Source organism: Tachysurus fulvidraco, chromosome 7 (genome assembly GCF_022655615.1).
Source record: "Tachysurus fulvidraco isolate hzauxx_2018 chromosome 7, HZAU_PFXX_2.0, whole genome shotgun sequence".
In the NCBI taxonomy this organism is placed as follows: domain Eukaryota; kingdom Metazoa; phylum Chordata; class Actinopteri; order Siluriformes; family Bagridae; genus Tachysurus; species Tachysurus fulvidraco.
The window spans coordinates 28,791,037-28,863,125 of record NC_062524.1 but is presented as its reverse complement, the minus strand read 5'-3'; the positions used below and the strand labels follow the sequence as shown (position 1 = coordinate 28,863,125).

Below are 72,089 nucleotides of genomic sequence, written 5' to 3'. Positions count from 1 at the left end.
ATTTACAAAGGTGCACAAATAAAAAACTTATTATTTGATACTTACATATTATTTCAGATTGAGATTTTATTGTCATCAGCTAGCTGTCCATCATGAAGCTGAATCTTTTTCTTCTTCTGCTTCTCACTGGTGAGATTATTTTTATAAACCACTAATGGCATAATTTATGAAATTATTATCAGGGTTTGAAATGACCTTTTTCACTCAACAGCCAATTTGGCTACTAAATGTTTAAGTTACCGGCCATAACTTCTACTAACCTTAGAAAAAACTCTCATCCTTCCATCTCCTCTACTACTTTCATCCTTGTTCTTTTCATCCAAATCAGTACAAAGAACATCAAACAAAACAACAAGACAAACTTGTGGACTAAAAGATGTACAATACGGTCTGCTAAAATTGTCAGATGTGTCAAAATAAGTCTTTTCTGTTAACCAAATGTTTTAACCCCATGTAAGTGTCATCACATTATTTTGTATTTAATAATACAAAGTGTGTATTTAATATTTCATGATGACTCATGAGTTCAGTATTAGCAGAGATTTGACTTACATGAACTTCCCCAAGAAATGAATGAGTGAATATAATTTATGAAAATAAGCCGACAAATTGACTAGTGATTTGATAACATGCTACAGCTGATTTTTACCTGGTGTTAATTTCAAACCCTGATAATAATAAATATTACACAAATTAATATTACATGTTTAAATATTATACATTTAAATATTATTATAATTTTACAAAAGTGTGTGGAGTTTCCAAAATAACATTTTAGAGAATTGAACAAGTCAATATAAACATTTATCAAAGAGTTAAGAATATATCTGTCGTTAATTTATAAGTTAATAAATACATAAATATTGTAATTATATTTAATTGTATTTTTTTTTTTTTATTTTATTATATGTAATTGTTTTATCAATAGTCAAATATTCAGCAGTTAAAGTTTACTTTGTTTTTAAAAAATAAAATATCACCAACAGGACTGGTCCCAGTTGCCTTCCTTAGAACCGTCCTTCACAAATATGACCTGATAATGACAGGGGTGACATGGCCTGTTGCACAGAATTACTGCAGGGTGACTTACAATGATCTGGCAACAGTCGTAAGTGATTTTGATTGGCTAAGATTGAAGAAAGAAACAGCAGACAAACGTCTGACATCATATGCCTGGGTCGGATTATACAATGATGTCAATAGCTGGCGCTGGTCCTTAAACGACCTCCCACTGAAGAATGTCACTTATACAAACTGGTAACCAGGAGATCCTAATGATCTAGGTGGAAATGAAGCATGTGTTATGATAGGTGGCACTAATGCATGGTGTGATGCACCATGTATACATCCAAAACCCTTCATTTGCTATAATGGTGAGTGATTATCATAATACTGATCTGTTTTGTGTCAGTTTGAAGGTTGATTTTCACACCTTTGGTTTTATTTTGGTATCATGTTTCCTGTACAGACAGATGAAAGAATTTCTTTTCCCCACAGCTAATTTCAGTGGTGCTGCCCGGTTTATTGGCATCACTACACCTCTGTCCTGGCCTCAAGCTCAGGCTTACTGTAGAGAACATCACACAGAATTGGCCAGCGCTCTTAACAGCTCAGACCAAAACATGTTAGTGCAGGTGAGGAACATCCAGGGTGATTCCTGGATTGGGCTCTACAGAGACTCATGGAAGTGGTCAGATGGAACCATCGCTTCAAACCTACCATGGGCTTCTGGATTACCTGATAATTATTATGGAAGTGAGAACTGTGCAGTGGTTTATTACGGACTGTTATATGATATGTCCTGCACCAACGTGTATTCCTTTTTCTGTCATTCCAGTGAGTCTTGTGTTTTTCTTGGCTTTTGCTATTAATATACAGTTGATGGCAAATAAAATACTCAATTAATTATTTAATTTAATACACTTATTTTTAATAATTCAAAAACAAATAAACAAACAAACAAGTAAATGAATTAATTAATATAAAATATTTTATTTATTTAATTCAGGAGTAACTGACAGTACAAAGAGAAGAATGTGGAGGATGTTCAAATTAAACTTTTATGAAAAGAAATTAAACTACTGTGTGTGTGTGTGTGTGTGTGTGTGTGTGTGTGTGTGTGTGTGTGTGTGTGTGTGTGTGTGTGTGTGTGTGTGTGTGTGTGTTTATTCCACAGTTTCCACTATGAGGAATCAGACAGTGAGACTGCAGGTGAAGTCTGATGGCAGTGTGTTTGATCCTGCTTTTCAGTCGTTCATTTTAGAGCAGGTGAGTCTCAGGACGTCTCTGAAATTTAAATACATTTTGTTTTTTAACATCCATGTTATCACTGCTCATCTGTTCAAATTTCTGTCATTTTCACTTTTTATTAATTCCTCCTTTCTGGGTGACACAAATTTCTTTTCTTTTTTTGGTTTTAATGATTAAATCCTGATCCTTATCTTCAGATGAAGCAGAAACTGAAAGAACATGGCATGTTGGAGAACACCACAGTGACCTGGAGGGTGCAGCCAGATGGAAACATCTTCAAGAAGAAAAAAGATGACCTGTAACATCTAAATGTTCACCTTCAAGTCCAGCAGATTGTAAACTGACTGAAATGTATTTAACCTTCAATATTTAAGCTTTAATCAGTAGGGGGCGGTAGAGGACAAGATTAACTAGAAGTAGAAGAACAAACATCTAATTTTATTGCTCTGTTTGTAACACAACCACTTTGACTACATCTTAAATTTAACATTAGTTTCAATGTTTTGTCAAATAATTATTATTTAATATGTTCAGCTTTTGCTGCAAGCTGCCACTGGTCACAGTGATAAGGAGAAAGTCAAAGAGGGTCTGTTCATATACTGGGTTTAATACATCAGTGTGTCATAGTAAAGAATAAATCCTATATAGAAGAGAGAGAATGTAACAGAACCTGTAAATACACTGTGTGTACTTAGAACAGTCAGATATAATGACCTTGACACTATTACTGTCCTTTTATTCTTCTCTCTATTTAGATATATTTACTTATTTTGTTGTCTCTTATTCTAATATCTGTACTTATGGGCTATAGGGTTATACATTAATATCATCAATAAACAATTTAAAATTAATACTTTTGTTTTTGCATCAATCATAGATTAACATTTATTATGGTCTGATTTTATTAATTAAATGAGATTTATATTCATTCTTACAAACCCATCATTTTTATCATCATCATTATACATCATAACTGCACTGCAAAACTGTCCTCATGTCATCAGCGTTAAATACAATCATTAACACAAACAGAAGTGCTGAAGTGGAGGAGCTACAGACCCAAACATTATAGATCATGAAGATGTTCATGATTTGATGTCTTGTTCATCTGTTTGGGAAGCTGTGTGTAAGTGTGTGTGTGTGTGTGTGTGTGTGTGTGTGTGTGTGTGTGTGTGTGTGTGTGTGTGTGTGTGTGTGTGTGTGTGTGTGTGTGTGGTTTTATGTAAAACCAGACAGAGACGGTGACTGAACAGGACCAGGACATGCTTTAAAGGAGCATGAATGACGGTCTCACTGCTCACTGGTGCGTCTCACAACCTCGACATCATATGACAGCCACCCGTCGGGAAATATGGATGCCTTAGGCAGAGTTAGTAATTCTCCAACTCTTGCATTTGATCCCTCACAGCCAGGTGAATGGGTGACGACTCAGCGTCCCGAAACCAATCTACTGTGAATGCTTGCTCACAGGAGCACCAGGCCTCTCTGCTTCACACGTCTATGTTCGCTGTCCTCATTGAAAACAACCGCTGAGAAACCTGAAAGAGCTCTAGTTATAGGAGACTCCATTTTAAGGCATGTGAAATTAGCTAGGACTTTAGGGGCTCCAGCAGCCCTGGTTAGGTGTATTCCAGGAGCCAGGGTGCTGGACATAGCAGGTAATCTTAGGGTTTTGGGTAACATAGGTATAGAGGTGTGTAAATTAGCAAAGGTTATCTCTAATGCTTTAGTATGCTCTGGCCCCATCCCAATCTGACCCCATCCCAATGTATTTTACAGCAGGTTATGGTTCCTGAACTGCTGGATTTCCAAGTGGTTTTCTGAAAACGATTTGGGCTTCATAGATAGTCGGAGCATTTTGACAGCAAGGCTGGCCTGTTAGGACGGGACCATGTCCATCCCACTCGGGAAGGTGCTGCTCTCATTCCTTGCAGGATAGCACATATTTTAAGAACAGGTCTAGTTAATCGGTGAAATCCAGTGCCAAGGCCAGGGAGCAGACAAGCAGACTAATCTGACCGTCTGCTAGCTGCATTGAGTCGTCACCTAGAGTTCACAATATAGCGTCTGTGTCTGTTTCCCGAGCTAAACAAACTATAAACACTCAGAAAAAGGTTATCTTTTTTAATAACATTATTAGCATAATAATAGATCGTAGTGAATGCACAGCAAGCATCTTTGATCTGAAACTAGGACTGTTAAATATAAGATGTCTTGCATCTAAAGCTGGACTATATTTTATACTGTATGTTTAATCCGAGGTTTAGAATGAGAGCAAAAGTGTGACCTCCATTAACAACTAGGTTTTTAGTAGTTAATGGAGGTCACACTTTTGCTCTCATTCTAAACCTCGGATTAAACATACAGTATAAAATATAGTCCATTATACCAAACAACTTGATAGATAATGCCGTAGATAATATTTTTGTTTTTGAGCAGTATTTAGACTGTTCTAATTCCATCTAAGAGACTGACTTATTTTCACTGATTTCCTCTTCAAAATTATCAACCTGCATACTGTATCCCTTACCCATGTGTTTCTTTAAACAGATACTACCGATAGATATCCAACCCATTCTAAAGATTTTTAGCTAGCAGTTATCAAACCTTTGATTTAAAAAGCTGACCTCGACCCAACCAAGCTGTCCAACTATAGGCCAATATCAAACCTCCCTTTATCTCCAAGATCCTAGAAAAGTTTGTAGCTCAGCAGTTATGCTCATACCTACATAGGAACACTATTCCTGAAATGTATCAGTCAGGATTTAGGCCTCATCATAGCACAGAGACAGCACTGGTTAAAGCCGTAAGTGACCTGTTCCTGGAATCTGATCAGGGTTGTGTCTCTTTGCTAGGTTTACTTGATCTTAGTGCAGCTTTTGATACCATTGACCATTCTGTACTCTTTGATAGGCTAGAACATGTTGTTGGTGTTAAAGCGACAGCTCTTGGATTGGGTCTTATTTGACAAATCGATATCAGTTTGTTGATCTAAATGGTGACCACGCTAAACAATCTAAGGTAATGTCCGGTGTTCCGCAGGGTCCAGTTTTAGGCCCATTGCTTTGCTCATTGTATATGTTACCCCGTGGTGCAATAATTACTTATATATTTGGTATTGGCTTCCACTGTTACTCTGATGACACCAGGTATATGTTTCAGCTAAGTCAGATGTGAGTCACCAGCTTAATAAGATGTAAGATTGTGTGAAGGACATTAGACAGTGGATGCTTACTATCTTCTTCCTGCTTAACTCTGACAAGACAGAAGTGCTATTACTCCACAGGCAGCCAGAAGTAAGCTTTCTGATTACAGAGTAACTCTGGATGATGATTTTATTACATCAAGTGCAGCAGAAGAAGACCTCAGTGTGATTATTGATACCACTCTCTCATTTGAAGCTCAGATAAATGATACCACAAGCATAGCCTTCTTTCATCTCAGAAATATTGCTAAGATAAGAAATATGATGTTATTACATGATGCAGTTATGCATTTGTTACCTCTAGTTTGGATTATTGTAATGATTTACTGTCTGGATGTTCCAGTAGGCGCATAAACAAGCTCCAGTTAGTCCAGAACGCAGCAGCTAGAGTCCTAACTAGAACCATAAGCTATGAACATATCACTCCTATCATATCCTCGTTGCATTGCTTTCCAGTTAAGTTTGGCATTGAGTATAAAATAATATTATAAACCTATAAAGCACTTAAGGGTCTCATGCCACAATACCTGAGTCCTTTTGGTATTTTATGATCTGTCATGCAAGGTTCAATAAAAAGGTGCAGGTTATTTGGTAGTACTGTACCTCACATACAAAAGGCTACAGCAGGGTGCAGAGCTTTTGAACAGACCTCCAATTAGTGTACTGGACTCAAACACAGTCTAAGTGTTTAAGCGAGTGTCTCATGGGATTGTTGTGTATGAAGCTGCCCAGAGACTGACATGCCTTCTTTTTTTAACCAATGTTGTGTAAGTCAGCTGTATGGTCTGGTCTTTATCAACAATCAGGTCTGCTCTGAACTTTCTGTTATTGAGTTTACGATGACCCATTAGTTCCTCAAGGAGCTCTTGGCTGCACTATTATAAACTGTTGTAGAACTGACATTATATACATTTACACTATTCACTGTAGAGTGTCACCCAAATGAGGATGGGTTTCTTTCTGAATCTGGTTCCTCTCAAGGTTTCTTCCTCTTATCATCTCAGGGAGTTTTTTTCTTGCCTCCGTTGCCTCCGGCTTTCTTATTAAGGATAGGGATAAATATATAGTATTTTAAATTAAGTTAATCTTTTTAAAATGAATTTTTTGCATATATTCACTTATTTATTTTCATATTTATTTTCTTAAGGCTTAGTGGGTAGCACGTTCGCCTCACACCTCCAGGGTCGGGGTTCGATTCCCGCCTCCGCCTTGTGTGTGTGGAGTTTGCATGTTCTCCCCGTGCCTTGGGGGTTTCCTCCGGGTACTCCGGTTTCCTCCCCCAGTCCAAAGACATGCATGGTAGGTTGATTGGCATCTCTGGAAAATTGTCCGTAGTGTGTGAATGCGTGAGTGAATGAGAGTGTGTGTGTGCCCTGCGATGGGTTGGCACTCCGTCCAGGGTGTATCCTGCCTTGATGCCCGATGACACCTGAGATAGGCACAGGCTCCCCGTGACCCGAGAAGTTCGGATAAAGCGGTAGAAATGAGTAATTATTTTCTTCTTCTTCTTCTTCTTCTTCTTCTTCTTATTATTATTATTATTATTATTAATTATTTTTCTTTCTCTTCTGTTTCCATACTTCTGTAAAGTGGCTTTGAGACAATGGGAAATTGTTAAAAGCGCTATACAAATAAATTGATTCTATCTATCTATCTATCTATCTATCTATCTATCTATCTATCTATCTATCTATCTATCTATCTATCTATCTATCTATCTATCTATCTATCTATCTATCTATCTATCTAAGATCTTGGCCTTCGCACCTGGGACCAGTGGCACTTTGACCTTTGATCAAAGGCAATGACCTTTGGTTAGTTACAGTATTAATATGACTCTATCTCTCCCAAGGTAATCCACCAGATCATTCACTAAGTGGAAGGGATAGCTGTTGAATTCTGAGACCTTGTTAAGCCTTCGCAGGTCATTGCAAAGCCTCAGGGCACCATCTGGCTTTGGCACAAAAACAATGGGGCTGGAACATGGGTTCGCGGACTCCTCAATAATGCCATCACTTTTTTGATGATCCCAAAATTCCAGGACCCTGTACGGCCACTGTATCTCATTGGGGACAAGGTGGGTGAGTCCAGGATTGGAAAAAAAGATGTCAGCAAACTGGTTTCAGTCCAGCCTGTGTGAGTTCCTGATAACTAACCCCGGTATCATAATCCCTTCTCACCATGGCAAGGGCTTTGAAATCTAGGACTGGAGACAAAAATGCAGAATGTTATTTTGTTGTGTTTCAAATTTAAGTGACTTTTCAATAGTAAGGTTAGTAGTTTCAATAGGGCTGATAGTGACTCTTGCTTGATGCCAACATTTAGAGTAGGTTACATTAGCTGAGCAACAGGGGTAATGACTCCAAATCCCAGCTTGGGCACTCTGACTACTGAAAATGTGGAGATATACTGTATACAGTATTTTACTTATATTTGGATTTAATCCTGTGTTTAATTTGAACAATTTTCCACAACTGTGTAACAAGAGCCTCTTTTTGTGACATTTAGATTTTTTACACTGAATGCTGGTCTTAGATAACACTTATTTTCCTATGGAAATCAGTGCTCCTTATTTTTATAGTTGTAGACTTGTTTTTCACATTAATCCGACACTGGGGAGCAGTCCTACTCTTTATTTGCCAAGAAAATACATTCAAATAGTCATAGTGCACTTCTCCTAATAAGGAAAGGTATAAGAATGCTGATCTGACCTTCTTCTGTAACACATCAGGTCTTCCTTTATGATTACAATACTATGGAGCTCCTTTGTAGACCCATCATTTTTAAATCATTACGATGCCTCTACATTCCCACCTGGTTTCCCAGTGGTTTTGATTTTATCTCACTGCCCTAAAATGCTGCCTCCTAGTTATCAAAAGAGACAGTGATGATTTTATAAAGCATCTATGATCATAATGTACATGCTGAATGTTAGATCTGATTATTGGCACATGGCTATTGAACACTAAAGGAACCTAATGAACTCCTTCATTTACTTTCTGTGATGAAATCTGAGGAGAATCTTGGCAGGATTTGGTAATGTTGAAATAAGGACTCTGAATGTTAAAGTAAGATGGAAATCAGATTGTATCACATGTCAGAATCTTTCCAGTGTTAAAATAACAGATGAAGTATCCCCCTAAGGTTTTAGAGAGTTGTGTACAAGCAGTGAAGATCTAAAACAGAGCTACTGAAGAAACAGCAGCCTTCAGATTTTTATATTACAGGTATGATTTATTGTTCTTATTGTTAGAATTCACAGAAACAACATTTATGTAGCACTTTGAGTTTAAGTTTGGTAATAAACCAATTATAAGTAAGTAAGAGGTAGCATATTTATTAATATTTATTGATTAATTAATGAAGAACTATTGTAGAAGTTTAAGTAAATAAATGTAATATTTAGATATAGGAAATATTACCGCAATTTTTACTGAATTTCTATTGGTACCAAATTCTCATTGTATGATGTCTGTACAGTGTCTTAATGGATGTGATGATAAACATTATTTAGAACATATTACATGAACAAACGTTTATTAACAAGCAGTATTGTAAATGTTATAGAGGTTTTAATAAGAATACATGTGATGTAAAAGTAAAATGTTTCTTTAATTTAGACTGAAACACATGAACTAAGACCAGGGGCCTGTTTCAGAAAGGAGGTTCAACCAACTCTCAGTTTAACCTTGAACTCTGAGTTGACAAACCCTGAGATGGGCTACTCTGAGATTTCGTTTACAGAACAGCTGAAATTAGTTAGTTGATCAACTCTACATTAACTGACTCTGAGGTAAGCGCGTGCACCACAACTATAAAAAGCCATTATCAATGGAGCGCAGATATAACTTCACCATGGCAACAGCGTCAGACAAAAGAAAAGTCTGCATATTTCTCACCAGCAGAACTGGAAGTGCTTATGCATGCATTTGCGAATTTGAACATGTACTTAAAAAAACAACACTGCTGTATAAAACAATAGTGGATTTAACATAAACTTTTAATGTGGTGTATTTTAAAAATATATATTTAAAAAAAAAATCTGAAAAGCATCTGCTTGGATGTAAGATCACGGCCGCGTTGGCTGAAATTTCTGATGTAAGGATGGATGAGATTATGAAAGTATCTTATTGACTGTAAAGAAAAACGGTGCCGCTAAAATAAAAATGCATAGGGATACAGTATGACAAAAAATCCACTCTGGGCCTCAAGATCCTCTCCCGATGTAAATGTAACTCCCTACGAATTAATACAGACTCTTCAACAGGATCCCCCTTTCATTCCCTTAGATGCTCTCTGTGTAACTGAAATGTGTGCAATAAATAAGGTGTTTAAACATCGCTTCCTCTTTAAAAAGGGGAGGAGACCGACAGAAACTCTGGGTTTACCAAAGAAAACCTGCTCCCGACCAGGTTAGGTTCACAGAGTAAGTTACTATGTTAACTGACACTGAGTATAAGTTACCTCTCTTTCAGAAATGGGCTTAAATTAACCTGCTTTCTCGGGTTTAACATACCTCCCTTTCTAAAATGGAAAACACAGAGTTTCCCTCATTTCAGGGTTAACATACTCAGAATTTTCACTTAACCTCCTTTCTAAAAGAAACACCAGGTCTATGGAACCTGAGCACAGACTAAACAAAAATGGAATAAACATTAACATGGCATGGATCAGACAATGGACAATAAACATTAGACCAAGTCCAAGTGCTTTACAGATTAAATACTAGTGCTTCAGTGTCCAGAGACATGGTTCAGGTGTTTGTGATGATGTGACTTGGTGTGTGGTGTGAATGTGTGCAGTGGTTGATGTGTGCTGTAATCCCTCACTGCTTTTGGCCCTAACCTGACACATGATGATGATGTAAACTTGATTAGATAATCATTTACAAAGGTGCACAATCAAAACACTTATTATTTGATACATATTATTTCAGATTGAGATTTTATTTCCATCAGCTAGCTGTCCATCATGAAGCTGAACCTTTTTTTTCTTCTGCTTCTCACTGGTGAGATTATTTTTATAAACCACTAATGGCATAATTTATGCAATGATTATCAGGGTTTGAAATGACCGTTTTCACTCAACAGCCAATTTGGCTACTAAATGTTTAAGTTACCGGCCATAACTTCTACTAACCTTACAAAAAACCCTCATCCTTCCATCTCCTCTACTTCTTTCATCCTTGTCCTTTTCATCCAAATCAGTACAAGTACAAAGAACATCAAACAAAACAACAAGACAAACTTGTGGACTAAAAGATGTACAATATGGTCTGCTAAAATTGTCAGATGTGTCAAAATAAGTCTTTTCTGTTAACCAAATGTTTTAACCCCATGTAAGTATCATCACATTATTTTGTATTTAATAATACAAAGTGTGTATTTAATATTTCATGATGAATCACGAGTTCAGTATTTGCACAGATTTGTCTTACATGAACTTCCCCAAGAAATGAATGAGTGAATATAATTTATGAAAATAAGCCGACAAATTGACTAGTGATTTGATAACATGCTACAGCTGATTTTTACCTGGTGTTAATTTCAAACCCTGATAATAATTAATATTACACAAATTAATATTACATGTTTAAATATTATATATTTAAATATTATTATAATTTTACAAATGTGTGTGGAGTTTCTAAAATAACATTTTAGAGAATTTAATGAAAATTGAACAAGTCAATATAAACATTTATCAAAGAGTTAAGAATATATCTGTCATGAGCAACGAACCACCGCGGGAGCGTCGCCCTAGAGACGCGTCTCCGGAGTACTAGTGCGTTTCCGCACTACACTTCCCATCAGCCACCTCGCCTCCTGATTACACCACCACCTGTTTCTCATTTCCCATTCACATAAATACCACGCTTCTACTCCATACCTGTGCGAGGTCTCGAATTGTATTTCTGCAGTCATTCTGATCGTTTCCTGTGTTCTGTTTTCCTTTTATTACTTCTGCTCTCTCTTCCTGACTTTCTGATTGTTTACCGCCTGCCCCGACCTTTTGCCTGTCCCCGATTCTGATTCTGCCCACTGTCTGATATCGCGTTTTGCCGGTTCTGACCCCTGCCTGTTTGACTCCGACCTGTGTTTATATTTAAAAAAATCTGCTGCAAATGGATCCCCAGCCGTATGCCTCCTCGGCATTACAATATCTGTCATTATTTTATAAGTTAATAAATAAATATTGTAATTATATTTAATTGTATTTGTTATTTTTTTATTTTATTATATTTAATTGTTTTATCAATAATCAAATATTCAGCAGTTATAGTTTACTTTGTTTTTAAAAAATAAAATGTCACCAACAGGACTGGTCCCAATGGCCTTCCTTAGAATCGTCCTTCACAAATATGACCTGATAATGACAGAGGTGACATGGCCTGTTGCACAGAAGTACTGCAGGGTGACTTACAATGATCTGGCAACAGTCGCAAGTGATTTTGATTGGCTAAGATTGAAGAAAGAAACAGAAGACAAACATCTGACATCATATGCCTGGGTCGGATTATACAATGATGTCAATAGCTGGCGCTGGTCCTTAAATGACCTCCCACTGAAGAATGTCACTTATACAAACTGGTGTCCTGGAGATCCTAATAATCTCGGTGGAAATGAAGCATGTGCTGCCATTGGTCATGGTAATATATGGTTTGATGCACCATGCACAGAACTAAGAGCCTTCATCTGCTATAATGGTGAGTGAATATCATGATACTGATCTGCTTTGTGTCAGTTTGAAGGCTGGTTTTTCACATCTTTGGTTGTATTTTGGTGTCATTTTTCCTGTACAGACAGATGACTAAGACATGACCTTCATTTCTTTTTCCCACAGCTAATTTCAGTGGTGCTGCCCGGTTTATTGGCATCACTATACATCTGTCCTGGCATCAAGCTCAGGCTTACTGTAGAGAACATCACACAGATTTGGCCAGCGCTCTTAACAGTTCGGACCAAAACATGTTAGTGCAGGTGTGTAACATCCAGGGTGATTCCTGGATTGGGCTCTACAGAGACTCATGGAAGTGGTCAGATGGAACCATCGCTTCAAACCTACCATGGGCTTCTGGATTACCTGATAATTATTATGGCAGTGAGAACTGTGCAGTGGTTTATTACGGACTGTTATATGATATGTCCTGCACCAACGTGTATTCTTTTTTCTGTCATTCCAGTGAGTCTTGTGTTTTTCTTGGCTTTTGCTATTAATATACAGTTGATGGCAAATAAAATACTCAATTAATTATTTAATTTAATACACTTATTTTTATTAATTGAAAAACAAATAAACAAACAAGCACAAACAAATAAATGAATTAATTAATATAAAATGTTTTATTTATTTAATTCAGGAGTAACTGACAGTACAAAGAGAAGAATGTGGAGGATGTTCAAATTAAACTTTTAGGAAAGGAAATTAAACTACTGTGTGTGTGTGTGTGTGTGTGTGTGTGTGTGTGTGTGTGTGTGTGTATTCCACAGTTTCCACTATGAGGAATCAGACAGTGAGACTGCAGGTGAAGTCTGATGGCAGTGTGTTTGATCCTGCTGTTCAGTCGTTCATTTTAGAGCAGGTGAGTCTCAGGACGTCTCTGAAATTTAAATACATTATGTGTTTTAACATCCATGTTATCACTGCTCATCTGTTCAAATTTCTGTCATTTGCACTTTTTATTAATTCCTCTTTCCTGGGTGACACAAATTTCTTTTCCTTTTTTGGTTTTAATGGTTAAATCCTGATCCTTATATTCAGATGAAGCAGAAACTGAAAGAACATGGCATGTTGGAGAACACCACAGTGACCTGGAGGGTGCAGCCAGATGGAAACATCTTCAAGAAGAAAAAAGATGACCTGTAACATCTAAATGTTCACCTTCAAGTCCAGTAGATTGTAAACTGACTGAAACGTATTTAACTTTCAATATTTAAGCTTTAATCAGTGGGGGGTGGTAGAGGACAAGACTAACTAGAAGTAGAAGAACAAACATCTAATTTTATTGCTCTGTTTGTAACACAACCACTTTGACTTAATCTTAAATTTAACATTAGTTTTAATGTTTTGTCAAATAATTATTATTTAATATGTTCAGCTTTTGCTGCAAGCTGCCACTGGACACAGTGATAAGGAGAAAGTCAAAGAGGGTCTGTTCATATACTGGGTTTAATACATCAGTGTGTCGTAGTAAAGAATAAATCCTATATAGAAGAGAGAGAATGTAACAGAACCTGTAAATACACTGTGTACTTAGAAAAGTCAGATACAATGACCTTGACACTATTACTGTCCTTTTATTCTTCTCTTTATTTAGATATATTTACTTATTTTGTTGTTTTTATTGTAATATCTGTACTTATGGGCTATAGGGTTATACATTAATATTATCAATAAACAATTAAAAAATAAAACTTTTGTTTTTGCATCAATCATATATTAACTTTTATTATGGTCTGATTTTATTAATTCCATGAGGTTTATATTCATTCTTAAAAACCCATCATCTTCATCATCATCATCATTATCATTATTATAAATCATCACTGCACTGCAAAACTGTACTCATATCATGAGCAAACAGAGCAAAGGGTCTGCAATAATTACACTGACCACAAGTTGACAGTAAAAGAATCATTAACACAAACAGACATGCTGAAGTGTAGGAGCTACAGATCCAAACATTATAGATCATGAAGATCCTCCTACTTGTTCATCTGTTTGGGAAGCAGGTGATGAGGTGTGTGCTTGTGTGTGTGTGTGTGTGTGTGTGTGTGTGTGTGTGTGTGTGTGTGTGTGTGTGTGTGGTTTTATGTAAAACTGCTTTTCCTATGAAAACAGAGCTCTTTGTTGTTATATTTGGAGACTGCAGCATGAAATCTGGTTTTAAACATTAATCAAACACTGAAGGTACTTATTTTACCAGAACTTATTTTTTTACTTGTATTTAGAGAAGAACTCTGTTTTTTCACTGCCACTATTTTTGAGCTGATATCACAGGAAACAGTACCATATGAACCAGACAGAGACGGTGACTGAACAGCAAAACTCTTTACTGAGAAAGACTGAGAGCATTGATACCAAACAAAGGTGTAGTATTTGGTGTTGTTTATAAGCACCAAAAGCCGAGAACAGATGTGAAGTTTGACGTGTTTACAGGAGGGTTGATGAGTTTAGAATGAAAAAGAATTACCAAATTACAGAAAAAAAAACTGTTAACTGTCACAGAGTGCCTGTGTTCAGGACATGTTCATTAGAACAGAACAGATAGAATTTCTAGGTCAAAGCAATGAATATGATGATCATAAGAAGAGGTCATAAACAAACGACATCACAAGGCCAGAGCAGAGTGTGACATCAAATATTAAAAATATATAAACGCCCTCATAGGTCCCAGCAGGACCAGGACACGCTTTAAAGGATCATCAAAGATGGTTTGCTCACTGGTGCGTTTCACAACCTCGACCTCATATGACATCCGCCTTGGTGGTCAGACCCAGTAATCAGCAGAACTTACCTCATCATGTTGATTAGAACAGCTACATAAGTGTTATTAACTAGGGCATCTACAGATTTACACATACCTAAATAAAAATAACCTGTGTCAGGGTGGGCAGGAAGGGAGGACTCAAATGCAGGACACCAATGTAAATAATAAATGTCTTTAATGAGCTTGACAAAATAATCAGGCAAGGCAGTCAAACACTCCGCGTAAAGACCAGTCTCTAATACGATACAGAGCCAGGCAACGAATACAGGGCAGACAAAAGACAGAGCAGTGAGCAGTCTTGAACTAGGTTGAGTCTGGAGACATGGAAGCTAGGTTGAATACGGCAACCTTAAGCGGCAGGTCTCTGGTGGATAGCCAAACCCTCTGATCAACGTTATACGGGGTGCCGGACACCGCTTGCGATTGGCCCACCGGGCATATCTCCTAGAAGACCAGAGTAGGACCGCTCATGCCTTTCTCCAGACTCGTCGGCAATGCTTGACCAAGGCAAGGGCAGAGGGAACTGATGCCTCTATTTCCTGGTTGGAGAACAGTGGAGGTTGGTATCCATACACGGCCTGGAAGGGGGAGAGACCCGTGGCAGCCGACGGCAGGGCGTTGTGGGTGTATTCCACCTACACCAGGTTAAAGGACCAGGACGTAGGTTCTTTGGAACAAAGGATATGAAATACGTTTTCTAGTTCCTGGTTTAGCCGCTTCGTTTGTCCATTAGACTGAGGGTGGAACCCAGAAGACAGGCTGATGGTGACCCCCAGGAGCTAGCAAAACTCTCTCCCAAAGATAGAGGTGAACCGAGGACCACGATCTGACACAATGTTGCGTGGAGGCCAAGCAGGCGAAAGACATGCTGGAGCATGAGCAGCGCTGATTCCTTGGCTGAAAAAAGTTTGGACAAGGCAATAAAATGGGCCATCTTGTAGAATTGATCCACCACAGAGAGCATGGTGGTGAGCCCAGCTGATGGGGGTAAGTCTATGGAGACATGAAACCAGGGCCACCTGGGGACAGGACGAGGACGGAGCAAGTTCGGATCAATATTGCTCCTTCCATGGCACTTCACTTCAGAAATTCCTCCTTGGCTTTTCCCTATGCCAGTAGTTGACATTCAGTTATATAAAGAAAAACATAAAAAAAGAAATATGTTAACAAATATAGCAGTGCAACAATACATTGAACAATCATATTATAGCATATTGCAAATATACACAGATGGTTCTAAAGATCCTGAATCTGGAAGAACAGCATCAGCAGTTTATCAGCAGTCCCAATTCAAAGTCAAAATATTCAAACGAATTTCAGATGATGCATCTGTTTTACTGCAGAGATAATAGCAATATTTCTAGCACTCAAGTGGATAAAAGAAGTACAGCCAAAAAGAACAGTAATTTGTACAGACTCCCTTTCAGTTTTAAATAGCTTATTAAGTGGAATATCAACAGCGAGAAAAGATATGATAATTGGAGTGATGCAGAGTCTGTTTAGAATCTGACAATCTGGAATTATGGTAAATTTCCTATGGGTACCATCACATACTGTATAGCTTTTGTTCTGTCTGGAGGCCAACTGAAATGCAATGCCCAATGCTTTGAACAGTGTTTGTGTGTGTGTGCGCGTGTGTGTAGCCTCATTTCTGTAAATCATATTCATATTCTTTGCTAGGCAAAGGCATATCAAAAGTGTGACCTATTGCCCCACTAAATGTGGCCGAGTCAAATTGACTCAGGAGGACTTGAGGAGGAAAGTATTTATTTTATGAACACATAGTTCAACGAAAATAGACGAAATTAATAGACGGAACCCAAGTTATGACACATTAAACTTTCCAGATGAGTCAAATAGACCCAAGGTCTGTATATAAATATCATATGTACTATGGCAATGACAAAACCTTAGCACACAATTTTTTATAAATAAAACAGACTATTTTGTGTAGAGGCATTTCTGAAGGGTTCTATGTCACACACAGAGGTTTGGCCTGCCTTGGATCTGAGCTATGCTGAGTGAATAAATGCAAATGAGCCAGGCCTCACAGGTGATGGGGTGTTTGCACAACAAAAGCAGGAGAACAATGGAGCTATAGGGGTGCTAGTAGGTGTGAGGTCCAGGGAATTTACTCTAATTTAACTCAGGGTTAGTAAATCTAGTGGCCCCTTGGAATTTGTGTATTGGCTCACAGTGGCTGCAAGATGTGTCTCTGTGCCCTGTGAAAGCTGGAATGCTGAATGATGTGTCTGATACATTAAAACTATAGCTGAAAACACCTGAGATGAAATGCAAGTAGAAATAATTAAAGAGTATAAAAATAAAGAGTAATTAAATAAGTATTGAAAATGCAGTCATCAAGTAAATGGTAGCTGACTTAATTCTAAAGCTGACTTAAACAATAGAAATGTAATAAAAAAACTTAATTCTAACATTAAAAATGTAAAAAAGAGATTAATTTGTCATTTGCAGTTCTTTATACCAAAAATTCCAGTGTTTACTCTGTGACAGTAAACAAGGTCTTTGCTCTAAAATTGTATTGAAAACAACTTTTTATTTTACATAAAAATACTCTCTCTCTCTCTCTCTCTCTCTCTCTCTCTCTCTCTCTCTCTCTGCTGCTAAATGTAAACAAATGTAAATTTGTTTACATTTAATTTAGAGACGTTTCATTGGATATTGCCAGCAGCTGTTACACTGATCACTGCGCCACCTGGTGGATCAATGCTTCATTGCAACATAGCTCTGTTTTAGATCTTCACTGCTTGTACACAACTCTCTAAAACCTTAACTGAATACTTTATCTGTTATTTTAACCCTGGAAAGACTCTGACATGTGATGCAATCTGATTTCCATCTTACTTTAACATTCACACAGAATCCTTATTTCAACAAAACCAAATTCTGCCAGGATTCTCCTCAGATTTCATCACAGAAAGTAAATGAAGGAGTTCATCGGGTTACTTTAGTGTTGAATAGCCATGTGCCAATAATCAGATCCAATATTCAGCATGTACAATATGATCATGGCTGCTTTATAAAATCATCACTGTCTCTTCTTGGTAACTAGGAGGCAGCATTTTAGGGCAGTGAGATAAAATAGAATCGATGGGGAAACCAGGTGGGAATGTAGAGGCATCATAATTTAAAAATGATGGGTCTACAAAGGAGCTCCATAGTATTGTAATCATAAAGGAAGTCCTTATGTTGTAAAGGACAGAAAAGGGTCAGATCAGGATTCTTACACCTTTCCTTATTAGGAGAAGTGCACTATGAAGATTTGAATGTATTTTCTTAGCAAATAAAGAGTAGGACTGCTCCCCAGTGTGGGATTAATGTGAAAAACAAGTCTACAACTATAAAATAAGGAGCACTGCTTTCCATAGGAAAAGAAGTGTTATCTAAGACCAGCATTCAGTGTCAAAAATCTAAATGTCACAAAAAGAGTCTCTTGTTACACAGTTGTGGAAAATTGTTCAAATTAAATTGTTCAGATTAAATTCAAATATACAGTAAGTTATAAACTGTATATAGTCAGAGTGGCAAAGCTGGGATTTGGAGTCATTACCTCTGTAGCTCAGCTACTGTAGCCTACTGTAAATGTTGAAATAAAGCAAGATTCACTATAAGCCCTATTGAAACTACTAAGCTTACTATTGAAAACATAGTAAGATAGAAAGAAAGTAAGATCAAGGAGACCAACATCAGGAACTCACACAGGCTGTGGACTGAAACCATCTTTTTCTCCAATCCTTGATTCACCCACCTTGTCTTCAATGAGATCAAATCCCCCCAGGGATGGTGGTTATACAGCGGCCGTACAGCATCCTGGAATCTTGGCATCAACAAAATTGTGATGGCATAACTGAGGAGTCTGCCAACCAATGTTCCAGCCCCATTGTTGTTGTGCCAAAGCCAGATGGTGCCCTGAGGCTTTGCAATGACTTGTGAAGGCTTAACAAGGTCTAAGCATTCAACAGCTATACCTTCCCCATAGTGAATGATCTGGTGGAGCACCTTGGGAGAGCTAGATTCATATTAATACCGGATCTAACAAAAGGTCATTGACTTTGTCCAAAGGTCAAAGTGCCACTGATCCCAGATGTGAAGGCTGTAGTGGAAATTTTTACTTTAGAGGTGTATGTGCCCTGATTGGAGATCAATGTTGCACCTTCATTCCCTCGAACGATGACGACCATGGGTCTATCTCAGATGCACTGCATGATATGCACAAAGTAGCAAACCAAATGAAATGAGACGAACAAGGAGATAATAGTTGGGGACTTTGGTATACAATGTTCGGACAGTGGACTCCCTATCTATCAATGATAATCCCAGTATTAATCTTATTATGTTTGTTTGGCCCTTGCGTATACAAATGCATTCATCACATCATAATGTCCAATCTAAAGACCAAACAACTTGTGAAACTAGACGATATTGACGATGACCCTGAATGGAGTCCTCCGTTCAGCGATGACTATTTCACTGAATTTGCCCAGACTGATCCAGAAACAAACAAAGGTGAATACGGACAGTAGAGACTGTGACTTGTAGTGAAGTTACGACTTGATTAATGCTTAATGCCTTGCCTTTAACTGCATTTTTTTTATATACGGGTCCTGTCCCCATAAAAACAGCATATTATGCACTAAAGATCATGTATTTTATGAAGCATTCATGTGAACCCTACAGGGGTAATGATACGCTGATGTGAGATTTTACATGATTAGCTTAAGATTTAAGTGATTATATTCTAGCTGATTAACAATGTTGTAGATTAAGTAGTTGATTAACAATACTGGTATCGATCGATCATTTAGAGTTTCTATTTTGTTACAGATTAATGATTAGTAAAATTTTGTGTATTGTCCCAGGGACAAAAGGGGGGAATTGTAGTGGAAATTTTTACTTTAGAAAAGAACACATGAATCTGTCCTTCTAGGCTTCTGTATTTCCCATGGCTGGTAGTTATTGTGACTAGAGATTTCATTTGTTTCTTCCTAAAACTGCCTTTAATCAGACCTTTCCCATGAGACCTTTTTTGTTCCCGTGGGATTAGCTTGGTCAGAAGATGAACAGGCGATGCTTTTAAGCCAATGGTGGATGCTGTTTTGGTTTTACATGTCCTGTTTCATTTTATTCCTGTCTATAAAATGCTGGTGTTATCAATAATGGAGGCCCTTCATCTCTGATTTTACACGTAGAGTGTTGGGTCCTTCTGCAAAGCTGAGCACAATAAACCGTGAAAACCTTTATACTCTTGCCAGTGCCTGTTGGTGTGATATTTTTATGCTTTAATTCTCTCGAACCTCAAAACTTCCACAACAGGCTGGTGTTGTCGGCAGGATTCCGCATTTGAGAGTCGACTTCGGGGATTCCCGGGGAGGCTTGCAGCGCTTGAGCCTTGAAGGCTGTTAACTTCACCTCGACCGCAAAATTGGCTATGAGCGTAAGAGGACTCGGGAGTTCACCGTGAGCCGCCTCAACGCTGGAATCAAAAGTAATTGGATGTGTGGAAGGTGAGAGAATCTATTTTTATTTGTGTTAAAAGAACACTGCTTAATCTGCTAAAGTTGTAAGGGTTTTATTTTGAAAACCATAGTTGAATTCATTAGTGTTGAATAGTGAATATTGTTGGTTGTCTCTGTGTAGAAAGTGCTGTAAAGACAGGATTTAAACCTGGATCTGTCGACAGGTCAGTGACCTGGATAGGCACCTAGTGCAAGGCCTAAGAATATAAAAGTAAAGCACGGCACTAATCTGGGATCAGGTGCTAAAGGTGTCTTGTTTGCGAGGTTTTGAGAAAACCCGCCGCTAAGAGCTGACGAGCTCGGTGTAGACTCTCCGGAGAGCAAAGCAGGTTTGGGGAAAAGAGAAAAGGCCAAAACAAAAGATAACACACACATAGCACAGGCTTTCTGGTGCAGAGACTGTCAACAATAAACTAAGATAGTCATGGGCAACAGTATTTCTAAGAGCATGCTCAATAAAAACCCAGTGTGTGTCACTGGACCTAATGTGAATTATATGAGAAATAATTATGGTCCAGATTCTGTGTCACAATTGCTGCGGTGGGTGACGGAGTGTGTCTTCCCAGACGGCGGCAGTTTTAGCTTGAAGTAGTTAGATTTGCTGAAAGGTAACCTGACCCAAATGGAAAGAGATAATGTTGGGAAGAAGAAGAAGAGCAGGGTAGAAATAAACTGGACAGCTTTTCACTTGTGGAAGTTAGAGGCTGAAAAAAGGTTTCAAAAAGCATAATGTACTCCAAAGAGAGCATCTATACAATATGTACAGAATACACAAAGTACAATAAGTAACTCACAAAGTCTCCAGTGTCTTAAGTCTTTTTCAGATGATCCTGACCTGCATGGACCGCCTCCTCGACCACGTCTGGCAGTGGCTGCGTCATGTCGAAAGGTGTGCGTGGATCCGGAGCCAGCTCATGTGGAGCCGAAGGAGAGTCCACTGCTTCCACCGAAGGCAGTTAAGGCTGACCCACCCTCTCCACCGATCGCGGATCGTACACGCCAGAAAGACAAGCAAAAGAAAGAAAACAAAAAAAGAGACTACAGATCTTGAACCTGTCAGAGAAGAGGCTTCGATTCCAGAGGTTAAAGAGCAACTTCAGAGTGTGATTATAATGCCCATGGTGGAAGTAGCAGGGCCGGATGGAGACCCTATGTTAGTACACCGTCCGTGGACACTAAAGGACATTGAGCATGCTCATGAGGCCCCATCATAGCACAGAAACTATTATAACTTCTTTATAACTATTATAACTTCTTATTAAAGTTACAAATGATTTGTTCTTAGCTTCGGACCAAGACTGTATGTCACTATTAGTTCTACTTGACCTTAGTGCTGCATTTGACACTATAGACCACAACATTCTTCTAGATCGCTTACAAAATTACACAGGTATTCATGGTCAGGCTTTAAGTTGGTTTAGATCCGACCTGTCTGATCGATACCATTTTGTAGAATTAAATGGCGAATCCTCCAGTTTATTACCAGTTAATTATGGGGTCCCTCAAGGATCAGTTCTAGGACCTCTGCTTTTCTCTATATACATGCTTCCATTAGGGAACATTATTCGAAGACATGGGATTAGTTTCCATTGTTATGCGGATGACACACAGTTATATATCTCATCAAAACCAGATGAAATAGCCACAGTGTCCAAATTAACTCAATGCCTTAGAGAGATAAAAGACTGGATGAGCTGCAACTTTCTATTGTTAAACTCTGATAAGACAGAAATACTACTCATAGGTCCAAAAACCAGTGCACAGAAACTCTCACAACTTAACTCCCATTTAGAGGGATGTACTGTTACTAGTAGCTCGACAGTGAAAGACCTCGGTGTTATATTAGACAGCAACTTGTCTTTTAAAAATCATATCGCTCATACTACAAAAACAGTGTTCTTCCACCTTTGAAATATTGCCAAGCTGAGAAACATCCTGTCTGTCTCTGATGCTGAGAAGCTAGTTCATGCCTTCATGACCTCTAGGCTGGACTATTGTAATGCATTATTAGGTGGTTGTCCTGCATCATTAATAAATAGGTTACAGTTAGTCCAAAATGCAGCTGCCAGAGTTCTCACTAGGACAAGAAAGTATGACCATATAACCCCAATTTTATCATCTCTACACTGGCTACCTTTTAAGTTTAGAATTGATTACAAACTGCTGCTACTTACGTATAAGGCTCTTAATGGTTTAGCTCCCATGTATCTAACTACTCTTCTAACACGTTATAACCGTCTCAGCTACTTTGCACTGTTCCTGCTATATTAATTACAAGGGGGGAACCATTTCTTTTGTTGTTGCATCATTTGTATTCAACATATTTAACATACCCACATCCCATAATTTGTCAAGCCACACAAATATATACATACATCCATACAACCTTTTTAAGCTTCCATGAAATATTTATACCCAACAGACATTAAGTCCATTACAAGTGAGATCAAAGGATAGTCCAGTAAACAGAAACAGTCTTATCTGTAGATGACCAGAAGGCGTTGGAGGTTAAGGTCCGTGATCAGAGTCCCAAATAGAGTTTCTTCAGCCGAGCAAGCATTACATCTGTCCATACCAATCACACATAGTCATAGTCATAACAAATGAACAAAATAATCCTCTTGGAGCAGGAAGACAATCAAGCTTCTCAAAGCACCGGTAAGATGGCCCTCCTCACCGAGCATGAGGAAACTTCAAACAGGATCTCTCTTTTTTTTTACTCTTCAACTTCCTGTTTTATCCCCTACAGGACATATCCCTATGTGTCCCCCTAGTGGCCAGGATGAATTATTAACAAAAACTGCATTAAACCCTGTGACAGGCAGTGACTGTTACATATCCGTCTCCTCATTTTGGGACTTTTATACTTTGCCAAAATAAGGTTTTAAATTCTGTACATGAAAAGAATCTACATGTTCAGGTTGATCAATAAAAGACACAGAGTAATTAACAGGACCCAAACGTTTAACTACTTTGGCAGGACCTTTCCATTTTGCGGCCAGTTTTGCCATAAAACCTTCATCAGCACGTGACAGGGGATGCGCACGAACCCATACTAAATCTCCAATTTGTAAGTGCACTTGTCTCCTACGTAGATTATAGTACTTGCGTTGTTTATTCTGGGCGTGGTCCACATTCCTTCTCACAGCCTGAATCAGTTCCTCTGACTTTTCCAGAACATGGTAGGCTGGACTGCTGTCCCAATGGCGATGATGGTCCTGCACATAAGAGGCAATCATGGGTTTAAGTGTTCGATTTATCTGCTCGGTTAGATTGGTTTGCGGATGAGCCGCTGTGGTGAGTTTCTGTATGACATTCCATCGTTTGCAAATTAGACCAATGAGTCGAGAGGTGAATTGTGGTCCTCTGTCGGATACCAAATACATCGGAGTGCCCCATCTAGTAAAAATTTCTTCAACAAGAATGCGTGAAATTTGAGGAGCTTTGGCTACTCGCAGCGGGAACAACTCAACCCATTTTGAGCAGTAATCCACAATCACCAAAAGATGTTCATTCTGTTTAGGACTTTTAGGGAATGGTCCCATTAGGTCGATTCCCAGCATGTGCCCAGGTTCCACTACCGGGGTCGATTGCATATAGCCAGCCAACTTCGAAACTGTTGGTTTATACTTTTGGCATACCTGGCATTCCTTACAATGCTTCCATACATCCGAGCGTATTGTTGGCCAATAGCATATATCCACCAGTCTCAACAATGTCTTAAGTCTGCCGAGGTGTCCACTTAATGGGTTGTCATGAGCATATTTCAGAAAGTCATCTCTCAAAGAGGTTGGCACCACAAGTTGCAATTTTTCTCCTTTCTTTCCTTGATTTATGTTTCTGAAGAGAAAACCATTCTTCATAACATAGTGAATACGATTTCGGGCTGTTTCAGAACTTGATTGCACTTTAGCAATGATTTCCTGGATTTCTGCATCCTTTTGTTGAGCCTTGGCAATGTCTGACCATTCTATGGGAAAGGTTGAGAAAGCAGTTGACGCATCCTTGGATTTTGCCATCGCGAGCAGGTTGAGTGCAGAAGATTCAGGGAAACTACGAGAAAGTGTGTCTGGAACAATATTACATTGACCTTTTCTATATGAAACTGTAAATTCAAACTCTTGGAGACGAATACCCCACCGTATCAGTCGAGAAGAGGGTTTTGGATGGTTAAAGACCCAGGCAAGAGCGGCATGATCAGTGATCACTTCAAATGGTCTCCCTTCCAGGTAAGGTCTCCATCTTTCTACCGCCCATACTACAGCACAGCATTCCTTTTCCGAAACTGAGTATGACTTTTCAGCACCTTTTAAAAGACGTGAAGCATAGGCCACTACATGTTCCACTCCTGCTATTTCTTGGGTTAAGACAGCTCCTAGTCCAAGGTCACTTGCATCAGTTTGGACTTTAAACGCTGCATTAAGATCAAGAGCAATAAGAATTGGTGCACTAATCAACTCACGCTTAATCAAATCAAAAGAATTCTGACATTCTTCTGTCCACATCCAAGTAGCTCCTTTTCTTTTCAAGGCATGTAAGGAAGCAGCTTTCTCAGAAAACCTTGTAATAAATCTCTGATACCAGCCTGCCATACCTAAAAATCGTTGTATGTCTTTGAGCGACTTGGGCACGGGGAAGTTGGTAACAGCATTTACTTTGTCTTGATCTGTCCGTATTCCTTCGGCCGAAATCACATGTCCGAGAAACTTCAATGATTTCTGAATCAAGTTACACTTTTGAAGATTTAAAGTTAAGCCAGCATTATGTAGACACTGCAACACTGCTCTGAGGTGTTTAAGATGTTCTTCTTCAGACTTTGAATACACCACAATATCATCAATGTACACAAAACAACATTTTCCTTTTTGATCTTTTAGCACAAACTCCATAAGACGTTGAAATGAGGCTGCTGAGTTCTTAAGGCCAAAAGGTAACCGTAAAAATTCATATAGCCCTGACTGTGTCACAAAAGCAGTTTTATGAACGCTTTCAGGATCCATCTCAACTTGCCAATATCCACTTTTAAGATCAAGGGTACTGAAAACTGCGGCTCCATGCACTGACTCAAGGATATCATGGACCTGAGGCATAGGGTACCCGTCCAGATACGTCTTTGCATTCAGACCTCTGAAATCAATACAAAACCTTTGTCCACCCCCCTTCTTAGGCACTATTACTACCGGAGCAGCCCAAGAAGAAAATTAAGGTTGGATGATCTTCTTATCCAACATGACCCTGATTTCATGGTCAATAAAGGCTTGTTTTTGCTGTGATACACGGTAAGCTTTCTTGCGAACAGGAACCTCATTGGTGGTGATAATACGATGTCTAACCACATTAGTGTGGCCGATTTCATTTGTACATACTCTTGGCCACTCTTGAAGTAGCAGTCGAAGTTGTGACCTAAAGATGGAAGATGTATCTGAGTTTGCAACCAGCTGTTGAATACATTGATGGGTTTCTGACGTTTCCTCTGAAATGGGCAGAGCAATAAAAAGTGACAGCAGTGCATCTGAAACAGAAGGGGTTAAGAACGAAAAAGTTTCTTCTTGCTGATTAGTGGTAGCAGGCAAGGTATACAAAGCATTGCCAATATGCAAACTAATTCCAGTCACTACTAGAAAATCCAATCCTAGCACAATGGGTATGGTGAGATCATCATCTTTCATTACGAACAGTTCAAGTGCATATCTTCTTCCATGTAGATCACATTCACTACTCCATACACCCATAGCAGGTAATACCACACCATTGGCTTGCTTGAAAGTTTGACCACAGCTTGATTGTAACGGTTCACTTCGTCCCAACTGTTTCCAGCATGACTCTTGTATCAGAGTAAGAGAACTTCCAGTATCAACCATAGCTTGAAAGTATCTCCCTCTGATCAACACAGGTAAGGTCAGAATCTTTAATTTGGACTCCTTGTTCAAAGATTGTAACATACGAGTTGAGGACTGATTTGACTTTGGATGATAATCTCGTTCAGACGGAGACTTCCTTTTCTGTGTTTCTGCATTTACCTGACTCCAATATCGTTTGGATTCTTCAAAATCTCTCTCTATTTGTGTTCCAGTTCTCACCAACTCACTCACTTCCTTCACCGTTCCTCTCAATAAGCTTGCAAGTCTTGGATTAATAGGTCAAATTCAAACTCATGTTGAAAATAATATCCAGCTGTTTTTGTAAGTTTTTGTCTCGATATTGACTTACATTACTGTTTCATACGACTGCGAAGCAATGGTTTGCAAAAAGATTAAAAATCATGTACAGGATCTTCCTGTTGGAAGCTATCAGTTAAGAGAGAGTTACAAAATAATTTCAAAATAACTTGAAAGTGTAACAATTTTGAACATAAAGTGACCTGCACTTTTTTTTTTTTTTTTTTTTTTTTTTTATAAACACAACATTAACATTTTGGCATCCAAGGAACAGTCCTTAAACACAGAAGAGCTTGCTCTTTAGTTTGCGCACTTTGTTTGACAACTTATCGCCATCAAGCTCCAAGATCAACTTTTGAAGTGCTTTGAAAGTGTACCTCAATTCAGGAGGGTAGCATAGATTTAGTCCATATATTAGTCCCATTAACATGGCTGCTGCATATGGGACACTGCAAAGGTTTTGAAGATGTCCCTCCAACACCACTCCAACATCTCCTAGGCTATCTTCCATTTCTGCACCTTCAAGCCGTGTGACATAAATCCCCATCTCAGTCTCCTGGATCGCCTCCTGTGCAGTGGCATTGTCTGTATCCTAGAGTGGGTATTTAAAAAACACATTACTCTTAAATTCCTGTTTATCAGCTTTAAAAAAAAAAAGCATTTAGAATCCATTTTAAAAAGCATATACTCACAAAACACTCCTGAAACAGTCTGGTAGGTTCTTCATTTAGGTAGGCACAAAGAGCTTTGATTATACACTCTCTCTTCACTTCGATGTCATCAGTCTAAAGATTTTCAAGTAAGAACAAAGTTTTAAAATTCCAGGCTGTTGTGCTATGGCAAGTTTGAGCTAAACTATGCAGAGCATTATCCATAAAACGTAGTGTTATACATGAAACATCTGTCTGACTAGGAACCTTTTGGGACATATGGACATGCAAAATGGGTTCAATTTGAACATCTGACTAGGACACCTTATGGACGTCTGTGGACATGCAAAAGTGGTTCAATATCTGAACATCTGAATATGGACCCTCTTGGACATAGATATGCAATTCAATATTTGAACACAGAAATTTCATTGTTTGGGTGAACTAACCCTTTAAACCTATGATTTTATTGAGCCTGGATTTTCATACCTGTGTAGTGGGCACCAAGAGGTGTTTAATTTTTTGTCCAATTACTCCTCCTCTGTTTGCAAAGATCTTCATCAGCTTTCCGGAGTATCCTTCCAGCTTGGAATGCCAATGGAATTGTTGTAATTCTCTGAAATTCTGCACAAATCTACAAACACATGAAAAGTAATGTTACCAAAACACCCATATAGTCTAACAACAAACAAATTTCACTTAAAAACATTCACTTACCTCTTCTATTTTGAAAAGAGCAGGCCACCTGATTTTGAAGTCTGAAATAAGTGTTTCCTTGTTCACCTCATACCTCATAAGAAATTAAACAATATCTTTTTATTTTTATTGTTGACAAAAAAACAGGTAACACTGCAATGTACTCAAGTTCACAATGTTAACAATACAGTGTATAGAGGAAAATACATTCTTGAACAATAAAGCATTAAACTTGGAATCTTAGACAAGTGGAACTTAAGTGCATTAATTTAGTTAAATGTGCACAGGCAATCTTGATGTAGGCAAGGAAATGGTACATGTTTTTCCATCACTTTCACTGTTATTGAAGATCTGCTAATGACTACATCTTTTAAACAGTTTAAGTTGCTACTAGAAACAAACAAAAAATAATAAGTTTCAAAAGAAACTTTAAGAAACACATTTTTGAACGGTTATTTTTAATACACCTGAGACATATGCTAGCGTTAGCGACAAGCACGTGTACATTCATACACGCTTATATGAACCAACGAAATAAATCACCTCAGACATATGCTAGCGAGCGCAACAAGCACGTGTACATTCATACACGCTTATATGAACCAACGAAATAAATCACCTCAGACATATGCTAGCGAGCGCAACAAGCACGTGTACATTCATACACGCTTATATGAACCAACGGAAAAAAATCACCTCAGACATATGCTAGCGTTAGCAACAAGCACGTGTACATTCATACACGCTTGTATGAACCGACGAAAAAAAAATCACCTCAGACATAAGCTAGCGTTATGCCAGCAAAATACGAAAATATAACACTGGCTAACGTTATTAAATGTGACCTGACATAATAGCTCATGTTACTGTGAACAGATAGCAAATGAGAAAAAACTAGTACTTATTAACATTTAGTAAACTTATTAACATTAAACGAACATCGGTTTTAGAGTAATCATTTATTGTCAGAAAGATTTCTATATATTAGACTATTTACACTCACCGTTTCAAAGTGCTTTCCAAAAACCTCGTCTGACACCATTCACCACCTTCCCTCTTTCGCGCCGGCCACCCATTAATTCAGCGCATTTTTTATTTGTCTCCTCACATTAACATAATTATTTTTTAAACATATGACACATGTATATCACAAAGAATGATAAGAATGACTTTAATGTAATAAAGCTTGGGTAATGTTAGACGCGCCATTCTTCACATTATTGAATTAATACATAAAACCGCAAAGGCTTTCTCGTGTTCCTGCATGGAGTAGGGGATAGCGGTTCTGTTTAGCATGCAAGAGTTTCACTGTTCGAATCCACCCTTTGTACAATTTTTTTTTCTAACACTTTATAATAAAGGTTCATTAGTTGACATCAGTTACCACATTACTTAACATTAACTAATAATGAACTGCACTTCTACAGCATTTATTCATTTTTTTTCATGTTAATTTCAACATTTATTAATACATTATTAACACCGTGTTAACATTACTTAATATACTGTGAACTAACATGAACAAAGAATAAACTTTATTTTAACAAAGATTACTAAATACAATAATTTATTGCTCATGGTTAGTAAATGTTAGTTAATACATTACATTTGAACTAATGATCCTTATTGTAACGTGATTATATTTTTCCCCAGTAAAATCACTGATTGATGCTTTAGTTCAAGATCTTCATGGCGCTTGTTTCAGGAAAAGATAAATGGATTTTCAGGTGTGCTCTTTTGTTGCAGGTGAGAAACTAGTCTGCAAATATAACCATAGTAACTGTGCAGCCATACCCTAGCAACCATGTAGTGCACCTTACGAACCATAGTTTAATATAAAGAAGCCATATCTCAGTTACACAACATAAAACACTCAGCACGATGAGGGGAACTGACGTCACGTGTAGCCCCGCCCCCAAAATAAGCGAAATCAAAAATTTAGCACAACATGGACATCATATATCAAAACACTCAGCACGATGAAGGGAACTGACGTCACGTGCAAGCACATTCACATTTTCTTTAGGAAATGTACCGTTCTAGTTATTATTATTATTCTGCTTCTTCTTCCGGACACTTTTTCGCCGCGTAACTTGTCCCGCAGCTTTTGTCCTAGACCCATAAATGAGGTGTCAAATCGACCGGCTCATTGAGGAGAGGTGTGCTATGGATTTTATAAGCGATCAGAATTCCCAGTATGGAAGCTCAAAGGGGTGTTTTTTCCCCATAGACTTGAATGGGGAATTCTTAAAATCTCTCTGTAGATGTGCTAACATCCAAAAGAGGGCAGCAGACACCAGTGAATCTGTATAAAGGTCTTTAAAGCTTGTTGCTATATTTCACAGTGAGCTTCAGTTTCATTTCATATATATATATATATATATATATATATATATATATATATATATATATATATATTGTGGGATCGCCCCCTATTTTCATGATTTTCGTTTGATTCGTTAGGCCCTGGACTACAAATCTGACGGCGCAGTGTAGTTTTTTAAGCCTCCTAGGACAAGTGAGAGCCGAAAACAAAGGACGGAAGTGAACTGTTGTGTGTTTCTGTCAGAAACGCATTTTGGATTAAAGCGTTTTGGATTAAAAGCCTTACATATTCCAGTTCCTTAGACTCTTGGGGATTTTTTTTTACAAGCATTTGTTTTTGAAAATAAAGTGAGAGCCGAAAACAAAGGACGGAAGTGGATTGCTGTTTACAGATTTCGTCCAGAAACGTGTTTTGGATTAAAGCGTTTTGGATTAAAAGGCTTACATATTCCAGTTCCTTAGACTCTTGGGGATTTTTTTTTTACAAGCATTTGTTTTGGAAAATATTACCCCAGTGACGAAAGGTAAGCCCCGCCTATTTCCGGTGACTATCAACTTGGATTAAATTAGTATGATGGCTATAAATCGCATTATGCTTGTGTGTGGGCTTAATAAAATCCCGAGAGTCTAAGCTTTCAAACAATATAACATTCAACCGTGTATTTAGAGGTTTAATGTTTAAAACTAGTCGTGGCGTGCCTTGGACAGCACGGCGGTCACACATGATGTTGTTTCTGCCATTTGTATAACTTTTTTGTTGTTTTCAACTATCAGTGTAGTTTTTATAATTTTTTATTTCACGTTAAACTAATGTCCTTTTAAGAACAGCAACGGCTCTTTTAAGAGCCACCCATTAATTAAAATTAAGCGCATTTTTTCTTTGTCTCCTCACATTACATAATTATTTCTTAAACATATGAAACGTATATCACAAAGAATGATAAGAATGACTTTAATATAATAAAGCTTGGGTATTGTTGGACGCGCCATTCTTCACATTGGTGAATTAATACATAAAACCGCAACAGCTTTCCCGTGTTCCTGGATGGCCTAGCAGCGAATCCGTTTAGCATGCAGAGATTCGGGGTTCGAATCCACCCTTGGACAGTTTTTTTTCTAAAACTTTATAATAAAGGTTCATTAGTTGACGTTAGTTACCACATTACTTAACATGGACTAATAATGAACTGCACTTCTACAGCATTTATTCATTTTGTTCATGTTAATTTCAACATTTACTAATACATTATTAACACCGTGTTAACATTACTTAATATACTGTGAACTAACATGAACAAAGAATAAACTTTATTTTAACAAAGATTACTAAATACAATAATTTATTGCTCATGGTTAGTAAATGTTAGTTAATGCATTACATTTGAACTAATGATCCTTATTGTAACGTGATTATATTTTTTCCCAGTAAAATCACTGATTGATGCTTTAGTTCAAGATCTTCATGGCGCTTGTTTCAGGAAAAGATAAATGGATTTTCAGGTGTGCTCTTTTGTTGCAGGGGAGAAACTATTCTGCAAATATAACCATAGTAACTGTGCAGCCATACCCTAGCAACCATGTAGTGCACCTTACGAACCATAGTTCAATATAAAGAAGCCATATCTCAGTTACACAACATAAAACACTCAGCACGATGAGGGGAACTGACGTCACGTGTAGCCCCGCCCCCAAAATAAGCGAAATCAAAAATTTAGCACAACATGGACATGTCATATATCAAAACACTCAGCACGATGAGGGGAAATGACGTCATGTGCAAGCACATTCACATTTTCTTTAGGAAATGTACCGTTCTAGTTTCTAGTGCTTCTCTCCGCGCTCGGTCCATGCATGCGCACAGACGGGCACGTGGATTCCTGCCCCGAACACAACCATACCGCCAACACTATCTGTATACTTCATCTAATAAATTCTCATTTGACAAAGTGGTCCTGACAGAATTATCACTTCATCAGAATTAGGGCTGCACGATTTAGGGAAAATGTGACATTGCAATTATTGAGGTCAATATTGTGATGCGATATGCGATTGCGATATAATAAACAAATGGTATCATGAGTCAACTTGCTTGGTTCTCAAGGAAAATGCACACACAGATTACTGATAATGCTGAAATTTGTATTTCTATACTCAACCTAGCAACAACAACAAACAAATGCAAAACTTTTTCAAATTAAAATAACACATTAATGCTGATTAATGAAAAGCCTAAGATCAAAACTGTAGGTGCGAGTGTGTGTGTGTGTGTGTGTGTATATATATATATATATATATATATTTATATATATATTTATATTTATATATATATATATTTATATTTATATTTATATATTTATATATATAAAGTAAATTTCCAACTTAATGCAAGTTATGCATGCTATTGCACACACCGTTATTGATGATATTTGGAGCAATATTACATGTAATTATTAAACTTGATCCCCTTACATATACATTTGCTTTTAAGCCTTATTATTAATTTTGATTATGATGTGATTGTGACAGGGGCGTGGGGAGAGGTTTCAGGTTGGGGGTGCTGAGTTTTTTCTGTCACCACTTTTGAATAAGTAACAATATCAAGGCTATAAAACTTGTAAAAACTCCTACACTCGAACTTGACTGCACATCACATTTTTTACTTTATTGATACTACTTTTAATCGTAATACAAAGACGGGTCATCGGGACATAAACTGTCGTATACAATATAAGCGCCTGCGCAGCGACAGGAAATATCATTTAACACAAAAAGCCGCCTAGATGGTGAACTTGCGCTCAGGATTTTTATTTTTTTGAGCGGCATGTGAACAATTTTTTTATTTTTTCTACGCACACACTATTTTATTTCGTGATAACAGACCGCTGCTAACTATAACACACCGTTGCCATGAAAAACAGAGCGTTGCCATGGACACACAGGATTCTAACCGTAGAGACGGAGCGCACTATTTTCTTTAGCGGAAGCAATAAAATTGTTCAGCAGTTTCGTGTTGCAGTCACAGGCGTATGAGACTATTTTAAAAGCGTAACAGCTGATGAAAAAGCAAAGACAATTGTAGACGAAAATGAAGAGATTTTATCTTAGTTTTTATTTTATACAAAACATTTTCGTCTCGTCTTTTTTCGTCAACAATAATGTATGTTAATTTAGTCTTAGTCAGCGTTTTTGGAAAGTGGTGCAGTCTTGTCATCGTCTCGTCTTAGTCATGAAAAAAACAAAGGTTGTTGAACATATTTCCTCTCGTCTCGTCTGAGGAAAAATTAACACAACATATAACAGATTTAGCATTTTTTCTGGCCACCAGTTTCAGTGTCCGTCTGCTGGGCATCCATCTTCACCCGTTCGGCGCTGCACACCGGAAAAAGTCACGACATGACCATACGCGCCAAACGTGCCATTGCCTAAACTGAAACTCACTGGACTTTTTTTTTATTAGCGGATAGCGGTGTAGTGTATGAAATAGGCTTTCATACACTATAGGAAACATCTTTCAGAGAGAATGGGTTGTCAGGTCCACACATGCATTTATTTATTATTTGTTTATTTCATGAAATCGCAGCATTTTGCGTCATATTGATTAATCGTGCAGCACAAATAAGAATGTAGTTCCTATAGTTTTATCGTGGGAAGCAGATTCTGATAGATTATTAATTTGTAAAAATGTAGTTCCTTAAGTTTTAAAATGGGTAGCAGATTCTGATATGTTACTTACTTCATCAGAATGTAGTTCCTATAGTTTTAAAATGGGTATCGGATTCTGACACGTTACTTACTTCATCAGAATGTAGTTCCTATAGTTTAAAAATGGGTAGTAGATTCTGATAGGTTGTTATTACTTCATCAGTGTAATGTGTCTGTCTGTGTTTTCCCCTTGTTTCTGTCTGCCGTCTCTCCCTGATGTTAATTGTTTTGCTCCGCCCACTCATTGCTCACCATGGACACTAATTACATTCCATCTCTTCCCCAAGTGTCTTGTCTTTGTCTCTAATCGTCTCTGCTTTGTTATTGGCTCCTGTCCACTATATTTACTCTGTCTGTTCACTTCCCGGTGGTTGGTCGTTGTTTGTGTTTGGTCTGTGTCGTCCTCTGTTCCTGTTCAGTGTCCCGATCTGTTTTGCCTGCCTACTGTTTGTTTGTGTTTTGTTTATTAAAACCTTAAACTGCATTTGGATCCTCACTCGCCTTTGTCTCACCGTGTCACACCGTGACAATCAGAATGTAGTTCTAAAGTTTTAACATGGGGGGCAGATTCTGAAATGTTGTTATTATTTTATGAGAATGAACTTCTTATAGTTTTAAAATGGGTAGCAGATTCTGATAGGTTACTTACTTCATAAGAATTTAGTTCCTATTGTTTTAACATGAGTAGCAGATTCCCAGACGTTTGTTCTTACTTTATCAGAATGAAACGTCATTATTAATTTGTCAGAATGTAGTTGCTATAGTTTTAACATGGGTAGCAGATTCTGATACCTTGTTATTACTTTGTCAGAATGTAGTTCCTGTACATGCATGCAGGGATTCACTCAAAACACATGCTGATACCTAAGATTGCATGAAAATGCTCATACCACACACAGATCATCAGATTTTCGAGTGTAAACCAACATATTGGCCTTTAATAAGAACTATTATATTTTATATTATTTAGCATAAAATAATGTAAAAGTTTTTTCCGAGATTTCTGACATAAACACACTGTGTCCTATCATGTTTCATGGAAACAAGGTGAAACAGCCCTTTTCAAGCTTGTCAGATGTGTGCATATATAAGGTTTCACAAAAAAGCATTAAAGGAAGGCGCTAGAGCGCTGAGACTGCAGCAAACGGCTTTTCAGCTACTGAGAAGCACTTTTGTACATGCATGCAGGGATTCATTCAAAACACATGCTGATACTTATATGTGTATATGTCAGAAATCTCGGAAAAAAGCTATTTTACATTATTTTATGCTAAATAACATAAAATATAATAGTTCATATTAAAGGCCAATATGTTGATAAAAATATGATTTACACTCGAAAATCTGATGATTTGTGTGTGGTATGAGAATTTTCATTCAATCTTAGGTATCAGCATGTGTTTTGAGTGAATCCCTGCATGCATGTACAAAAGTTCTTCTCAGGAGCTGAAAAACTGTGTGCCGCAGTCTCAGTGCTCTAGCGCCTTTCTTTACTGCTTTTTCGTGAAACCTTACATAAGCACACATCTGACAAGCTTGAAATGGGCTGTTTCACCGAAACATGATAGGACACAGTGTGTATATGTCAGAAATCTCGGGAAAATCTTGGGTATCAGCATGTGTTTTGAGTGAATCCCTGCATGCGTGTACAAAAGTGCTTCTCAGGAGCTGATTTGTGTGTGGTATGAGAATTTTCATCCAATGTTAGGTATCAGCATGTGTTTTGAGTGAATCCCTGCATGCGTGTACAAAAGTGCTTCTTCAATGGATGTCATCAGTGGTTAATGGGCCCATCGATATGGTCAGTAGGGGCATGCTGTGGCTACTGAAGGCTCAGAAGGTTGTTGTCACCTATCAAATGCTCAATCAATGCAGCAATGTTGGCACTTTCCTGGTTAATTGTTTCAGGTAAGACCAATTAAATGATACAACAGAGCGTTTTAAACTGTTATTAATTAGCCAGTAAGCTAAAAACATTACAAGAAAACGCTGTTTTATAAGGCGGCATTAGTGTTGACATTGAGATAACTGTGTTGAAATGGTGTTTGTAAACGTTATATGTTACGTTATTAGCATGTTGTACGTGCCTGTGGCCTGGTATGAAATAAGAACCTTGTTGAAATGTGTTTGTAAACGTTATATATTACGTTATTAGCCTATTCTTTACGTTACATACGTGAGCATCATGAGATAACAGTGTTGAAATGGTCTTTGTTAAAGTTATATATTACGTCATTAGCCTTCACATACGTGAGCATTAACTTTATTAGCATGTTGTACGTGCCTGTGGCCTGGTATGAAATAAGAAACCTTGCTGAAATGGTGTTTTTAAACGTTATATATTAAAGTTTGTGACATGAGATACTATTTAGGTTGGTCAAGCTGGACTTAGCTGTTCAGGCTGGAAAACGAGCTTGACCAGCTTTGCCAGTCTGGGCACCGAAGCACCAGCCCACCGTCACCTGCTTTTTTTTTTTTTTTTTTTTCCCAGCATAACGTTACTAATTACCATGTTTACATGTCTGAAGCGATGAGGAAAATTTAGTTTAATATTAAAACGCAAAGTTAGCCTGTAAAAATGACGTTTTCCACACTGTAAGACAATAAGGCTGATTGCTTATATTGTTTATCTGCTTTTTATCGCTTGGAACTTGGAAAAATAAAACCTGTCTGTCTTGCTTATCTGTCTGTTATGTACACTGTAAAAAAAAATAAAAAAAAAACTGTAAAAAAGGGAAAATGTCCTGGCAGAAAATTACCAGAACTTTCTCTCTGTTTTGTTTATGGACATTTCCTTTAATTAAAAAAAAACAGTACATTCTCCGTGACCTTTAGGGACACTTCAATCCGCCTATGAAACGCAACAATGGTGACAATCAACAACAAAGCTTCATGCCGCAATGCATGCTGGGTACCAGGATTGTAGAAAACTAATTCACAAGTCCCATCATGCAGTGACATTACAAAATTGTGCAACTTTCTTACCATTTACTGTCACCATTGTTGAGATTTGTATCCAAAGTGTTAAAAAAAGCTAAAAAAAAAAAAAAAAAACTAGCACATTACAGCAGTCTTATTCAATACAGTGTCATTTGCATTAGAGCAATCACTTTTATGTGCTTTATCTCTTTAGTGTTCTTTTATCATTTCATGTTTAAATAATAGGCCGCATAACATATAAACAATCAATCTAGATGACATAGTTTTTTCCTCTATAGTCTTAAAAAATATTGTTGCAATTGCTAAAAGAGGAGAGTTAGTTCAGTGAAGGTCAAGAGACAAATGCCTAACTAACGGAACCGGTAAATCACCATAATGGTGACTTTAAATGAATCTAAATAAACACAAACTGGAGATTTAATGTGATAAATTTGGTGGAAAATATCTATATGACTTGTTATTACATTACTTATCATCCATGTTTAGAAAAATAACTCTGCAAGCAAGTTGTAATTTTAGGTTTCAAACAGAGTGGTGATAGAAAGGCAAACGTGAAAGATTAAAAGCTGATTAAAGGCAAAAGTAAAAAGCTGCAATCACAGAAGTGTGAGAAAAGTAGGAACTTTCATTGCCCCCCTTTTGCAGGTTTTTCGCCTACATGACCTACCCAACAAAAAGTGGTACAGCTCCCACATACTTTGACACACATGAGTGAGCCTGGTCTCATTTGAAAGAAGAGATTCTCTAGTTTCAAAAACTAGAAACTAGTTTCAGATTGATTCTAGGCCTTACTGGCACAAAGTTACAGGGGTTAGAATGCAGGTTTTCCTGTCCACCTGGGTTGTTTACCTGATAAACTGATTAATCTTATTTTTCTGGAACATGCTAGGGACCAAATAACAACCGAGGGTCATAGCCACATGTCTTGGCTTTCACCAAAAAAAATTTCAAGTCAAAAGACCCAAAAATGGCTTCAATAAAAATATTTTTCTACGGACATGGTCGTCTGGTGCAGCGTTTTTGTGTACTTGTTTACTATATAACTTTGAAATAAAAGGCTGCATGCTCAGTCTGAAAGGCCATAAACAAGCATAGACTCTCTCTCTATCACTCTGGTGTGAAAACAGGCCTGTAACTTGACACCCTGAGCTGTGAGAGGGACAAAAAGTCAGGGATTACGCAAGAATTCTTCTGCGCATCCAGTTCACGCAGACACAGGCATAAGGCATGCTGCATAGCGCTGGAATCGTCTGCTTATTGGCTAAACAGCTGTATAGGTCCCAGCCCATTTCATTGCTATTGGAAGGAGTAATTGTCAGTCAAAGGCGGGTTCCCAAAAATGAGGTCATGCCATCATTGGCTTCTCAGCCGTCTATCTCTGCCATACAAGCACCGATTGGCTCAAATGAGGGCTTATTTGATTCGTTGGACCTGGGCTATAAATGTGACGTAGACTTTGAATTTTTGAATATCCCAATGAGAAGTTAGAGCGGCAAAACGAGATGATAGCGCACTTCTGTTTCCAGTTTTCAGAACACTAACGGAATATTTGCGGCGCGACCAGAGCGTTTTGGATTAAAAGGCTTACAGATTTCAATTCCTTGGACCTGTGTGGATTTTTGTGGATTATTTGTGTTGGAATATTTGTGTTGAAGAAAGAGACGCGTCTAAAGGTAAGGGAAAAACCGGTCTGGCGCCACCTAGGTCAGTTTTGTCAAATTTTTTTCTAATTGTATGAAGGCTGTGAATCATATTGTGCTTTGTGTGTGGGCTTAAAAAATTATTGAGAGTATAAACTTTACTAGGTAAATAGGTTTTTTCGTGTTTTTGGAGGATTTGATGCTTTAAAATTGAATTGAAGCTTGTTTCTGGGCCATCCCCTAGTGGTGACTTTGACGACCCGTAAGAGACAGCCTGCTCAGTCAATATATTAAAGAATCTTTGAACATGTGCAAAATTGTTATGCAAAATAAGATTGTCTAAAATAACTTTGCAGTCTTTTGATTCAAAAACAAAGTCAGAAGGTGAAAATTAAAACTCGGCGAACAAGATAGCTACAATTAAATAAAATTCATTTACAAGAAGTAAAAAAAAAAAAAAGAAATCCAACATGCAACCAAAATGTCCAGATAGTGTAACAATGTCTAACAATTATTAAATGCCATAAATCACTGCTAAAATGAACTAGAAATCTTTTATGGAAATTAACAGATGAACTAAGCACCAAATAGGCAGCTTGAAAGTGTAACAATTTAAACCACAACTCTGATTAGGGGAAGAAGAAAAACAAATCTAGATTCATTTTGCTTTCTAGACCTCATGAAAATGAAGCTAGGACTTAATGTTGCACGAGTGTGAGTATGCATTGGAAATAATGAACCCTTAAAACTGACAAAATTAATAGGTCAAATTCAAACTCATGTTGAAAATAATATCCAGCTGTTTTTGTAAGTTTTTGTCTCGATATTGACTTACATTACTGTTTCATACGACTGCGAAGCAATGGTTTGCAAAAAGATTAAAAATCATGTACAGGATCTTCCTGTTGGAAGCTATCAGTTAAGAGAGAGTTACAAAATAATTTCAAAATAACTTGAAAGTGTAACAATTTTGAACATAAAGTGACCTGCACTTTTTTTTTTTTTTTTTTTTTTTTATAAACACAACATTAACATTTTGGCATCCAAGGAACAGTCCTTAAACACAGAAGAGCTTGCTCTTTAGTTTGCGCACTTTGTTTGACAACTTATCGCCATCAAGCTCCAAGATCAACTTTTGAAGTGCTTTGAAAGTGTACCTCAATTCAGGAGGGTAGCATAGATTTAGTCCATATATTAGTCCCATTAACATGGCTGCTGCATATGGGACACTGCAAAGGTTTTGAAGATGTCCCTCCAACACCACTCCAACATCTCCTAGGCTATCTTCCATTTCTGCACCTTCAAGCCGTGTGACATAAATCCCCATCTCAGTCTCCTGGATCGCCTCCTGTGCAGTGGCATTGTCTGTATCCTAGAGTGGGTATTTAAAAAACACATTACTCTTAAATTCCTGTTTATCAGCTTTAAAAAAAAAAAGCATTTAGAATCCATTTTAAAAAGCATATACTCACAAAACACTCCTGAAACAGTCTGGTAGGTTCTTCATTTAGGTAGGCACAAAGAGCTTTGATTATACACTCTCTCTTCACTTCGATGTCATCAGTCTAAAGATTTTCAAGTAAGAACAAAGTTTTAAAATTCCAGGCTGTTGTGCTATGGCAAGTTTGAGCTAAACTATGCAGAGCATTATCCATAAAACGTAGTGTTATACATGAAACATCTGTCTGACTAGGAACCTTTTGGGACATATGGACATGCAAAATGGGTTCAATTTGAACATCTGACTAGGACACCTTATGGACGTCTGTGGACATGCAAAAGTGGTTCAATATCTGAACATCTGAATATGGACCCTCTTGGACATAGATATGCAATTCAATATTTGAACACAGAAATTTCATTGTTTGGGTGAACTAACCCTTTAAACCTATGATTTTATTGAGCCTGGATTTTCATACCTGTGTAGTGGGCACCAAGAGGTGTTTAATTTTTTGTCCAATTACTCCTCCTCTGTTTGCAAAGATCTTCATCAGCTTTCCGGAGTATCCTTCCAGCTTGGAATGCCAATGGAATTGTTGTAATTCTCTGAAATTCTGCACAAATCTACAAACACATGAAAAGTAATGTTACCAAAACACCCATATAGTCTAACAACAAACAAATTTCACTTAAAAACATTCACTTACCTCTTCTATTTTGAAAAGAGCAGGCCACCTGATTTTGAAGTCTGAAATAAGTGTTTCCTTGTTCACCTCATACCTCATAAGAAATTAAACAATATCTTTTTATTTTTATTGTTGACAAAAAAACAGGTAACACTGCAATGTACTCAAGTTCACAATGTTAACAATACAGTGTATAGAGGAAAATACATTCTTGAACAATAAAGCATTAAACTTGGAATCTTAGACAAGTGGAACTTAAGTGCATTAATTTAGTTAAATGTGCACAGGCAATCTTGATGTAGGCAAGGAAATGGTACATGTTTTTCCATCACTTTCACTGTTATTGAAGATCTGCTAATGACTACATCTTTTAAACAGTTTAAGTTGCTACTAGAAACAAACAAAAAATAATAAGTTTCAAAAGAAACTTTAAGAAACACATTTTTGAACGGTTATTTTTAATACACCTGAGACATATGCTAGCGTTAGCGACAAGCACGTGTACATTCATACACGCTTATATGAACCAACGAAATAAATCACCTCAGACATATGCTAGCGAGCGCAACAAGCACGTGTACATTCATACACGCTTATATGAACCAACGAAATAAATCACCTCAGACATATGCTAGCGAGCGCAACAAGCACGTGTACATTCATACACGCTTATATGAACCAACGGAAAAAAATCACCTCAGACATATGCTAGCGTTAGCAACAAGCACGTGTACATTCATACACGCTTGTATGAACCGACGAAAAAAAAATCACCTCAGACATAAGCTAGCGTTATGCCAGCAAAATACGAAAATATAACACTGGCTAACGTTATTAAATGTGACCTGACATAATAGCTCATGTTACTGTGAACAGATAGCAAATGAGAAAAAACTAGTACTTATTAACATTTAGTAAACTTATTAACATTAAACGAACATCGGTTTTAGAGTAATCATTTATTGTCAGAAAGATTTCTATATATTAGACTATTTACACTCACCGTTTCAAAGTGCTTTCCAAAAACCTCGTCTGACACCATTCACCACCTTCCCTCTTTCGCGCCGGCCACCCATTAATTCAGCGCATTTTTTATTTGTCTCCTCACATTAACATAATTATTTTTTAAACATATGACACATGTATATCACAAAGAATGATAAGAATGACTTTAATGTAATAAAGCTTGGGTAATGTTAGACGCGCCATTCTTCACATTATTGAATTAATACATAAAACCGCAAAGGCTTTCTCGTGTTCCTGCATGGAGTAGGGGATAGCGGTTCTGTTTAGCATGCAAGAGTTTCACTGTTCGAATCCACCCTTTGTACAATTTTTTTTTCTAACACTTTATAATAAAGGTTCATTAGTTGACATCAGTTACCACATTACTTAACATTAACTAATAATGAACTGCACTTCTACAGCATTTATTCATTTTTTTTCATGTTAATTTCAACATTTATTAATACATTATTAACACCGTGTTAACATTACTTAATATACTGTGAACTAACATGAACAAAGAATAAACTTTATTTTAACAAAGATTACTAAATACAATAATTTATTGCTCATGGTTAGTAAATGTTAGTTAATACATTACATTTGAACTAATGATCCTTATTGTAACGTGATTATATTTTTCCCCAGTAAAATCACTGTTTGATGCTTTAGTTCAAGATCTTCATGGCGCTTGTTTCAGGAAAAGATAAATGGATTTTCAGGTGTGCTCTTTTGTTGCAGGTGAGAAACTAGTCTGCAAATATAACCATAGTAACTGTGCAGCCATACCCTAGCAACCATGTAGTGCACCTTACGAACCATAGTTTAATATAAAGAAGCCATATCTCAGTTACACAACATAAAACACTCAGCACGATGAGGGGAACTGATGTCACGTGTAGCCCCGCCCCCAAAATAAGCGAAATCAAAAATTTAGCACAACATGGACATCATATATCAAAACACTCAGCACGATGAAGGGAACTGACGTCACGTGCAAGCACATTCACATTTTCTTTAGGAAATGTACCGTTCTAGTTATTATTATTATTCTGCTTCTTCTTCCGGACACTTTTTCGCCGCGTAACTTGTCCCGCAGCTTTTGTCCTAGACCCATAAATGAGGTGTCAAATCGACCGGCTCATTGAGGAGAGGTGTGCTATGGATTTTATAAGCGATCAGAATTCCCAGTATGGAAGCTCAAAGGGGTGTTTTTTCCCCATAGACTTGAATGGGGAATTCTTAAAATCTCTCTGTAGATGTGCTAACATCCAAAAGAGGGCAGCAGACACCAGTGAATCTGTATAAAGGTCTTTAAAGCTTGTTGCTATATTTCACAGTGAGCTTCAGTTTCATTTCATATATATATATATATATATATATATATATATATATATATATATATATATATATATTGTGGGATCGCCCCCTATTTTCATGATTTTCGTTTGATTCGTTAGGCCCTGGACTACAAATCTGACGGCGCAGTGTAGTTTTTTAAGCCTCCTAGGACAAGTGAGAGCCGAAAACAAAGGACGGAAGTGAACTGTTGTGTGTTTCTGTCAGAAACGCATTTTGGATTAAAGCGTTTTGGATTAAAAGCCTTACATATTCCAGTTCCTTAGACTCTTGGGGATTTTTTTTTACAAGCATTTGTTTTTGAAAATAAAGTGAGAGCCGAAAACAAAGGACGGAAGTGGATTGCTGTTTACAGATTTCGTCCAGAAACGTGTTTTGGATTAAAGCGTTTTGGATTAAAAGGCTTACATATTCCAGTTCCTTAGACTCTTGGGGAATTTTTTTTTTACAAGCATTTGTTTTGGAAAATATTACCCCAGTGACGAAAGGTAAGACCCGCCTATTTCCGGTGACTATCAACTTGGATTAAATTAGTATGATGGCTATAAATCGCATTATGCTTGTGTGTGGGCTTAATAAAATCCCGAGAGTCTAAGCTTTCAAACAATATAACATTCAACCGTGTATTTAGAGGTTTAATGTTTAAAACTAGTCGTGGCGTGCCTTGGACAGCACGGCGGTCACACATGATGTTGTTTCTGCCATTTGTATAACTTTTTTGTTGTTTTCAACTATCAGTGTAGTTTTTATAATTTTTTATTTCACGTTAAACTAATGTCCTTTTAAGAACAGCAACGGCTCTTTTAAGAGCCACCCATTAATTAAAATTAAGCGCATTTTTTCTTTGTCTCCTCACATTACATAATTATTTCTTAAACATATGACACGTATATCACAAAGAATGATAAGAATGACTTTAATATAATAAAGCTTGGGTATTGTTGGACGCGCCATTCTTCACATTGGTGAATTAATACATAAAACCGCAACAGCTTTCCCGTGTTCCTGGATGGCCTAGCAGCGAATTCGTTTAGCATGCAGAGATTCGGGGTTCGAATCCACCCTTGGACAGTTTTTTTTCTAAAACTTTATAATAAAGGTTCATTAGTTGACGTTAGTTACCACATTACTTAACATGGACTAATAATGAACTGCACTTCTACAGCATTTATTCATTTTGTTCATGTTAATTTCAACATTTACTAATACATTATTAACACCGTGTTAACATTACTTAATATACTGTGAACTAACATGAACAAAGAATAAACTTTATTTTAACAAAGATTACTAAATACAATAATTTATTGCTCATGGTTAGTAAATGTTAGTTAATGCATTACATTTGAACTAATGATCCTTATTGTAACGTGATTATATTTTTTCCCAGTAAAATCACTGATTGATGCTTTAGTTCAAGATCTTCATGGCGCTTGTTTCAGGAAAAGATAAATGGATTTTCAGGTGTGCTCTTTTGTTGCAGGGGAGAAACTATTCTGCAAATATAACCATAGTAACTGTGCAGCCATACCCTAGCAACCATGTAGTGCACCTTACGAACCATAGTTCAATATAAAGAAGCCATATCTCAGTTACACAACATAAAACACTCAGCACGATGAGGGGAACTGACGTCACGTGTAGCCCCGCCCCCAAAATAAGCGAAATCAAAAATTTAGCACAACATGGACATGTCATATATCAAAACACTCAGCACGATGAGGGGAAATGACGTCATGTGCAAGCACATTCACATTTTCTTTAGGAAATGTACCGTTCTAGTTTCTAGTGCTTCTCTCCGCGCTCGGTCCATGCATGCGCACAGACGGGCACGTGGATTCCTGCCCCGAACACAACCATACCGCCAACACTATCTGTATACTTCATCTAATAAATTCTCATTTGACAAAGTGGTCCTGACAGAATGATCACTTCATCAGAATTAGGGCTGCACGATTTAGGGAAAATGTGACATTGCAATTATTGAGGTCAATATTGTGATTGCGATATGCGATTGCGATATAATAAACAAATGGTATCATGAGTCAACTTGCTTGGTTCTCAAGGAAAATGCACACACAGATTACTGATAATGCTGAAATTTGTATTTCCATACTCAACCTAGCAACAACAACAAACAAATGCAAAACTTTTTCAAATTAAAATAACACATTAATGCTGATTAATGAAAAGCCTAAGATCAAAACTGTAGGTGCGAGTGTGTGTGTGTGTGTGTGTGTATATATATATATATATATATATATTTATATATATATTTATATTTATATATTTATATATATATTTATATATATATTTATATTTATATATTTATATATATAAAGTAAATTTCCAACTTAATGCAAGTTATGCATGCTATTGCACACACCGTTATTGATGATATTTGGAGCAATATTACATGTAATTATTAAACTTGATCCCCTTACATATACATTTGCTTTTAAGCCTTATTATTAATTTTGATTATGATGTGATTGTGACAGGGGCGTGGGGAGAGGTTTCAGGTTGGGGGTGCTGAGTTTTTTCTGTCACCACTTTTGAATAAGTAACAATATCAAGGCTATAAAACTTGTAAAAACTCCTACACTCGAACTTGACTGCACATCACATTTTTTACTTTATTGATACTACTTTTAATCGTAATACAAAGACGGGTCATCGGGACATAAACTGTCGTATACAATATAAGCGCCTGCGCAGCGACAGGAAATATCATTTAACACAAAAAGCCGCCTAGATGGTGAACTTGCGCTCAGGATTTTTATTTTTTTGAGCGGCATGTGAACAATTTTTTTATTTTTTCTACGCACACACTATTTTATTTCGTGATAACAGACCGCTGCTAACTATAACACACCGTTGCCATGAAAAACAGAGCGTTGCCATGGACACACAGGATTCTAACCGTAGAGACGGAGCGCACTATTTTCTTTAGCGGAAGCAATAAAATTGTTCAGCAGTTTCGTGTTGCAGTCACAGGCGTATGAGACTATTTTAAAAGCGTAACAGCTGATGAAAAAGCAAAGACAATTGTAGACGAAAATGAAGAGATTTTATCTTAGTTTTTATTTTATACAAAACATTTTCGTCTCGTCTTTTTTCGTCAACAATAATGTATGTTAATTTAGTCTTAGTCAGCGTTTTTGGAAAGTGGTGCAGTCTTGTCATCGTCTCGTCTTAGTCATGAAAAAAACAAAGGTTGTTGAACATATTTCCTCTCGTCTCGTCTGAGGAAAAATTAACACAACATATAACAGATTTAGCATTTTTTCTGGCCACCAGTTTCAGTGTCCGTCTGCTGGGCATCCATCTTCACCCGTTCGGCGCTGCACACCGGAAAAAGTCACGACATGACCATACGCGCCAAACGTGCCATTGCCTAAACTGAAACTCACTGGACTTTTTTTTTATTAGCGGATAGCGGTGTAGTGTATGAAATAGGCTTTCATACACTATAGGAAACATCTTTCAGAGAGAATGGGTTGTCAGGTCCACACATGCATTTATTTATTATTTGTTTATTTCATGAAATCGCAGCATTTTGCGTCATATTGATTAATCGTGCAGCACAAATAAGAATGTAGTTCCTATAGTTTTATCGTGGGAAGCAGATTCTGATAGATTATTAATTTGTAAAAATGTAGTTCCTTAAGTTTTAAAATGGGTAGCAGATTCTGATATGTTACTTACTTCATCAGAATGTAGTTCCTATAGTTTTAAAATGGGTATCGGATTCTGACACGTTACTTACTTCATCAGAATGTAGTTCCTATAGTTTAAAAATGGGTAGTAGATTCTGATAGGTTGTTATTACTTCATCAGTGTAATGTGTCTGTCTGTGTTTTCCCCTTGTTTCTGTCTGCCGTCTCTCCCTGATGTTAATTGTTTTGCTCCGCCCACTCATTGCTCACCATGGACACTAATTACATTCCATCTCTTCCCCAAGTGTCTTGTCTTTGTCTCTAATCGTCTCTGCTTTGTTATTGGCTCCTGTCCACTATATTTACTCTGTCTGTTCACTTCCCGGTGGTTGGTCGTTGTTTGTGTTTGGTCTGTGTCGTCCTCTGTTCCTGTTCAGTGTCCCGATCTGTTTTGCCTGCCTACTGTTTGTTTGTGTTTTGTTTATTAAAACCTTAAACTGCATTTGGATCCTCACTCGCCTTTGTCTCACCGTGTCACACCGTGACAATCAGAATGTAGTTCTAAAGTTTTAACATGGGGGGCAGATTCTGAAATGTTGTTATTATTTTATGAGAATGAACTTCTTATAGTTTTAAAATGGGTAGCAGATTCTGATAGGTTACTTACTTCATAAGAATTTAGTTCCTATTGTTTTAACATGAGTAGCAGATTCCCAGACGTTTGTTCTTACTTTATCAGAATGAAACGTCATTATTAATTTGTCAGAATGTAGTTGCTATAGTTTTAACATGGGTAGCAGATTCTGATACCTTGTTATTACTTTGTCAGAATGTAGTTCCTGTACATGCATGCAGGGATTCACTCAAAACACATGCTGATACCTAAGATTGCATGAAAATGCTCATACCACACACAGATCATCAGATTTTCGAGTGTAAACCAACATATTGGCCTTTAATAAGAACTATTATATTTTATATTATTTAGCATAAAATAATGTAAAAGTTTTTTCCGAGATTTCTGACATAAACACACTGTGTCCTATCATGTTTCATGGAAACAAGGTGAAACAGCCCTTTTCAAGCTTGTCAGATGTGTGCATATATAAGGTTTCACAAAAAAGCATTAAAGGAAGGCGCTAGAGCGCTGAGACTGCAGCAAACGGCTTTTCAGCTACTGAGAAGCACTTTTGTACATGCATGCAGGGATTCATTCAAAACACATGCTGATACTTATATGTGTATATGTCAGAAATCTCGGAAAAAAGCTTTTGTTCATTATTTTATGCTAAATAACATAAAATATAATAGTTCATATTAAAAGCCAATATGTTGATCAAAATATGATTTACACGCGAAAATCTGATTTATGTGTGGCATGAGAATTTTCATGCAATCTTAGGAATCAGCATGTGTTTTGACTGAATGTCTGCATGCTTGTACAAAAGTTCTTCTCAGGAGCTGAAAAACTGTGTGCCGCAGTCTCAGTGCTCTAGCGCCTTTCTTTACTGCTTTTTCGTGAAACCTTACATAAGCACACATCTGACAAGCTTGAAATGGGCTGTTTCACCGAAACATGATAGGACACAGTGTGTATATGTCAGAAATCTCGGGAAAATCTTGGGTATCAGCATGTGTTTTGAGTGAATCCCTGCATGCGTGTACAAAAGTGCTTCTCAGGAGCTGATTTGTGTGTGGTATGAGAATTTTCATGCAATGTTAGGTATCAGCATGTGTTTTGAGTGAATCCCTGCATGCGTGTACAAAAGTGCTTCTTCAATGGATGTTATCAGTGGTTAATGGGCCCATCGATATGGTTCAGTAGGGGCATGCTGTGGCTACTGGAAGGCTCAGAAGGTTGTTGTCACCTATCAAATGCTCAATCAATGCAGCAATGTTGTGCACTTTCCTGGTTAATTGTTTCAGGTAAGACCAATTAAATGATACAACAGAGCGTTTAAACTGTTATTAATTAGCCAGTAAGCTAAAACATTACAGAAAACGTGTTTTAAGGCGGCATTAGTGTTGACATGAGATAACTGTGTTGAAATGGTGTTTGTAAACGTTATATGTTACGTTATTAGCATGTTGTACGTGCCTGTGGCCTGGTATGAAATAAGAACCGTGTTGAAATGGTGTTTGTAAACGTTATATATTACGTTATTAGCCTATCTTTACGTTACATACGTGAGCATCATGAGATAACAGTGTTGAAATGGTCTTTGTTAAAGTTATATATTACGTCATTAGCCCTTCACATACGTGAGCATTAACTTTATTAGCATGTTGTACGTGCCTGTGGCCTGGTATGAAATAAGAACCTTGCTGAAATGGTGTTTTTAAACGTTATATATTAAAGTTTTGTGACATGAGATACTATTTAGGTTGGTCAAGCTGGACTTAGCTGTTCAGGCTGGAAAACGAGCTTGACCAGCTTTGCCAGTCTGGGCACCGAGCACCAGCCCACCGTCACCTGCTTTTTTTTTTTTTTTTTTTCCCAGCATTAACGTTACTAATTACCATGTTTTACATGTCTGAAGCCGATGAGGAAATTTAGTTTAATATTAAAACGCAAAGTTAGCCTGTAAAAATGACGTTTTCCACACTGTAAGACAATAAGGCTGATTGCTTATATTGTTTATCTGCTTTTTATCGCTTGGAACTTGGAAAATAAAACCTGTCTGTCTGGCTTATCTGTCTGTTTATGTACACTGTAAAAAAAAATAAAAAAAACTGTAAAAAAGGGAAAATGTCCTGGCAGAAAATTACCAGAACTTTCTCTGTTTTGTTTATGGACATTTCCTTTAATTAAAAAAAAACAGTACATTCAGTACATTCTCCGTGACCTTTAGGGACACTTCAATCCGCCTATGAAACGCAACAATGGTGACAATCAACAACAAAGCTTCATGCCGCAATGCATGCTGGGTACCAGGATTGTAGAAAACTAATTCACAAGTCCCATCATGCAGTGACATTACAAAATTGTGCAACTTTCTTACCATTTACTGTCACCATTGTTGAGATTTGTATCCAAAGTGTTAAAAAAAGCTAAAAAAAAAAAAAAAAACTAGCACATTACAGCAGTCTTATTCAATACAGTGTCATTTGCATAGAGCATCACTTTTATGTGCTTTATCTCTTTATTGTTCTTTTATCATTTCATGTTTAAATAATAGGCAGCATAACATATAAACAATCAATCTTAGATGACATAGTTTTTCCTCTATAGTCTTAAAAAAATATTGTTGCAATTGCTAAAAGAGGAGAGTTAGTTCAGTGAAGGTCAAGAGACAAATGCCTAACTAACGGAAACGGTAATCACCATAATGGTGACTTTAAATGAATCTAAAATAAACACAAACTGGAGATTTAATGTGATAAATTTGGTGGAAAATATCTATATGACTTGTTATTACATTACTTATCATCCATGTTTAGAAAATAACTCTGCAAGCAAGTTGTAATTTTAGGTTTCAAACAGAGATGGTGATAGAAAGGCAAACGTGAAAGATTAAAAGCTGATTAAAAGGCAAAAGTAAAAAGCTGCAATCACAGAAGTGTGAGAAAAGTAGGAACTTTCATTGCCCCCCTTTTGCAGGTTTTTCGCCTACATGACCTACCCAAAAAAAAGTGGTACAGCTCCCACATACTTTAACACACAGGGGTGAGCCTGGTCTCATTTGAAAGAAGAGATTCTCTAGTTTCAGAAACTAGTTTCAGATTGATTCCAGGCCTTACTGGCACAGGGGTTACAGGGGTTAGAATGCAGGTTTTCCTGTCCGCCTGGGTTGTTTACCTGATAAACTGATTAATCTTATTTTTCTGGAACATGCTAGGGACCAAATAACAACCGAGGGTCATAGCCACATGTCTTGGCTTTCACCAAAAAAAATTTCAAGTCAAAAGACCCAAAAATGGCTTCAATAAAAATATTTTTCTACGGACATGGTCGTCTGGTGCAGCGTTTTTGTGTATTTGTTTACTATATAACTGAAATAAAAGGCTGCATGCTCAGTCTGAAAGGCCATAAACAAGCATAGACTCTCTCTCTATCACTCTGGTGTGAAAACGGGCCTGTAACTTGACACCCTGAGCTGTGAGAGGGACAAAAGGTCAGGGATTACGCAAGAATTCTTCTGCGCATCCAGTTCACGCAGACACAGGCAAAGAACATAAGGCATGCCGCATAGCGCTGGAATCGTCTGCTTATTGGCTAAACAGCTGTATAGGTCCCAGCCCATTTCATTGCTATTGGAAGGAGTAATTGTCAGTCAAAGGCGGGTTCCCAAAAATGAGGTCATGCCATCATTGGCTTCTCAGCCGTCTATCTCTGCCATACAAGCACCGATTGGCTCAAATGAGGGCTTATTTGATTCGTTAGGACCTGGGCTATAAACATGACGTAGACTTTGAATTTTTGAATATCCCAATGAGAAGTTAGAGCGGCAAAACGAGATGATGGCGCACTTCTGTTTCCAGTTTTCAGAACACTAACGGAATATTTGCGGCGCGACCAGAGCGTTTTGGATTAAAAGGCTTACAGATTTCAATTCCTTGGACCTGTGTGGATTTTTATGGATTATTTGTGTTGGAATATTTGTGTTGAAGAAAGAGACGCGTCTAAAGGTAAGGGAAAAACCGGTCTGGCGCTACCTAGGTCAGTTTTGTCAAATTTTTTTCTAATTGTATGAAGGCTGTGAATCATATTGTGCTTTGTGTGTGGGCTTAAAAAATTATTGAGAGTATAAACTTTACTAGGTAAATAGGTTTTTTCATGTTTTTGGAGGATTTGATGCTTTAAAGTTGAATTGAAGCTTGTTTCTGGGCCATCCCCTAGTGGTGACTTTGACTTCGACCCGTAAGAGACAGCCTGCTCAGTCAATATATTAAAGAATCTTTGAACATGTGCAAAATTCTTATGCAAAATAAGATTATCTAAAATAACTTTGCAGTCTTTTGATTCAAAAACAAAGTCAGAAGGTGAAAATTAAAACTCGGCGAACAAGATAGCTACAATTAAATAAAATTCATTTACAAGAAGTAAAAAAAAAAAAAAAGAAATCCAACATGCGACCAAAATGTCCAGATAGTGTAACAATGTCTAACAATTATTAAATGCCATAAATCACTGCTAAAATGAACTAGAAATCTTTTATGGAAATTAACAGATGAACTAAGCACCAAATAGGCAGCTTGAAAGTGTAACAATTTAAACCACAACTCTGATTAGGGGAAGAAGAAAAACAAATCTAGATTCATTTTGCTTTCTAGACCTCATGAAAATGAAGCTAGGACTTAATGTTGCACGAGTGTGAGTATGCATTGGAAATAATGAACCCTTAAAACTGACAAAATTAATAGGTCAAATTCAAACTCATGTTGAAAATAATATCCAGCTGTTTTTGTAAGTTTTTGTCTCGATATTGACTTACATTACTGTTTCATACGACTGCGAAGCAATGGTTTGCAAAAAGATTAAAAATCATGTACAGGATCTTCCTGTTGGAAGCTATCAGTTAAGAGAGAGTTACAAAATAATTTCAAAATAACTTGAAAGTGTAACAATTTTGAACATAAAGTGACCTGCACTTTTTTTTTTTTTTTTTTTTTTTTTTTTATAAACACAACATTAACATTTTGGCATCCAAGGAACAGTCCTTAAACACAGAAGAGCTTGCTCTTTAGTTTGCGCACTTTGTTTGACAACTTATCGCCATCAAGCTCCAAGATCAACTTTTGAAGTGCTTTGAAAGTGTACCTCAATTCAGGAGGGTAGCATAGATTTAGTCCATATATTAGTCCCATTAACATGGCTGCTGCATATGGGACACTGCAAAGGTTTTGAAGATGTCCCTCCAACACCACTCCAACATCTCCTAGGCTATCTTCCATTTCTGCACCTTCAAGCCGTGTGACATAAATCCCCATCTCAGTCTCCTGGATCGCCTCCTGTGCAGTGGCATTGTCTGTATCCTAGAGTGGGTATTTAAAAAACACATTACTCTTAAATTCCTGTTTATCAGCTTTAAAAAAAAAAGCATTTAGAATCCATTTTAAAAAGCATATACTCACAAAACACTCCTGAAACAGTCTGGTAGGTTCTTCATTTAGGTAGGCACAAAGAGCTTTGATTATACACTCTCTCTTCACTTCGATGTCATCAGTCTAAAGATTTTCAAGTAAGAACAAAGTTTTAAAATTCCAGGCTGTTGTGCTATGGCAAGTTTGAGCTAAACTATGCAGAGCATTATCCATAAAACGTAGTGTTATACATGAAACATCTGTCTGACTAGGAACCTTTTGGGACATATGGACATGCAAAATGGGTTCAATTTGAACATCTGACTAGGACACCTTATGGACGTCTGTGGACATGCAAAAGTGGTTCAATATCTGAACATCTGAATATGGACCCTCTTGGACATAGATATGCAATTCAATATTTGAACACAGAAATTTCATTGTTTGGGTGAACTAACCCTTTAAACCTATGATTTTATTGAGCCTGGATTTTCATACCTGTGTAGTGGGCACCAAGAGGTGTTTAATTTTTTGTCCAATTACTCCTCCTCTGTTTGCAAAGATCTTCATCAGCTTTCCGGAGTATCCTTCCAGCTTGGAATGCCAATGGAATTGTTGTAATTCTCTCAAATTCTGCACAAATCTACAAACACATGAAAAGTAATGTTACCAAAACACCCATATAGTCTAACAACAAACAAATTTCACTTAAAAACATTCACTTACCTCTTCTATTTTGAAAAGAGCAGGCCACCTGATTTTGAAGTCTGAAATAAGTGTTTCCTTGTTCACCTCATACCTCATAAGAAATTAAACAATATCTTTTTATTTTTATTGTTGACAAAAAAACAGGTAACACTGCAATGTACTCAAGTTCACAATGTTAACAATACAGTGTATAGAGGAAAATACATTCTTGAACAATAAAGCATTAAACTTGGAATCTTAGACAAGTGGAACTTAAGTGCATTAATTTAGTTAAATGTGCACAGGCAATCTTGATGTAGGCAAGGAAATGGTACATGTTTTTCCATCACTTTCACTGTTATTGAAGATCTGCTAATGACTACATCTTTTAAACAGTTTAAGTTGCTACTAGAAACAAACAAAAAATAATAAGTTTCAAAAGAAACTTTAAGAAACACATTTTTGAACGGTTATTTTTAATACACCTGAGACATATGCTAGCGTTAGCGACAAGCACGTGTACATTCATACACGCTTATATGAACCAACGAAATAAATCACCTCAGACATATGCTAGCGAGCGCAACAAGCACGTGTACATTCATACACGCTTATATGAACCAACGGAAAAAAATCACCTCAGACATATGCTAGCGTTAGCAACAAGCACGTGTACATTCATACACGCTTGTATGAACCGACGAAAAAAAAATCACCTCAGACATAAGCTAGCGTTATGCCAGCAAAATACGAAAGTATAACACTGGCTAACGTTATTAAATGTGACCTGACATAATAGCTCATGTTACTGTGAACAGATAGCAAATGAGAAAAAACTAGTACTTATTAACATTTAGTAAACTTATTAACATTAAACGAACATCGGTTTTAGAGTAATCATTTATTGTCAGAAAGATTTCTATATATTAGACTATTTACACTCACCGTTTCAAAGTGCTTTCCAAAAACCTCGTCTGACACCATTCACCACCTTCCCTCTTTCGCGCCGGCCACCCATTAATTCAGCGCATTTTTTATTTGTCTCCTCACATTAACATAATTATTTTTTAAACATATGACACATGTATATCACAAAGAATGATAAGAATGACTTTAATGTAATAAAGCTTGGGTAATGTTAGACGCGCCATTCTTCACATTATTGAATTAATACATAAAACCGCGAAGGCTTTCTCGTGTTCCTGCATGGAGTAGGGGATAGCGGTTCTGTTTAGCATGCAAGAGTTTCACTGTTCGAATCCACCCTTTGTACAATTTTTTTTTCTAACACTTTATAATAAAGGTTCATTAGTTGACATCAGTTACCACATTACTTAACATTAACTAATAATGAACTGCACTTCTACAGCATTTATTCATTTTGTTCATGTTAATTTCAACATTTACTAATACATTATTAACACCGTGTTAACATTACTTAATATACTGTGAACTAACATGAACAAAGAATAAACTTTATTTTAACAAAGATTACTAAATACAATAATTTATTGCTCATGGTTAGTAAATGTTAGTTAATACATTACATTTGAACTAATGATCCTTATTGTAACGTGATTATATTTTTCCCCAGTAAAATCACTGATTGATGCTTTAGTTCAAGATCTTCATGGCGCTTGTTTCAGGAAAAGATAAATGGATTTTCAGGTGTGCTCTTTTGTTGCAGGGGAGAAACTATTCTGCAAATATAACCATAGTAACTGTGCAGCCATACCCTAGCAACCATGTAGTGCACCTTACGAACCATAGTTCAATATAAAGAAGCCATATCTCAGTTACACAACATAAAACACTCAGCACGATGAGGGGAACTGACGTCACGTGTAGCCCCGCCCCCAAAATAAGCGAAATCAAAAATTTAGCACAACATGGACATGTCATATATCAAAACACTCAGCACGATGAGGGGAAATGACGTCATGTGCAAGCACATTCACATTTTCTTTAGGAAATGTACCGTTCTAGTTATTATTATTATTCTGCTTCTTCTTCCGGACACTTTTTCGCCGCGTAACTTGTCCCGCAGCTTTTGTCCTAGACCCATAAATGAGGTGTCAAATCGACCGGCTCATTGAGGAGAGGTGTGCTATGGATTTTATAAGCGATCAGAATTCCCAGTATGGAAGCTCAAAGGGGTGTTTTTTCCCCATAGACTTGAATGGGGAATTCTTAAAATCTCTCTGTAGATGTGCTAACATCCAAAAGAGGGCAGCAGACACCAGTGAATCTGTATAAAGGTCTTTAAAGCTTGTTGCTATATTTCACAGTGAGCTTCAGTTTCATTTCATTTCATATATATATATATATATATATATATATATATATATATATATATATATATATATATTGTGGGATCGCCCCCTTGATTCGTTAGGCCCTGGACTACAAATCTGACGGCGCAGTGTAGTTTTTTAAGCCTCCTAGGACAAGTGAGAGCCGAAAACAAAGGACGGAAGTGAACTGTTGTGTGTTTCTGTCAGAAACGCATTTTGGATTAAAGCGTTTTGGATTAAAAGCCTTACATATTCCAGTTCCTTAGACTCTTGGGGATTTTTTTTTACAAGCATTTGTTTTTGAAAATAAAGTGAGAGCCGAAAACAAAGGACGGAAGTGGATTGCTGTTTACAGATTTCGTCCAGAAACGTGTTTTGGATTAAAGCGTTTTGGATTAAAAGGCTTACATATTCCAGTTCCTTAGACTCTTGGGGATTTTTTTTTTACAAGCATTTGTTTTGGAAAATATTACCCCAGTGACGAAAGGTAAGCCCCGCCTATTTCCGGTGACTATCAACTTGGATTAAATTAGTATGATGGCTATAAATCGCATTATGCTTGTGTGTGGGCTTAATAAAATCCCGAGAGTCTAAGCTTTCAAACAATATAACATTCAACCGTGTATTTAGAGGTTTAATGTTTAAAACTAGTCGTGGCGTGCCTTGGACAGCACGGCGGTCACACATGATGTTGTTTCTGCCATTTGTATAACTTTTTTGTTGTTTTCAACTATCAGTGTAGTTTTTATAATTTTTTATTTCACGTTAAACTAATGTCCTTTTAAGAACAGCAACGGCTCTTTTAAGAGCCACCCATTAATTAAAATTAAGCGCATTTTTTCTTTGTCTCCTCACATTACATAATTATTTCTTAAACATATGAAACGTATATCACAAAGAATGATAAGAATGACTTTAATATAATAAAGCTTGGGTATTGTTGGACGCGCCATTCTTCACATTGGTGAATTAATACATAAAACCGCAACAGCTTTCCCGTGTTCCTGGATGGCCTAGCAGCGAATCCGTTTAGCATGCAGAGATTCGGGGTTCGAATCCACCCTTGGACAGTTTTTTTTCTAAAACTTTATAATAAAGGTTCATTAGTTGACGTTAGTTACCACATTACTTAACATGGACTAATAATGAACTGCACTTCTACAGCATTTATTCATTTTGTTCATGTTAATTTCAACATTTACTAATACATTATTAACACCGTGTTAACATTACTTAATATACTGTGAACTAACATGAACAAAGAATAAACTTTATTTTAACAAAGATTACTAAATACAATAATTTATTGCTCATGGTTAGTAAATGTTAGTTAATGCATTACATTTGAACTAATGATCCTTATTGTAACGTGATTATATTTTTTCCCAGTAAAATCACTGATTGATGCTTTAGTTCAAGATCTTCATGGCGCTTGTTTCAGGAAAAGATAAATGGATTTTCAGGTGTGCTCTTTTGTTGCAGGGGAGAAACTATTCTGCAAATATAACCATAGTAACTGTGCAGCCATACCCTAGCAACCATGTAGTGCACCTTACGAACCATAGTTCAATATAAAGAAGCCATATCTCAGTTACACAACATAAAACACTCAGCACGATGAGGGGAACTGACGTCACGTGTAGCCCCGCCCCCAAAATAAGCGAAATCAAAAATTTAGCACAACATGGACATGTCATATATCAAAACACTCAGCACGATGAGGGGAAATGACGTCATGTGCAAGCACATTCACATTTTCTTTAGGAAATGTACCGTTCTAGTTTCTAGTGCTTCTCTCCGCGCTCGGTCCATGCATGCGCGCAGACGGGCACGTGGATTCCTGCCCCGAACACAACCATACCGCCAACACTATCTGTATACTTCATCTAATAAATTCTCATTTGACAAAGTGGTCCTGACAGAATTATCACTTCATCAGAATTAGGGCTGCACGATTTAGGGAAAATGTGACATTGCAATTATTGAGGTCAATATTGTGATTGCGATATGCGATTGCGATATAATAAACAAATGGTATCATGAGTCAACTTGCTTGGTTCTCAAGGAAAATGCACACACAGATTACTGATAATGCTGAAATTTGTATTTCTATACTCAACCTAGCAACAACAACAAACAAATGCAAAACTTTTTCAAATTAAAATAACACATTAATGCTGATTAATGAAAAGCCTAAGATCAAAACTGTAGGTGCGAGTGTGTGTGTGTGTGTGTATATATATATATATATATATATATATATATATATATATATATATATATATATATATATATATATATATATTATATTTATATTTATATATTTATATATATAAAGTAAATTTCCAACTTAATGCAAGTTATGCATGCTATTGCACACACCGTTATTGATGATATTTGGAGCAATATTACATGTAATTATTAAACTTGATCCCCTTACATATACATTTGCTTTTAAGCCTTATTATTAATTTTGATTATGATGTGATTGTGACAGGGGCGTGGGGAGAGGTTTCAGGTTGGGGGTGCTGAGTTTTTTCTGTCACCACTTTTGAATAAGTAACAATATCAAGGCTATAAAACTTGTAAAAACTCCTACACTCGAACTTGACTGCACATCACATTTTTTACTTTATTGATACTACTTTTAATCGTAATACAAAGACGGGTCATCGGGACATAAACTGTCGTATACAATATAAGCGCCTGCGCAGCGACAGGAAATATCATTTAACACAAAAAGCCGCCTAGATGGTGAACTTGCGCTCAGGATTTTTATTTTTTTGAGCGGCATGTGAACAATTTTTTTATTTTTTCTACGCACACACTATTTTATTTCGTGATAACAGACCGCTGCTAACTATAACACACCGTTGCCATGAAAAACAGAGCGTTGCCATGGACACACAGGATTCTAACCGTAGAGACGGAGCGCACTATTTTCTTTAGCGGAAGCAATAAAATTGTTCAGCAGTTTCGTGTTGCAGTCACAGGCGTATGAGACTATTTTAAAAGCGTAACAGCTGATGAAAAAGCAAAGACAATTGTAGACGAAAATGAAGAGATTTTATCTTAGTTTTTATTTTATACAAAACATTTTCGTCTCGTCTTTTTTCGTCAACAATAATGTATGTTAATTTAGTCTTAGTCAGCGTTTTTGGAAAGTGGTGCAGTCTTGTCATCGTCTCGTCTTAGTCATGAAAAAAACAAAGGTTGTTGAACATATTTCCTCTCGTCTCGTCTGAGGAAAAATTAACACAACATATAACAGATTTAGCATTCTTTCTGGCCACCAGTTTCAGTGTCCGTCTGCTGGGCATCCATCTTCACCCGTTCGGCGCTGCACACCGGAAAAAGTCACGACATGACCATACGCGCCAAACGTGCCACTGCCTAAACTGAAACTCACTGGACTTTTTTTTTATTAGCGGATAGCGGTGTAGTGTATGAAATAGGCTTTCATACACTATAGGAAACATCTTTCAGAGAGAATGGGTTGTCAGGTCCACACATGCATTTATTTATTATTTGTTTATTTCATGAAATCGCAGCATTTTGCGTCATATTGATTAATTGTGCAGCACAAATAAGAATGTAGTTCCTATAGTTTTATCGTGGGAAGCAGATTCTGATAGATTATTAATTTGTAAAAATGTAGTTCCTTAAGTTTTAAAATGGGTAGCAGATTCTGATATGTTACTTACTTCATCAGAATGTAGTTCCTATAGTTTTAAAATGGGTATCGGATTCTGACACGTTACTTACTTCATCAGAATGTAGTTCCTATAGTTTTAAAATGGGTATCGGATTCTGACACGTTACTTACTTCATCAGAATGTAGTTCCTATAGTTTAAAAATGGGTAGTAGATTCTGATAGGTTGTTATTACTTCATCAGTGTAATGTGTCTGTCTGTGTTTTCCCCTTGTTTCTGTCTGCCGTCTCTCCCTGATGTTAATTGTTTTGCTCCGCCCACTCATTGCTCACCATGGACACTAATTACATTCCATCTCTTCCCCAAGTGTCTTGTCTTTGTCTCTAATCGTCTCTGCTTTGTTATTGGCTCCTGTCCACTATATTTACTCTGTCTGTTCACTTCCCGGTGGTTGGTCGTTGTTTGTGTTTGGTCTGTGTCGTCCTCTGTTCCTGTTCAGTGTCCCGATCTGTTTTGCCTGCCTACTGTTTGTTTGTGTTTTGTTTATTAAAACCTTAAACTGCATTTGGATCCTCACTCGCCTTTGTCTCACCGTGTCACACCGTGACAATCAGAATGTAGTTCTAAAGTTTTAACATGGGGGGCAGATTCTGAAATGTTGTTATTATTTTATGAGAATGAACTTCTTATAGTTTTAAAATGGGTAGCAGATTCTGATAGGTTACTTACTTCATAAGAATTTAGTTCCTATTGTTTTAACATGAGTAGCAGATTCCCAGACGTTTGTTCTTACTTTATCAGAATGAAACGTCATTATTAATTTGTCAGAATGTAGTTGCTATAGTTTTAACATGGGTAGCAGATTCTGATACCTTGTTATTACTTTGTCAGAATGTAGTTCCTGTACATGCATGCAGGGATTCACTCAAAACACATGCTGATACCTAAGATTGCATGAAAATGCTCATACCACACACAGATCATCAGATTTTCGAGTGTAAACCAACATATTGGCCTTTAATAAGAACTATTATATTTTATATTATTTAGCATAAAATAATGTAAAAGTTTTTTCCGAGATTTCTGACATAAACACACTGTGTCCTATCATGTTTCATGGAAACAAGGTGAAACAGCCCTTTTCAAGCTTGTCAGATGTGTGCATATATAAGGTTTCACAAAAAAGCATTAAAGGAAGGCGCTAGAGCGCTGAGACTGCAGCAAACGGCTTTTCAGCTACTGAGAAGCACTTTTGTACATGCATGCAGGGATTCATTCAAAACACATGCTGATACTTATATGTGTATATGTCAGAAATCTCGAAAAAAAAAGCTTTTTTTCATTATTTTATGCTAAATAACATAAAACCCAATATTTCATATTAAAGGCCAATATGTTGATAAAAAAATTATTTACACTCGAAAATCTGATTTGCGTGTGGCATGAGAATTTTCATACAATCTTAGGAATCAGCATGTGTTTTGACTGAATGTCTGCATGCTTGTACAAAAGTGCTTCTCAGGAGCTGAGAAGCCGTTCGCCGCAGTCTCAGCGCTCTAGCGCCTTTCTTTACTGCTTTTTCGGGAAACCTTACATAAGCACACATCTGACAAGCTTGAAATGGGCTGTTTCACCGAAACATGATAGGACACAGTGTCTGTATGTCAGAAATCTCGGGAAAATCTTGGGTATCAGCATGTGTTTTGAGTGAATCCCTGCATGCGTGTACAAAAGTGCTTCTTCAATGGATGTTATCAGTGGTTAATGGGCCCATCGATATGGTTCAGTAGGGGCATGCTGTGGCTACTGGAAGGCTCAGAAGGTTGTTGTCACCTATCAAATGCTCAATCAATGCAGCAATGTTGTGCACTTTCCTGGTTAATTGTTTCAGGTAAGACCAATTAAATGATACAACAGAGCGTTTAAACTGTTATTAATTAGCCAGTAAGCTAAAACATTACAGAAAACGTGTTTTAAGGCGGCATTAGTGTTGACATGAGATAACTGTGTTGAAATGGTGTTTGTAAACGTTATATGTTACGTTATTAGCATGTTGTACGTGCCTGTGGCCTGGTATGAAATAAGAACCGTGTTGAAATGGTGTTTGTAAACGTTATATATTACGTTATTAGCCTATCTTTACGTTACATACGTGAGCATCATGAGATAACAGTGTTGAAATGGTCTTTGTTAAAGTTATATATTACGTCATTAGCCCTTCACATACGTGAGCATTAACTTTATTAGCATGTTGTACGTGCCTGTGGCCTGGTATGAAATAAGAACCTTGCTGAAATGGTGTTTTTAAACGTTATATATTAAAGTTTTGTGACATGAGATACTATTTAGGTTGGTCAAGCTGGACTTAGCTGTTCAGGCTGGAAAACGAGCTTGACCAGCTTTGCCAGTCTGGGCACCGAGCACCAGCCCACCGTCACCTGCTTTTTTTTTTTTTTTTTTTTTTTTTTCCCCCAGCATTAACGTGATAATGGTAACGTAATTACCATGTTTTACATGTCTGAAGCCGATGAGGAAATTTAGTTTAATATTAAAACGCAAAGTTAGCCTGTAAAAATGACGTTTTCAACACTGTAAGACAATAAGGCTGATTGCTTATATTGTTTATCTGCTTTTTATCGCTTGGAACTTGGAAAATAAAACCTGTCTGTCTTGCTTATCTGTCTGTTTATGTACACTGTAAAAAAATAAAAAAAAAACTGTAAAAAAGGGAAAATGTCCTGGCAGAAAATTACCAGAACTTTCTCTGTTTTGTTTATGGACATTTCCTTTAATTAAAAAAAAACAGTACATTCTCCGTGACCTTTAGGGACACTTCAATCCGCCTATGAAACGCAACAATGGTGACAATCAACAACAAAGCTTCATGCCGCAATGCATGCTGGGTACCAGGATTGTAGAAAACTCATTCACAAGTCCCATCATGCAGTGACATTACAAAATTGTGCAACTTTCTTACCATTTACTGTCACCATTGTTGAGATTTGTATCCAAAGTGTTAAAAAAAGCTAAAAAAAAAAAAAAAAACTAGCACATTACAGCAGTCTTATTCAATACAGTGTCATTTGCATAGAGCATCACTTTTATATGCTTTATCTCTTTATTGTTCTTTTATCATTTCATGTTTAAATAATAGGCAGCATAACATATAAACAATCAATCTTAGATGACATAGTTTTTCCTCTATAGTCTTAATAAAATATTGTTGCAATTGCTAAAAGAGGAGAGTTAGTTCAGTGAAGGTCAAGAGACAAATGCCTAACTAACGGAAACGGTAATCACCATAATGGTGACTTTAAATGAATCTAAAATAAACACAAACTGGAGATTTAATGTGATAAATTTGGTGGAAAATATCTATATGACTTGTTATTACATTACTTATCATCCATGTTTAGAAAATAACTCTGCAAGCAAGTTGTAATTTTAGGTTTCAAACAGAGATGGTGATAGAAAGGCAAACGTGAAAGATTAAAAGCTGATTAAAAAGCAAAAGTAAAAAGCTGCAATCACAGAAGTGTGAGAAAAGTAGGAACTTTCATTGCCCCCCTTTTGCAGGTTTTTCGCCTACATGACCTACCCAAAAAAAAGTGGTACAGCTCCCACATACTTTAACACACAGGGGTGAGCCTGGTCTCATTTGAAAGATTCTCTAGTTTCAGAAACTAGTTTCAGATTGATTCCAGGCCTTACTGGCACAGGGGTTACAGGGGTAAACTGTTTACCTGATAAACTGATTAATCTTATTTTTCTGGAACATGCTAGGGACCAAGTAACAACCGAGGGTCATAGCCACATGTCTTGGCTTTCACCAAAAAAAATTTCAAATCAAAAGACCCAAAAATGGCTTCAATAAAAATATTTTTCTACGGACATGGTCGTCTGGTGCAGCGTTTTTGTTTATTTGTTTACTATATAACTGAAATAAAAGGCTGCATGCTCAGTCTGAAAGGCCATAAACAAGCATAGACTCTCTCTCTATCACTCTGGTGTGAAAACAGGCCTGTAACTTGACACCCTGAGCTGTGAGAGGGACAAAAGGTCAGGGATTACGCAAGAATTCTTCTGCGCATCCAGTTCACGCAGACACAGGCAAAGAACATAAGGCATGCCGCATAGCGCTGGAATCGTCTGCTTATTGGCTAAACAGCTGTATAGGTCCCAGCCCATTTCATTGCTATTGGAAGGAGTAATTGTCAGTCAAAGGCGGGTTCGCAAAAATGAGGTCATGCCATCATTGGCTTCTCAGCCGTCTATCTCTGCCATACAAGCACCGATTGGCTCAAATGAGGGCTTATTTGATTCGTTAGGACCTGGGCTATAAATATGACGTAGACTTTGAATTTTTGAATATCCCAATGAGAAGTTAGAGCGGCAAAACGAGATGATGGCGCACTTCTGTTTCCAGTTTTCAGAACACTAACGGAATATTTGCGGCGCGACCAGAGCGTTTTGGATTAAAAGGCTTACAGATTTCAATTCCTTGGACCTGTGTGGATTTTTGTGGATTATTTGTGTTGGAATATTTGTTTTGAAGAAAGAGACGCGTCTAAAGGTAAGGGAAAAACCGGTCTGGCGCCACCTAGGTCAGTTTTGTCAAATTTTTTTCTAATTGTATGAAGGCTGTGAATCATATTGTGCTTCGGCACGGCGACCCGTAAGAGGTTGGCAAACGCTTGCATGATGACCTCGTGTAATGGCCGCCTTGCTGTCTCCTTAGGGGTTATTGCACCCACAATTCAATGCATTATTAAAAATACGGATAAAACGCCTGTAAACAGAAATCACGGAAAATTATTTTATATTATACGGTACCTGTTTTTTTACAGAATTTTTTTACAGTGTATTTGTCTGCCTTTGTAACATTAATTCATCTTTACCTAATGTTTTGGTCTTGTTTTACAGCATCAGTTTCCAACGGGTTTCCAGAAGTACAAGAACTTCTTTGGTAAGTTTGTTTTATTACTTACATGCTCTATGTCTATGTTGAACAATCCAAAATTAGGTTTTGGGCCGAGCTGTTTAGAGAGACGGCCCATCCACAAATCTGTCTAGTGCAAGTTTCTCTCTGTTTATGTTTCAGGTGTTTGAAGATGGCCCAGAGAGGAAAGTCTTACAATTCCTAATCTAGAAGCATTAGGTGAGTGTGTCTGAGAATGATGGTTACGATCTGCAAAATCCACACTTACCTTCAACACTGTCTACTATAACTACCTAGCCTTTCCTTTCTTTGTTATTCAACAAGAGAGAACATACATTAATGAGGAGCAAAGGGAAACCCTGAAATCCTTTTTTAAGGAAGGAATGACACGTGTTGGCTCACCCATAATAATAAGAGCAGCTTCAGCTACTGGATTGGACACCAGTGTCATAGAAGTAAGGTTTACTTTATTGCCACACTAACAATAAACATGTCAAATAAATATATCATTCTGCTGTACCGTTGGTGTAAATTAAGTGTTTCGTTAACATTCATTTTAAGTGGTGTAATACTCTTTCGTTATTTTTCATTTTTCTCTTTCAGAACTGGATCGGTAATTACAAAAGGTCATTAAATGCTTCATCTGAGCCCCGACCATCAAAGGCCAAAGCTCACATCCGAGAGCTGTCCCCATACAACCTTTTTTGTAGGGACATTCTTAAAAACAATGGTGAAGGACAACATTAACATATACTTTTAATTGTTATACTAAATGATTTGTTGCTGTACATCAGATTTTCAAGGTTGTTGTGTGTATTGAATGAATCATCAGGTCATCTACTTCACATCTTGTTACAGAGAAAAGAGTTTCACAACACAAGTGAACCAGTATGTGTACTCACATTATGCTAACCCTACCCACATACGTTTGACTCCAAAGTACGGTTCATTTTGCTAGTGTGATCGCTTCATACTGTACCAGGATGCGGTACCCATAAGCTTTCCCTGGTATGCTTTGCAGAGGTGGTGTTGGGTATGGTTCCTGTCCCTATAAAACACTCTGATATACGCGGCACAAATACGTACAAACATGTGTCACTGCATTCGCACAGCAGGTTTGTTTGACATTATGCGTGCTGCCTGGACCGATTTCCTAATGACATTAAATCAGCTTGTGAGTGATTCACAAGTTTACACATACATGAAATCAAAAGAAAGTCATTTGTATATATTCATTTTATGCATATTTATGTGCTGTCCGGAGAGGTCTCCGAGCTTAGAATTTGGCCCGAACCCAGAATATCCCCCTTTTTTTTTTCTGGGAAAACAAAAAGCCAAGAGTGAGGTAATGGGGTGGTGTAGGGATGTTGTGAAAGTCGCAGGATAGAGGTGAGAGACGGCTATACAGTATATACCTGCTTCCTCTTGCACTTATTGGTTGATTATCTGAATGTGTGCCTCCGAAATTTTGTTAAATAAAACCTCATTTGGGAAGCAGACTGCTCCTAATATGCTTTTAAATCTCTCTCGTGGTTATTTAAAGTCATACGCCAAACAATCTGCAAAGCGAGCATGATTTCAAACACACCTAATAAGCTATAAACTCATTATTACGATGAACTCCGTTGTGCATATCTTACAGTTTTCTTCAAAACAATTGCATCTTACTCGGGTATGGATCATAAAGTGTGGATCTTAAAGCTGGGGAGGGGGGAAATTGTACTTTGGCACGGTTCGGTCTGGTTAAGTATAATGTGAGAATGCCCTGAATTTGCTTTAAAAAAGAGAGGCTGACTCAATTTTTTCTGTGCATCTTTTTTTTTTTCTCAGGCACAATGAAAGATATGGGGAGGTGGTCCACATTAGGGAAAGAGGACAAAGACAAATACTGTCAAGAAGCAGCAGCACTGAGGGCACATGGCCAGGCACAGGACCTTAGCCCTGAGATGAGGGATCACCAAATTAAAATGCACCTGAAGAAGCTGAAGTTAGAGGTTTGAAAATAAGTGTCATTTGCTAGGAATTAGTGGTATTATAGTATTAGATACAAGGGTGATCAACAGCAATTGTGATGTGAGCAGAACATGTGATAGACAACTAGATTATTTATCTGTAGATTTTTTTTCATCATTTCAAATTAATTCATCCCCAAAAAATATTCCATCTGATTTTTGTTTACAAGGCTATCAGCATCAAATATTCTCACATTGAAGAGACTGTCAAAGGCACATACAACCTTCTCAAACTAAATTCCTACTGGTTGGGCTAGTCTGTTTAGATCAAGGTGGTCAACTGAAACATTAGTAGTCAAATATGGCCATGAGTCAAATATTAGTTGGATATTGGACTCTATATAAGCACAGCTAATGTATAGATGGTTTCAGAGGCAACGACATAAACAGATTGCTTTTGTGGCCCAAACTTCCGGTAATCTTCCGCAAAAAAATCAATAAGAACAGAGCAATCTAGAGCAGAGCCACTGTCCTGCAGAGTTTAGCTCCAACCCCAATCAAAAAGACCTGAACAAGCTAATCAAGGGCTTCAGGATCACTTGTAAATTATAAGCAGGTGTGTTGACGCTGGGTTGGAACTAAACTTTGCAGGATAGTGGGCCCTGCAGGAGCAGGGTTGAAGACAAGTAAATTACCTTAGTACAAATCATAGCTAAAGCATATATACTACACTGAGCTAATGTTACTGTGAAAAATGAATGTATACAATTATTTACTATTTCTGTGGTTGTCTTTATGTAAGTATTGTAAAGGTGTCCAAGCTTGAGGATTTGGGTGTGGAAACAGCTGTTTTATCTTTTGATCGACAAAAGTCCAGCTTAGAGGTGTATGAGCTGAGCAGCAAAGGAGCTGCAGATTTCCTGGACTCAACAGACACAGTGAACAACTTTGCACTGCATTTCAAAGGTAATATTGGTTATATGAAATATCCATATATTCACAGAAATCGACTCAGGTTTGTAATAGTGCAAATATACATAATACAGTTTTATAAAATGAATCGTTGTCTGTTGTTACATCTGTAGCCAGCTCCTCAGCCGCAACATCGAGTGCCAGAGTCGAGGTCAATGTGCTGCTGAGAAAAGTGCAAGATCTGTTTAACCAAAAATATAGTAAGCATATGTCCAAACACTTTTTAAGTCTTGACAACCTAATATACCTTCATGAATCCATGAATCCAACTTATTTGTGTCCATCAACCATACGATTATGACACCTTACCAAAATGACTGTTTACTGCCTGTACACTGGCTATCAACAGGATGGGAGAGTCACAATTGTCCAACTGTGTTACAATGTGTAACATGTACATGCATGTGTTTGCCCTGTCTTTCAGAGGAGGCCGGAGGTACTGGAAGGCTCCCCTACCAATCCCTGGTGAATCAGGGAATGACAATTAAAGTTGCTGGACTTTCCAACAGCCTTACTTTCAAAAAGCCATCCTATTATGGAAGGAATCAGTTGGAGGCCATTTTGCAAGCTGCTGAGGAGATTTCATTTGAAATCAGTAAGTGAGATTAACAGTGGTTGTGTTTCTCCACTTGTGTTTCGGCAGATGATTTGGCTTTATGTAAAGTGGGGGAAATATGTTAACTAAAGAATAATACAGGCCTACATGTGAGTCTATGTATAGTGCTGCACTCTAAAAATGGCCGGGTTCTTTTTGACCCATAATGGGTAAATATTGTACAGAGCACATGTTGGGTTGAAAAATGACCCAATGTTGGGTTGTTGTTATGCAACCATGGGGTATAATAACCCAGTAGTTGGGTTAAAACAACCCGGTATTGGGTCAATGTTAACCCAGCGGTGTTAAACAGTGGTACATTGGTACCAGTGTATACCTTTTAGGTACAAAAGTGTACTCTTGAAAAGGTACTGCCCCAATGACAACTTTTTCTGTGAAGTATTTTGTCATGAATTGGTGCTATAAAAAATAAATGTAATTCAATTGAAACAGACACATACAGAATCTATAACCTGAAACTATGACAGTTTGTAAGGGATGTGAGTCATGTGACACTATTTCTCAGTTGGAGTTTCCTCATTATAGTGCAACACATTTTCTAAAAAGGCATCTCTCCAGAATATCCTATAGCTGTTTAGTTGAATTTGACTAGTGATTGTGAAGGCCCTTTGCAACGGTTGAATTCTGTGTATAAAATTCCCGTGAATTATATTCCTTCATTAATACTGCTGTGTGATTTTTTTTCCTCCTGTAATGCAGGAAGACCAATTATTTGTTATGCTTATGCTACGAAGTGTTTTTTTTTCCCTAAACATATCAATCAGATGCAGCACAATGCGACACCACTGACACAGCAGAAGGAATGTCAGAGGCCATGGGCGCAGAAGGTACGCTGAGTTGTTATATATTAATTTAAAGATAAAATAAAAACATTAAACTTAAGGAGCATCGTTTACTAGATATGTAATTTTGGTCATTACACTGCACATTTGACCACTATACACATTATTGAAATAATGAAATGAAGTCAAAAGATGAAATCTGTGTGTGATAGTTTAATATCTTCAAATCAACAGACACAGCAGATGTTGTCCAGACGCAGTCAGCAGAAGACATTTTAGAGTTTTTTATGTGTGAAAATGGTATTTCTTGTAAGTCTGCCATTGACATTGGACACAAAGAGAAAAGCTCACTTGTTTAAAAATTACAATTTATAGATACAATATTTATTCAGGTGACATTTAGCATCTTTTATATGGTTAGTATTCTGATAATTTTACACTTTGAATTGGCTGTTGTGATTTAGATGCAAACACTGAATGATACTGTATGTATTTTTAATCTACAATTTACTTATTAACTATTGACAGTATAAATGCTGACAAATTGCATTATGAATTTGTAATTTAGATTCAGAATTTATATTAAGAAAGTTATTGTGTTGTGTTTTATGTTCTTTAGGTACAGAGCTGGAAAAACAGTCCTCAGAAACAACCACTACAGTAGCCATCGTGATGACTGCAGATGAAGGTATCTTTTCAAATTGTGGTGATTTTTACGTCCCATTGAGAATAATAAGGTAGCCCAGGCCAAGTAGACCTGGTTTGGAGGCAGCAACATAGATAAAAACAGGTAGTTTCAACAGATTACACTACTGTAACAAGAACAGATATTGGAACAGAACCATAGACCACAACATTTTAAAACGGAAACAATCCAGTACACAGTGACACATTGAGACAAATCAGACTCCGATTCTTTCATTTAGGACTACGGCCTACGACTGTATGAGTTATGGCATTACAGTTAGTAATAAATCATAAACCTGCATCAATGTGAAGTAGAGCTGAAGAGAATTGAGTTACACTTCTGAATCAGGTTTGATTTACATAAATTCCTCAATTGGAAACCCAGAGTTTTCCTTGTTTCAGGGTTACACTAATGCCGCTTTCTGAAATGGGCCACAGAAATTTTTCTTTGTTGACCTACTTTTATCTTATGATTGAGCGTCAGCAAGATGGGTATATGCAATACCCACATTTTAATTTGGCAATGGTTACAAATGAATAAACTGCCTTTGAAATGTTACTTTAATTATGCTCATGAGTATAATGTCAACTAACTGGCTTGACTTAAAAATATTTGTTTTTTATTTGATAGATGGAGGCAATCTGTGCTGTGTCTGCCACGTCCATTTCGATGACAGGAAGAAGAATGCTTCAAAGAAGTGGCGTTCATGGTCACAGTGCACAGTGTGCCAATCATGGTCACACACTGCATGTGGTTTTAAAAAAAACATGTGTCTTAAATGCAGTGTCAAGACACCATGCAAACACCCTGAAGCACTACATCAGTGATAGAAAACAAGATGGGTTAACAAGATGTTTTATGTTCCAACTTGTTTTTACTTTGTTCATGACCCCATCCCTACAAACACACACGTTTTTTTTTTTAATGTATTAAGTTCCATTTAAAGTTGTTCTTGCTAATTTATTGTACCGATTATGTACAGAATAAAACTGATTTTTCATTCACTCTATTTATTGTTGTCATTTGTTGGCACCATAAGTGTGGTCCCCTTTACCTGGGACATGTGGGGACCAATTAATATCTATTGTACTGAATTTAGTCCACAGGTTGTAAACGATAAGTAGCCTATTGTTTCATCTTTTATCAATGGTTCAGTAGGGTTGGGTGTTGGCTCTCACCATACTTTTCAATACACATACTTGTGGATATACAGTTGAACAGTACAATTAAATTTTTCAACTTTAAATATAATGGTTGCTATGAACGATGATGAGGATGATGATGTTATATCCATCATGAGTTAAAAAAAATGGCTATGCTCAGTTGTAAGGAATGTTTTGGAATGATTAATTAATTTCACATTATGTGTCATTTTGTGTTAAAAGTAATCAGTGACAACCCAAGAAACACAATATGTGGTGTTCCAATAATAACACAGAGATGCATTTAGTGTGTTCCCAAAATAACACTGATTGTGTTGTTTTAACACATCTGTTTTTAGAGTGTAGTTATTACTCTACAGTATGCTGTAGCATTCATTAACAAAGTTTGAAATAATATATACTATATACTACTATAGTAAATTGTAGTATATAGTATATATACTACAATTTAATATAGCATATATTCTACAATATATGTAGTATATATGCTATAGTAAATTGTAGTATATATACTATATACTACAATTTACTATAGTATGGGTATTTACTACTTTAACTATAAACTACTTTAGTACTTTTTTATGTGGGTAGAATTTTTAAACTACACCTGAGATGGCTTGTGTACGTTGAAATGAGAACATGAAAAGTTTGTTGTAGAGCTAAGCCAAATACATCGTTAGAAAGGTCATGACCTGGAGAATAATATATGTCAGTATGAAGAATCTACATGGCTCCTGCTTTGAAATACTGACCTTTGAATCATCACCTTCGTGAAGGCTTATAATTAGGCAACAAAAGGGGCTACAGACATGGGACCAACTGTTAATAACAGCTCTTGACCTCAGTTGGGACACTGTCAAATATGGTTAAAAGTAATTTAAAACTATTTAACAATTAAATATTTAAAATCTGATTGCATAAATGTGTTTACAATCCCCTAAACTCATCACTGTACACTCAACTCACTATTTACAACCTCCAATTATAAGAAAAACAAATGTTTTAAAAACTACAATTCCCTACAGGTGCGCAATGGGGTAGAATTCGGATGGAAACAGCGGTTCTGGCTAGATGGTTTCAGTGATAGCAGGGTCAATAGCAACCACCATAGCAACAAACTATATAAAACTAAATGTAATATAAATTCACTGTACAAAGAATGTAAAATAAAATAAAAGCAGCCAATGGGAAGATAAAAAAGTACTAATCCAAATAAACTTGGTTCAGGAGCATTTCAAGCCAATAATCGTTATGTAAGAACCTACTGTATGTGACACACTGTTGTAAGAAATAAAACATGTGTAGTGTAAAAATAAGACGATGATGTTGAAGATCTTAATAAAGAACAAGAAGTTTATTCCAGCATAGCAGTGACAAAATACATGGCGTACTTTGGGTTCGTCGGAGTCATATAATTTAATTTAAATGAAGTTCCACTTTGAATGTGTATTGAGTGTAAGAACTGAATGTCTCCCACATGGCTGAGCTACACCTTGTTGTCTAGCTGATGTCTTTAAATGTTAATCATGGTCACGTACACCTTGTCTTGGTATTATTACAATTGCTAGCATCCAAG

General features: G+C 37.1%; 3 protein-coding genes across 5 annotated transcripts; all 3 read left to right on the top strand.

The window, feature by feature from the left end:
• Positions 1-1,014: 1,014 nt before the first annotated feature.
• LOC125145135 (C-type lectin 1-like) lies at positions 1,015-3,008 on the top strand. The gene is made up of 4 exons (XM_047815964.1): positions 1,015-1,373; positions 1,498-1,836; positions 2,177-2,268; positions 2,448-3,008. The coding sequence occupies exons 1-4, from the start codon at positions 1,304-1,306 to the stop codon at positions 2,550-2,552; spliced, it is 606 nt and encodes a 201-aa protein (XP_047671920.1). The 5' UTR covers positions 1,015-1,303; the 3' UTR covers positions 2,553-3,008.
• Positions 3,009-11,785: 8,777 nt separating this feature from the next.
• LOC113643901 (C-type mannose receptor 2-like) lies at positions 11,786-13,812 on the top strand. The gene is made up of 4 exons (XM_047815928.1): positions 11,786-12,161; positions 12,299-12,637; positions 12,946-13,037; positions 13,217-13,812. The coding sequence occupies exons 1-4, from the start codon at positions 11,786-11,788 to the stop codon at positions 13,319-13,321; spliced, it is 912 nt and encodes a 303-aa protein (XP_047671884.1). The 3' UTR covers positions 13,322-13,812.
• A 22,089-nt stretch (positions 13,813-35,901) lies between these two features.
• Positions 35,902-70,321, top strand: LOC113636439. 3 transcript variants are annotated; one of them, XM_047815849.1, is made up of 13 exons: positions 35,902-35,921; positions 64,325-64,367; positions 64,503-64,525; positions 64,665-64,795; positions 64,944-65,070; positions 66,171-66,334; positions 67,105-67,258; positions 67,378-67,464; positions 67,689-67,859; positions 68,645-68,707; positions 68,897-68,971; positions 69,282-69,350; positions 69,981-70,321. In XM_047815849.1, exons 3-13 carry the CDS (start codon positions 64,513-64,515, stop codon positions 70,175-70,177), a joined length of 1,251 nt encoding a protein of 416 aa, XP_047671805.1. In that variant the 5' UTR covers positions 35,902-35,921; positions 64,325-64,367; positions 64,503-64,512; the 3' UTR covers positions 70,178-70,321. The 3 variants fall into 3 exon arrangements, with proteins under 3 accessions (XP_047671805.1, XP_047671803.1, XP_047671804.1); XM_047815847.1 differs by lacking the exon at positions 35,902-35,921 and adding an exon at positions 61,126-61,292; XM_047815848.1 differs by lacking the exons at positions 35,902-35,921; positions 68,897-68,971 and adding an exon at positions 61,126-61,292.
• Positions 70,322-72,089: the final 1,768 nt, after the last annotated feature.

What these genes read in the sequence shown, in the direction of transcription:
- LOC113643901 (XM_047815928.1), top strand. Translation starts at nt 11,786, where the DNA reads ATGGCCTTCCTTAGAATCGTCCTTCACAAATATGACCTGATAATGACA. An exon ending in AGCCTTCATCTGCTATAATG is followed by an intron (nt 12,162 to 12,298) that starts GTGAGTGAATAT and finishes TTTTTCCCACAG; the next exon opens with CTAATTTCAGTGGTGCTGCC. An exon ending in AGTCGTTCATTTTAGAGCAG is followed by an intron (nt 13,038 to 13,216) that starts GTGAGTCTCAGG and finishes CCTTATATTCAG; the next exon opens with ATGAAGCAGAAACTGAAAGA.
- LOC125145135 (XM_047815964.1), top strand. Translation starts at nt 1,304, where the DNA reads ATGATAGGTGGCACTAATGCATGGTGTGATGCACCATGTATACATCCA. An exon ending in ACCCTTCATTTGCTATAATG is followed by an intron (nt 1,374 to 1,497) that starts GTGAGTGATTAT and finishes TTTTCCCCACAG; the next exon opens with CTAATTTCAGTGGTGCTGCC. An exon ending in TTCCTTTTTCTGTCATTCCA is followed by an intron (nt 1,837 to 2,176) that starts GTGAGTCTTGTG and finishes TTTATTCCACAG; the next exon opens with TTTCCACTATGAGGAATCAG.
- LOC113636439 (XM_047815847.1), top strand. Translation starts at nt 61,166, where the DNA reads ATGGGCCCATCGATATGGTTCAGTAGGGGCATGCTGTGGCTACTGGAA. An exon ending in GAAGTACAAGAACTTCTTTG is followed by an intron (nt 64,368 to 64,502) that starts GTAAGTTTGTTT and finishes TTTATGTTTCAG; the next exon opens with GTGTTTGAAGATGGCCCAGA. An exon ending in CTTTGCACTGCATTTCAAAG is followed by an intron (nt 67,259 to 67,377) that starts GTAATATTGGTT and finishes TTACATCTGTAG; the next exon opens with CCAGCTCCTCAGCCGCAACA.